This window comes from Prionailurus viverrinus, chromosome D1, assembly GCF_022837055.1.
Source record: "Prionailurus viverrinus isolate Anna chromosome D1, UM_Priviv_1.0, whole genome shotgun sequence".
In the NCBI taxonomy this organism is placed as follows: domain Eukaryota; kingdom Metazoa; phylum Chordata; class Mammalia; order Carnivora; family Felidae; genus Prionailurus; species Prionailurus viverrinus.
The window spans coordinates 100,561,032-100,633,120 of NC_062570.1; the positions used below are offsets into that span (position 1 = coordinate 100,561,032).

At 38.1% G+C, this 72,089-nt stretch overlaps 5 protein-coding genes and 1 pseudogene across 6 annotated transcripts; 5 read left to right on the forward strand and 1 right to left on the reverse strand.

The window, feature by feature from the left end:
- Positions 1–1,616: 1,616 nt before the first annotated feature.
- Positions 1,617–2,836, forward strand: LOC125176626 (olfactory receptor 4C12). 2 transcript variants are annotated; one of them, XM_047878375.1, is made up of 2 exons: positions 1,617–2,525; positions 2,819–2,836. In XM_047878375.1, exons 1-2 carry the CDS (start codon positions 1,617–1,619, stop codon positions 2,834–2,836), a joined length of 927 nt encoding a protein of 308 aa, XP_047734331.1. The 2 variants fall into 2 exon arrangements, with proteins under 2 accessions (XP_047734331.1, XP_047734330.1); XM_047878374.1 differs by lacking the exon at positions 2,819–2,836 and having other exon boundaries at positions 1,617–2,546.
- Positions 2,837–8,279: 5,443 nt separating this feature from the next.
- On the reverse strand, positions 8,280–9,212 carry LOC125176597 (olfactory receptor 4C46). Its single transcript, XM_047878304.1, has one exon. The coding sequence runs from the start codon at positions 9,207–9,209 to the stop codon at positions 8,280–8,282; it is 930 nt and encodes a 309-aa protein (XP_047734260.1). The 5' UTR covers positions 9,210–9,212.
- Positions 9,213–30,576: 21,364 nt separating this feature from the next.
- On the forward strand, positions 30,577–31,491 carry LOC125176807 (olfactory receptor 4C12-like). The gene has a single exon (XM_047878681.1). It carries the CDS (start codon positions 30,580–30,582, stop codon positions 31,489–31,491), a length of 912 nt encoding a protein of 303 aa, XP_047734637.1. The 5' UTR covers positions 30,577–30,579.
- A 10,294-nt stretch (positions 31,492–41,785) lies between these two features.
- Positions 41,786–42,718, forward strand: LOC125176737 (olfactory receptor 4A47). Its single transcript, XM_047878538.1, has one exon. The coding sequence runs from the start codon at positions 41,789–41,791 to the stop codon at positions 42,716–42,718; it is 930 nt and encodes a 309-aa protein (XP_047734494.1). The 5' UTR covers positions 41,786–41,788.
- A 20,399-nt stretch (positions 42,719–63,117) lies between these two features.
- On the forward strand, positions 63,118–64,086 carry LOC125176674 (olfactory receptor 4A47-like). Its single transcript, XM_047878449.1, has one exon. It carries the CDS (start codon positions 63,160–63,162, stop codon positions 64,084–64,086), a length of 927 nt encoding a protein of 308 aa, XP_047734405.1. The 5' UTR covers positions 63,118–63,159.
- Positions 64,087–64,892: 806 nt separating this feature from the next.
- On the forward strand, positions 64,893–66,038 carry LOC125146540 (POU domain, class 5, transcription factor 1-like; annotated as a pseudogene).
- Positions 66,039–72,089: the final 6,051 nt, after the last annotated feature.

Below are 72,089 nucleotides of genomic sequence, written 5' to 3' on the forward strand. Positions count from 1 at the left end.
AAAAGTCTCCTCTGTTTGTTTGTTTTTAATCACTATTACTTTGAGCAAGTCCTTTACCTCTTCTTAAGCAGAGTTTCTTTTTATTTAAAATATGGATAATAGAGTACCTAAGTCATAGCACTGTTGTGAAGATTAAGTGAAAGAATAAATCTCTGCATGCTTTAAGAATGGAGAAAACCAGAGCTATAACAAAAGTTTCCATTTGAAAATGTCTGAGTATGTGGAATTTAAACAAGTCAACAAAGATTTCTGTGCTTGGAGGAAGTTTGGCTGCTTAGGTCCTTACTTTCAATTGCAGTCTGAGGGTTCTTTTATGGAAGATCAGGGTCATCCTGCTAGATCAACACTTCTCTCCATTTCTCATGTATCTCCAAATATGGATTTTAGAGGGTTTGAGTGGTAATAGGTACACTATTGGTCTTTGGACTAAGACAAAGAAAGAAACTGACCTGTGCTTGAGTCCATCAATTAATAGAGGACATCAAACACATCAATTCTGACAAAAGACCAAATTGTTTTATTTGTATATTTATTTCCACATGGTATGGAACACAAAGGGGCAGAGGAACATTGTAAAAGGGAATCATTTAAAATATATGCTCAAATTCAAGATTTGCAAGAAACAAATAATAAGGGAAATAGTGATAATGAATGAGTCAAATTTGGAGTTTTCTGTCTGATTTTGATCATAAAACCCAACTTTTGGCCTAGATCTTCAGGAAGCTATCGGAACATATTAGTTCTTGGTTCTCCCAAAGGCCATCTCCTCTAGAGAAGAGTTGGCAATTAGAAGCACACTTAACTTTCTTCTCAAGGGTTCTTGTCCCTGGAAGGATTCTCTGATGCATTGGGCTTCCAGAAGGGAGACTACTATCTTGGGGCTTGGAACTCTAAGGCTAGTGAATGCATTTGTGGGATCATATGGAAGAGGTATCCTTTCCATATATCTTATTATGAACCTTGCCCAATGGGTAACAGGGACAATGTGTCTTACCCTTCACTGCCTTTGTGGTTTAAGAATACATTAAAATACAGAGGATAAAGCAATCTGAAATCCAGGAATAAGTGAGGATTAATAATATCAAAACTTAGCTTTAAATACTATATTGAAGTTTAATTGAGTGCCCACTAAGAGCAGTTTTTTAAAAAGTTTGTTTGTTTGTTTGTTTATTTATTTATTTATTTATTTATTTATTTATTTATTTATTTATTTATTTTGGTGTGTGTATGTGTGTGCGTGTGTGTGTGTGTGTGTGTGAGAGAGAGAGAGAGAGAGAGAGAGAGGCAGAGAGAGAGGGAGAGAAAAAATGTCAAGCAGGCTCCATACTGTCAGTGCAGAGCCCAACACGGGGCTTAATCTCATGAGCTGTGAGATCATGACCTGAGCCAAAATCAAGACCCAGCTGCTTAACCCACTGAGTCACCCAGGCACACCAAAAGAAGTTTTGAAGTACCTATTCCTAGAGAAGAAAGAGAAGGAATCACTGTGAGATTGTCAGAGTACTGCTAAAAGTCAGAGTTTTGGACTCTTATGATTTTATGGTTCCTTTTCTCTTTCTTTTTATCCCAAAGGTAAAGCATTTATTCCTGGAGTTTTTATCACCCACACCACAGAGATGGAGAATAAAAGAAATGTGACTGAATTCATTTTAATAGGTCTTACACAGAACCCCAAGATGCAGAATATAGTGTTTCTGGGATTTTTGATTCTATACATGGTAACACTCTCAGGCAACCTGCTCATTGTGGTTACCATTACCACCACCCAGACTCTGAACTCCCCCATGTATTTCTTCCTGACTCATCTTTCCTTGATAGACACAATTTATTCTTCTTCTTCAGCTCCTAAGCTGATTGTGGACTCCCTTCACGAGAAGAAAATTATCTCCTTTAATGGGTGTATGGCTCAGGTTTTTGCAGAACACATTTTTGGTGCTACTGAGATCATCCTGCTGACAGTGATGGCCTATGATCGCTATGTGGCCATCTGCAGACCTCTGCACTATGTGACTGTCATGAGCCACAGGCTGTGCTTTCTTCTGCTGGGAGTGGCCTGGACTGGAGGATTTCTCCACGCGACCATTCAGATACTCTTTACAGTCTGGCTGCCCTTCTGTGGTCCCAATGTCATAGATCATTTCATGTGTGATTTGTACCCTTTATTGAAACTTGTCTGCATGGATACTCACACGCTTGGTCTCTTTGTTGCTGTCAACAGTGGGTTCATCTGCCTTTTAAACTTCCTCCTCTTGGTGGTCTCCTACGTAGTCATTCTATGGTCCCTAAAGAGCTATAGCTTGGAAGGGAGGCGCAAAGCCCTTTCCACCTGTGTCTCTCATATCACAGTAGTTGTCTTATTTTTTGTGCCCTGTATATTTGTGTATCTGCGCCCAGTGACCACTCTGCCCATTGATAAAGCTGTTGCTATCTTTTATACTATGGTGGTTCCAATGTTAAATCCCTTAATCTATACCCTCAGAAATGCTGAGGTAAAAAATGCTATGAGGAAGCTCTGGAGAAAAAAAGTGACTTCAGATAATGATTAAAGAGAATCTTTGAGCATTACCTATAGAAGTAATAGAGGTAACCTAGTTCAAGCCTCTTGATTTATAATTGAAGACATCAACTCTAATAAGGAGTTGGATAACACTTGCAGAGAGCCACTTAAGCGCAGAGCTAAGACTAGGACTGGAATCCAGACTTACTGTCTCCCATCCCACACTCTTGTCATCACGACATACTGCTTCTTAATCCATAAATATTTACCTATTACTTGGAAATCTCAAGTATCTGTAGTAGCTAAAGGATATGAATCTAGAATATTGGATTGGATTAAAATAATCTGATGTGACATGGAGATATTGGTTACTACTGATTTTTGCAAATAACAAGTTTAATGATACTCTTTACTTTGGACTTTGGCATCAGTATAAATTCTTTTGTGAATTTTTTTGTTCATTAAGTCTTGATTATACGGCAAAAAGAGATACTATTTATGAAATGTCTATAAAACTGGTGTATTAGGTATTTTCCATATTGTATCACTCAGGGTTCAATTAGGACACAGATCACACAGTAATTTGAACAGGAAAGTTTACGTACAATTATTCATTGTATCAGAGCATTAACTGGAAAGGGCTAGTGAGTACACTAAAGAATGCCCTGGTACTGGTAAATGAGTATCAATGGAAGGAATACATTTAGAAGGTGGAATCTCTCCCCAAGGCAGGGATTCCAGTCTTTTGGAGAATGACTACTTGTTGCCCATTGGACGGTGAAGTTCACTAGGTTGCCTTGGTCCAGAACTAGTTCATGGTAGCTGGAGAATGAAAAGCAAAAAAAGGGACTGGCAAGCTGGAGCCTCCCACTGGGAATTGGTAGCTTGAGGCAGGTGAACAGGGGACTATGGTCTGGACTGGCAAGCAGGAAACAACAAACAAACCTCTAAAGTGAAAATGGACCAAGATCGGTGGAAAGCACCCCACTGTGGTGCAGATCAACTGACTTCAGAACCTGATCTCAGGGTACTTATGAGATTCACTGGAATCTGCCTGCAGAGGTTGCACTGAAACTCCTTTGGATTCCGTCCATGGAGGTGGCCGTGTCAGCACCACTAGATGTCTCTCCAGCCCCCTCCCCCAAGCACACACTGTTGGAAGCTATATAGTCAGAGCAAGGTGAGATGAGAAGCATACCCAAGCACTCATTACCCAGAACAATGCCAATGAGCTTTCCCCCCATGCTTTCTTCTAGCAGTTTTGTGGTTTCAGGTCTTATGTTTAAATCTTTAATCCATTTTGAGTTGGTTTTTTGTATGGCACAAGATAAAGGTCCAATTTCATTCTTTGGCATGTGAATATCCAGGTTAAAAAAAAACTTTAAAAAAATGTTTATTTATTTTTGAAAGAGAGCACAAGTGGGGGAGGGGCAGAGAGCCAAAGCAGGCTCCATGCTGTCAGCACAAAGCCTGCTGCAGGGCTTGAACCCACTAGCTGTGAGATCATGACCTGAGTTGAAGTTCAATGTTTAACTGACTGACCCACCTAGACACCCCTCCTAGTACCACTGTTTGAAGGACTGTCCTTTCCCCAATGAGTAGTCTTTTTTTTTTAAATTTAATGTTTATTTTTGAGAGGGAGAGAGAGACAGAGCATTAATGGAGGGAGGGGCAGAGAGAGAGAGGGAGAGGCAGAGAGAAAGGGAGGGATAAGTAGGCTATCAGCACAGAGCATGATGTGGAGCTAGAAACCATGAACCATGAGATCATGACCTGAGCCGAAGTCAGATGCTTAACTGACTGAGCCATCCAGGCGCCCCTTTAATGAATAGTCTTGATACCCTTGTCAAATATTAATTGGCTATATATGTAAGGGTTTATTTCTGGGCACTCAATTCTATTCCATTTATCTACGTGTCTGTTTTTATTGACATGGATTGGACATTCCAATCCATGAACATGGGATATCTTTCCATTTACTTCTGTCTTTTTCAACTTATTTAATCAGTATCTAATAGTTCTCAATATGGAGCTTTTTCACTTACTAATTACATTTATTCCTAAGTATTTTATTCTTTTTGATGCTACTGTAAATGGAATTATTTTCTTCATTTCCTTTTTGTATAGTTTATTGTTAGTGTAAAGAAATGTAAATAATTTTTGTGTGTATCTTGCATCTTTAGTGAATTCACTTTTTAGTTTTAATTTTGTGTGTGTGTGTGTGTGTGTGTGTGTGTGTGTGTGTGTAAGTTTTAGGGTTTTCTCTATATGTGACCATGTCATTTACAAAGAGAAAATTTTACTTCTTTCTTTCCAATTTGGATGCCTTTATTTATTTATTTATTTAGTCTGATGGTTCTTGCTAATACTTTTAGTACTATGTTAAATAGAAGTGGCATAGGCTTCCTTGCCTTATACTGGATCTTAGAGGAAAAGCTGTCAGTTTTCCCCCATTGATTATCATATTAGCTGTGGGCTTTTCGTAAATGGCCTTTTTGTGTATATGTTGAGGAAATTTCCTTCTAAATCTATTTTGTTGAGATCAAATTTTTAGCATGAAAGATTGTTGAACATAATGACAGTTATGTTGGATATAAATACATTTTGTGTCTCTATTGAGATCATCATGTGGTTTTAATGTGTGTATCACATTGATTTATTTGCATATTTTAAACTAAACTTGCATCCCAGGGGTTAATCCCACTTGGTCATCATGTGTAATCTTTTGAATGTGTTGAGTTCATTTTGCTGAGATATAATTTTTGACTGATAAAATTTATGAGTCTTGGCATGTCTGAGAATGTATTTCTTTTATTCTTACTTTTGAATTCTATATTGCATGATACAGAATTAGTGGTTTTAGTTTTTCCCTTGAGAACATTAAAGATTTTTTTCATTAACTCCCAATTTCTAGTTTTGCTAACAAAATTATGTTGTTAGTCTGATTTTTTATTTCTTTGATAGCCTGTTTTTATTTTATAGGTTTGTATCCTATTGAATTTCTAATATACCAATTGACATTAGAGTTCTATTTTAGAATCTGTTTTTTTGTTTGTTTTCTTTCTAAGAATCAAAATGGCTACTTTATAGACCATGAAGACCACCCATAGGTGAAGTAACACTCTCCATAGATGATATCTAATACTTTTATGGCTTTAATTGCCATCTGTATGCTCATGGTTCCTACATTTCTGTGGCCTACGTCTTTCTGATATCAGAAACATATACAGTATTTAATTGTACATTGTTACGTAAACGTCATTCAACACATTAAAAAACATTCATCTTTTCTCTGTTCCACCCATCTGGTAATCTACACTAGAAACTGGGTGTCATCCATGACTTCTCTCTCAAATCTTCATCCTAAATCAAGTCCTTTTGTTTATAGTCCTAAATAGGTCTTGAACCCTTTTCTCTCTCTCTGTGTTAGTCTGGGTTCCCTAGATGCAGACTCTGAGATGGGGATTTTTATGAAAATGACTCATATGGTGAAGGGTTGAGGGAAACTGACTATAGTAGGGGAAGAAAGAATGTGGTGCCAACTGGAGCTTGGCTTCAGGCTGGAGCCATGGGAGCTCTGGGGTGTATGTTGTAATACAGGACTGGTTCTACCTTGAGTCAAAAGAACCAGCCTTTTTTTTTTTTACCCTTGTTCCTATCATTCATTGGAATAGAATGGACCCACTGGTGGGTCCTGGAATGATGACTCTGTGGACTGTTAGCAACCCCACCACACAACATCAGGGGCACGGGTGCACAGGCCCAGTGCAGGGGAGTGGAGATGGACACAGTCGTGTCTGCCATCTTCATCCTCACTGGCACCACCAGTGTTCAGGCTTCCATCCTTTCATAACCAAATCATCTCTGTTACCTCTAACTGCTCTCCTGTTGCCAGTCTTATCTCCTTCAGTCCATTTCCCACACTCTAGCTAGAGTTACCATTCTAAAACTCAAATCTAACTGCACCACTCGCTGGCTTCCAAGAACTTCCGATGTTTTTGAATTGATTAGCCATATTGAATTGATCAGGTTTCCTGTGTATTCTTTTCCACGTCCTAGCCTTTGTTATGTATTCTGTCTTCTAGGACACTCTGCCAACCCCATGCCTAGTCACTCTACTGACTGACTTTTTCCCATCCATTGGGTTCTAATTTTAGGTCTTTTCTGTCCGCTGGTTTCTAGTTTTGTGTCTTTTCACTAGGAACCTTCTCCGGACTCTGAAGGTCTTTGTTGTGTGTCCCTCCATTGTGGTTTCATAGCACCCTGTGATTCCACTGTCTTACCATTTATAACACTTGTAATTTTCTGCTTCCTCCTGGGAGTCTTTCATTGGATGCTAAGCTCTGTGGAGGCAGAACCTTGTTCTCCTTTTATTCACCACCGAAGTGCTGCTGCTATCAACTTGCCTGATACATTTCTTGGGCTCAAAAATATTTGATGATTAATGAAGGGAGGACAAAAGAATGAAGGGAATATGTTTTTCCTGAGATCGCTTTTTGCATAGAAAGAGCCACAAATTAAAAAAAAAAAGCTTTTAATGATGAAATGGTACCAAAAAGTATACTGATTAACAGAGAAACATAACATAAGCAGGCCACACTCAAAAGATAATAAAATATCACTGAAAGCAGGAGAATATCAAGGTAAACTATTTGCTCATATGCTGAGAACTGTAGTTTCCATTCCTTTCTCATCCTTAGCAGAAGCAGGAGTGAAAACAAATCGAAATTTCCCCAAGAGGTTTAGCCAGAATTCTCCTTAGAGTTGAATCAGATAAAAGCAGGAAAGAATTCCCTAGCCTCTAGTACTACTTTCTTTTTATTTTTGAATTTTTTCATCTTCCTTTATACTCTCATTCATTCATTCATTTGTTCATTCATTCAATATTTATTGTGCATGAGACATTGTGCTATCTTGTAGAAACTATTGTTATATAGTAGGCAAGTGCTTTACAGAATATGACTGTATAATAAACAGAAGTTTCTGTCTAACATCAACATGGTCTTTGAGTCATTACTCTTTCTGATGGGGTATTAGCATATGAGTGATATGAGCAGTACAAAATTGTTCTGAAGCTTACAAGGGAACTTGGAAACATGGTCTAATCTTCATTACCTACTCCTTAGAGGTTAAATGGCCAATGCTTTTATGGCCCTACAGGCCATATAATGCTACAGGCAAGACATGCAAGCAGTTATTAATGAAAAATTATTAGCTTTTTGCTATAGCTAATGAACTAATTTATATATTGTGTCCAGCGCCGTCTCTGGTTCAGTAAATGGTAACTAGTATATTCATCTGATTTTTTGATTATCATTGCCTGTTAACAGCAGTTAAGGACATGATCTGGGAAGTCAGTCAATTCTGATTACTGGCTTTCCAATGTATCCATTTTGGTACCTTCCCCTTTCTATTAGTTTGTTTACCTGTAAAATGGTGATAATAGCCTATACCTCCTTAGACTGTTATAGAGATAATTGCTCAATAACAATACTATTATTTCTTTAATTTATTATTGGAAGAAAAGCTTATAAATCCATATATATGGTTGAAGCTAGTAAAACTAAACCCCAAATTGGTAGAATTTTCTGTATATTCAAAGTGGTCCTGGGTTACATTTTTTTCTCTTTTCTTGCATCCATTTCAGCTATGCTTAATGCGGATTTTATGATTCATAGTGGGTAATTTATTTCTCCATCCCTTAGGTATTCTTTGCCAAGATCATCCAAAATGTCCTTTTGACCTTTGCTTCCATTGAATCACTGTTGAGCTCCAGGCACATTTATTTCTCCCCTGAAATAGCTTTCCTGCGGCACAATTTACTAATGGCATTTTTCATCTGGGCATTTCTCAAAGTATAGATTAGCGGGTTTAGCATGGGAGTTATAATAGTGTAGAACACTGCCACTGCTTTATCAATAGATAAAGTAGCTGCAGGTCTCATGTACACAAATATGCAGGGCACAAAGAATAAGACGACCACCGTGATGTGGGAGGCACAGGTGGAGAGGGCTTTGCGCCTTGCCTCCAAGCTGTGGTTCCTTAGGGAGCGCAGAATGACCACATAGGAGACCATCAAGAGGAGGAAGTTTAACAGACAGATGAATCCACTGTTGGCAGCAACGAAGAGGCCTAGAGTGTGGGTATCAGTGCAGGCAAGATTGAGCAAAGGGTTCAGATCACACATAAAGTGGTCTATGACGTTAGGGCCACAGAAGGGTAATTGGAAGATGAAGAGTATCTGTATAGTTGCGTGAAGAAAGCCTCCCACCCACACCACTCCCATTAACAGGCCACACACCCGCCGATTCATGATGGTCATGTAGTGCAATGGCTTGCAGATGGCCACATAGCGGTCATAGGCCATCACAGTAAGCAGGATGCCTTCAGCACCTCCAAAGAAATGTTCTCCAAATATTTGAGTCATGCATCCATTGTATAGGGTAGTCTTCTTTTTATGGAGGGAATCTATGATCAGTTTAGGAGTATTAACAGAGGAATAGCAGGCATCAATAAAGGAGAGATAGGCCAGGAAAAAGTACATGGGAGACCCCAACAATGGGCTGGCAGTGATAGTGACCACAATGAGCATATTACCTACTACAGTGATGGTGTAGATGACAAAAAACACGACAAATATAATTTTTTGCATCTTTGGATTCTCTGTGAGTCCCAGTAGAACAAACTCTGTCACATTGTTCCTCTTCTCCATGCGCTTCACCTGACAGTCACATTACCTGAAAAGAAAACAATTTTTATTAATGCAACCTCGAATTTCTTAAACTTTCCACTCTAATATATAAAAACTTATTGGATTCTATTCAGTTGTGAGTTCTTTTGAGGTTGTGTATGTGTTGGAAATAAAGATTCTGGGTTCTTGAGAATTAATTCAGATTGCCTCCCAGCTGAAGTCTTTGTTAAGATTGTGGACCTGGGGAACATTTGTAAACACACAGGCAGGAGACCACATGTGCACCCTTAAATCATCCCAGATGACTGAGAGTCTAAGTCGAAATAGTAGCTTGTACACATTGTAGTAGCCGAGCCTGAAACAGTGGTAGTAGATGGATGTAGTCTACAAATGCAAGCTTTGGAATCCTTTTATCTCTAGGAAATGGGGAACCATGGAAGGTAATTGAGAATATGAGTGGGGGGATGAAGAAGAATGTGAAGGGGGGATCTTGGATATTATTCTCATAAAGATCTTTGTGTGCTTTGGGTGAAATGGACTGAGGTTCGGAGAAGAGGTGGAAGGAAGACACAGGAATCCCAATAGCAGACTATTCACAGTAGTTGAAGAAAGAGTAACAGGGCATTGGTTATGGGAATGTCAAGACTGGATACAAGAGCTACTTAAAAGTAGTCACAATGCATGTTTCCTGAGTTCAATGAATTTATCGTAGCCAATAATATATACTTTTGAATGATTGATTGCTTTGTCCATGGCTTATAGTAAATGCTTTGCCTACATGGTCCGTGTGTTTGGTATTTTTTCCATTCACTTTGAAGATGAGGAAACAATCTCAGAGACTAATGTTAATAATTATCCCAATGATGGTAGTATTAACTAAAGCTTACTGAGCACTTAGTATGCTCTAAGTGTTTTTGCAGACACCATTTCATTTTTAATCCTCACTGCAAACCTACAAGAGGGATGCTACTATAATTTTTATCCCTATTTTACATGTTAGGGAATAGAATCATAGAGAAGTTAAGGATCTTGCCCAGGATTGAGTAGCTATTAAGGGCTGGAGCCAAGATTAGGTAGGGTTATACCTGTTAATTGTTTTCCCTCCCAATTTTTAATCCATGCCCTCCATTGTTACTTTATAATAAACAATGTCGAACTAGTAATCTCTTTTTGATATGACCATGATACTTATAATTACCTCAAGGCTACTCTGGGGAAAGCTTATGTGGAGCAGTTTCATCAGCAGGCACAGACACAGCACACACAGTGACATATTGGAACTCGCAAATGTTAAGAAAAATGTGGTACTGCTTTCACTGAACAGCCCTTTTATAGGGGCCTCTCCGCTAACCCTAATTGTTTCTTACTGGGTCCCCTTCCAAAAAAATGGGCCCCCAGACTCTGTTGCAAAATATCAAAAATAACTATTGCCGTGGTTAATTGTATTGGTTTGAAAATCAGAAAGACCAGAATAGAAGCCTTGTTCTTCCACTTGCAATTTCTTTTATCTGGGGTACATTACTTTCATACCTTATGTCCTTGTTTCCTCATCCATAAAGCAAGAATAATAATGTCCACCTCACAGGTTGCTATGGAAATTATTTGAGACACCGACCACACCGTTGGGGACACACATAGGACTTTCATTTAATTTTATGATGGTGAATGCCCCTAGGAGATAGGAAGAGTTGACAGTTTGGGCAATGAAACAGAGAAGCATTTAACTACATAACGAATTTAGGAAGGATCATTACCAATTTTACTCTCAAAGAAGCAACAGAGACTCACGTCACGCATAGCAGTTGATCCCAGCAACTGTTCTCCATGCCTGTGCTTAGATGAAACAGCTGATCTATATCATTTATTTTTCATATTTGTGTGTTTGAAATATAGTAAAATTTTGTTTTCGTTCTCATGATTTTTCTTCATTATGAGCAGGTATCTCATGGCCAAACCATGGTGCCTGGTGTCAGAGAGCTGGGTCCTACCATTTGCTCAGTCTCTCTGAACCTAAATTTTTTTTTTGATTTTTTAAAATTTTATTTCTTTTAATTCACATCCAAATTAGTTAGCATATAGTGCAACAGTGATTTCAGGAGTAGATTCCTTAATGCCCTTTACCCATTTAGCCATCCCCCTTCCCACAACCCCTCCAGTAACCTTCTGTTTGTTCTCCATATTTAAGAGTCTCTTATGTTTTGTCCCCTCCCTGTACCAAAAATTTTTTAACTGTAAATTTAGCAAATGATATTCATGAATTATCTTCTGAAGCATTGAGACAAGCATAAATTATTCTATTACTATGTCTTAAAAGGGTTGAAAAATAATGAGTAGTATATGCGGAAAGGAGCAACCTTTAGTAAAGCATCAGCACTATTAGAAAACTTACCTTATCTGTCTTAGATGATCTTAATGATATTTGGGGGTATTCAGGAACAGTCCCGTCTTCAAACTCACCTCTTCTTGTAATAAGTAACTTTCAATATGAAAAATATGTCTTTGGATACTTTGGAAGAGCCTATTCAGACAATTCACTATCAACTCAACAGTTATTAAGAAATTATATACATTGAACGTATACCATTTTGGGGGATATATCATTTATACCTCAGCGAGCCTACTAAAATAAAAGAAAGTGTTCATATGGGTCTAAATCTTTCCATCTAGCCTAAAGCCTCAAAACTTTTTCATAGAAAATCTGTTTGCAATGTGCTTTCTGGTTTTGAATTTGGAACGGACTCACTTGAACCACTATGGAGAAATGATCTATCTATGGCTCTGGTTCTGCAGGGCAAGAGGCAGACACTGTGGAGAAAACACAGAGAAATGGTACACTCCGTCCATGATGAATCTTGTCTGGGGAGGTGAATGACAACAAAAAAACATTTTCACCTTGCCCTGTATGGGTATTTAAAAAGGTTTCCAGCAAGGTTCAGGGACGTTGTCTGGTGGCTCCTACTTCGTCTCCCAGGAATTAATTATCCTCTTTGATGGAAAGGCTTTGTCTGAGAAACAGGTATTCTAAGGAGACATGTTAAGAAACACTCATTCTTAAGTGGGCAATTGCATTCTTAAGTGGGAAATTGTAAACCTAAGCCTGTGAGTCTCCTTGTCTGTATCCTGGGTTGTTACGAAAGCAGAATGCCATATAAATAGTAAGGTGCCATAATTCCAGTGGAGCTGTGATGTAGGTTCCCTGTAGGCTCATGTCACATAGTTTCTATTTTCTTATCAATATTACACCTTTATTGGAAAACCACTACTGATTGTTTGAGAGCTAGAGCAGTGAGGGCATAAAGTCATTTTAAAGTTCTTGGCTCTAAAAGCTGTTTTTATTTGATCTATGAAAGTATCATGAACTAATAAAATTGTGTGTGTTTAGATTTATAATTTGAGGGGCACCTTGGAGGCTCAGTCGGTTAAGCACCTGACTCTTGATTTTGGCTCAAGTCATGATCTCATGGTTCAAGGGTTCAAGCCCCACATTGGGCTGTGCACTGACAGCGTGGAGCCTGTTTGGGATTCTCTCTTTCCCTCTCTCTCTGCCTCTCTCTCTCTCTCTCTCTCAAAATAAATAAATAAATGTAAAAAAAGATGTATAACTTGATATGTTGACAAAATTGTGAAATAAGCACCACAACCAAGCTATTTACCATTTTCATCACTCACTGTTACTACTTTTGTGTATGTGTATGTGTGGAGTGAACACTTAAGATCTACTCTCTTAGGAAGTTTCAAATGTACAATACTACAGTATTGTTAACTACAATCACATTGCTGTACAATTATCCATCTTGCATGACTGAAACTTTGTTCCCTCTGATCAATACCTCTCTATTTCTTACTCTTCCAGCCTCTGGCAACCCACATTCTACTCTCTGCTTCTGTAAGTTTGACTATTCCTAGTATAAGTAAGGTCATGTAGTATTTCTCTTTCTCTTTCTGGCTTATTTTGGTTAGCATAATGCTCTTCAGGTTCATCAATGTTGTCAAGAGGCAAGTTTCCTTATATTTAGACTATATAATCCGTTATGTGTGTGTGTATCACATATTCTTTATCCATTCCTCTATCAAAGGACATATAGGTTATTTCCATCTCTTGGCCATCATGAAAAATGCTTCAAAATACATCAGTGCAGATACCTCTTTAAGATACTGATTTCAATTCCTTTGGTTCCATACCCAGAAATGGGATTGCTGAATAAAAAAAAAAAAACAGCACTTTTTCAATGTTTTTGAGGAATCTTCATAGTTTTCCGTAATGGCTATGCCAATTTACATTCCCAATAGCAGTGCACAAGGGTTTCCTTTTCCACACTTGTTATCTTATCTTTTTGATAAGTACCATTCTTACAAATGTAAGGTGATATTTTTGGTGTTCATTTTTCTGATGATTAGTGACGTTGAAGACTTTTTCACATACCTGTTGGTTATTTGTAGATCTTCTTTTGAGAAATGTCTATTCAAATCCTTTGCCCATTTTAAAATCAGGTTGTTTGTGTTTTGTTATTGAGTTGTAGAAGTTCCTTCTCTATTTTGGATACTAACCGCTTACCACATATATGATTTGCAAATAATGTGTGACTTTCTCACATTTGTTGGTTATCTTTCCTGCTTGATTGTTTCCTTTGCTGTGCAGAGGTTTCTTAGTTTGATGAAATCCCACTTGTCTGTTTTTGCTTTTGGTATCATACCTAACAAAAATCATTGCCTAAAATAATGTCAACAAGCTTTTCCCCTGTTTGCTTTGAAGAGTTGTATGGTTTCAGATCTTATGTTTAAGTCCTTTTGAGTTGATTTCTGTATGTGATGTGAGATAAGGGTCTAATTTCTTCCTTCTGTGCGTGGTTATCCAGAATTCCCAAAGCACTTATTGAAGAGAATCTCATTTCTGCATTTGGAACCCTTGCCAAAGTTCAGCTGAATGTATATGAGTGTGTTTATTTCTGAGCTCTCTATTCTGTTCCATTGATCTGTATGTCTGTATTTTTACCAGCACTTACTGTTTTGAGATAGTAGCTTTGCAGTATTTTTGGAAATCAGGAATTGTGATGGCTCGAATTCTATTCTTCTTGCTTGAAATGGCATTACATGTTTGGATTTTTTTTATTTTATGTGAATTGTTATGCAAAAGCTGTTTTTTCGCTTTTCTGAGAAGGCTGATATCAAAGTAGCCAGAAATTTTAGAAGGCTCTAGATTCCAGGTATTTCTGGAACTTAAGGGCTGGTCAGAACGGAATACTGGTCCATGCACTGTACTTTTATTTTTAGAAATGACGACATCTGGGGTACCTGGCTGGCTCAGGTGGAAGAGCATGCCATTCTCTATCTCTCTTTTTTTAAATTTTTATTTATTTATTTTGAGACAGAGAGAGGGCACACAAGCAGAAGAGGGGCAGAGAACCAGAGGGAGAGAGAGAATCCCAAGCAGGCTCCACATTCAGCGTGGAGCTCGATCTCAGGAACTGTGAGATCATGACCTGAGCCAAAATCAAGAGTTGGATGCTTAACTGACTGAGCCACTCAGCTGCCTCACAGAATGGCATTCCTGACCTCAGGGTCATGAGTTCGAGCCCCATGTTGGGCAGAGAGATTACTAAAAAATAAGTAAATGGCAACATCTGATGAGAAGATTTAAAATTTTGATGAAGTCAAATTTTTCATTTTTTTCTTATGTTTCATGCTATTGGGTCACATCTGATAAAAGTCAACCCCAATTTTTAAGTATACATTATTTTTTTTTGGTTTATCTTTGACATGTAGGTTTCTGACTCATTTTGAGTTATTTTTTGTGTATAGTGTGAGGTAGTGGTTAGTGTTTATTTTTTTATATAGATATCCAATTGATACAGCTTTATGTATGTATGCATGTATGTATGTTTGCATGTATGTAAATATGTTTATTTAATTTTGAGAGAAAGAGAGACAGAGTGCAAGTGGGGGAGGGGCAGAGAGAGGGGGAGACACAGGGTCTGAAGCAGACTTCAGGCTCCAAGCTGTCAGCACAGAGCTGGACGTGGGGCTCAAATTCATGAACGGTGAGATTATGACCTGAGCTGAAGTCAGATGCTTAAGAGACTGAACCATCCAGGTACCCCAAGCATAGTTTATTTAAAAGTCTATTCTTTATCCATGTCAATGAAAATGGGAAGATTTCATTCTTTTTATGGCTGAGTTCTAGTAATATTCCATTCCACACACACACACACACACACACACACACACACACACCCCACATCTTCTTTATCCATTCATCAGTTGATGGACATTTGGGCTCTTGCCACAATTTGGCTATTGTTGATAATGTTGCTATAAACACCAGGGGGCATATGTCCCTTGAAATCAGTAATTTTGTATCTTTTGGGTAAATACCTAGTAATGCAGTTGCTGGATTGTAGGGTAATTCTGTTTTTAATTTTTTGAGGAACCTCCATGCTGTTTCTCCGAGTGGCCATACTAGTTTGCCTTCCCACTAATAGTGTAGCAGAGTTCTCCTTTCTCCGCATCCTTGCCAACATCTGTTTCCTATGTTGTTCATTTTAGCCATTCTAACTGGTGTGAGGTGGCATCTCATTGTAGTTTTGATTTGTATTTCCTAGAGCATATTATGCTAAGTGAAATAAGTCAGTCAGAGAAAGACATATGCCATATGATTTCACTCATGCATCGAATTTAAGAAACAAAGCAGATGAACATGGAAAAAAAAGCAGAGAGATAGGCAAACCATAAAATAGACTCTTAACTATAGAGGACAAACTGAGGGCTGCTGGAGGAGAGGTGGGCAGGGGGATGGGCTAAATGAGTGGTGGGTATTAAGGAGGCACTTGTGATGAACATTGGGTGTTATATGTAAATGACGAATCTCTAAATTCAACTCATGAAACTAATATTACACTATATATCAACCAACTAGAATTTAGAAAAAAACTTGGAGCAACAACAAAAATATAAAATCTTTAGGGCAGAGATAATTTCCTGTAGTTATTTGTACATTTCATATATTTAGCTCTTATTCTTCAAAGGCTGGCATAGTGCTTAATAGATGTTTGCATTTTGAATAGAAAAAAAACATTCTTAATCTGTTTTCAGATAAATGCCACAAGATCAAGAAATTTTTCATAAAAGTCTATTCTTTAACCATTAAATTACCTTGGTATCTTTGTAAAAAATTAATACATTTAGTTTATTTCTTAACATTCTATTATGTTTATGGACATATCTATATGCTTGTCCTAATGCCTGTAAGGACACAATGTTGATTATAAGAGTTTAAGTGTAAGTCTTGAAATTAGTTGTAGAGTAAGTTCCCCAAGTGTGTTCTTTTTTTGAGAGTGATTTGCTATTCTAGGCATTGTCAAATTTCTACATTTCTGTTTAAATTTCAGAACAGGTTTATCAGTTTCTCCAATAATCCTGTTGGGTTTTGGTTGAAATTGCATTTTGCAATGACATGGATGGAGCTCAAATTTATTATGCTCAGTGAAATAAGTTAATCAGAGAAAGACAAATGCCATATGATTTCACTCATATGTAGAATTTGAGAAAAAACAGATAAGCATATGGGAAGGGGAGGAAAGAAAAGAGAAGAGAGGGAAACAAACCACAGGAGACTCTTAAAGATAGAATACAAATTATGGACTAATGGAGGTGCATGGGAGATGGGCTAGATGGGTGATGGGTACTAAGGAAGGCACTTGTGATGAGCACTGGGTGTTGTATGTAAGTGATGAATCTCTGAATTCTACTCCTGAAACCAATATTGCACTATACATTAACTAACTAAAATTTAAATTAAAAAAAAAGAAAAAAAGAAATTGCACTGAAAATTTAGAAATTATATGATAAAAATATTGAGTTTTCTATTCCATCAACATGATACATCTCTCAGTTTATGTATTTAACTTTCTCAGCAGTGTTTTCTACTTTTCATGCACAGATGTTGAATATATTCTTAAAGTGTAATTCCAATATTTCATTTAAAAAAAATTTTTTTTAACGTTTATTTATTTTTGAGACAGAGAGAGACAGAGCATGAACGGGGGAGGGTCAGAGAGAGGGAGAGACAGAATCTGAAACAGGCTCCAGGCTCTGAGCTGTCAGCACAGAGCCCAATGTGGGGCTCGAACTCATGGACTGCGAGATCATGACCTGAGCCGAAGTCGGCCGCTTAACCGACTGAGTCACCCAGGCGCCCCTCCAATATTTCATTTTTAAAAATAGTATTAGACATAATATTTTGTTTCTAATTTCAATTTCTAATTGTTTAATGCTATTGCTGAAATATAGTTGATTTTTAAAATATAGACATGTATAACTGTGACTTGGCTAAATTCACTGATTAGGTCAATTATTTATGTTAGTGCCCTTAACATTTTCTCTGTGTACAAAATGATGCCATTTGCACAAAAATGTATTTTTACAATTTTGCTTCTCACTTTCTAATCTCTGTGTCTTTTATTTCTTTTTGTTTTCCTGTTGCAATGGCTAGGACCTAGACTATAATACATAATAATAATGGTGAGTGGATATCTCTATCTTGCCCCCAATCTTCAAGAGAGAGTATTCATCATTAATATGATGGCCATTATAGATTTTATATATAGATGCTCTTTGTCAGGTTGAACAAATAATTTTCTATTGCATTTGCTAACATCTAAAAAAAATCTTAAATCTGGGTCAAAATTTATCTTTTTTTTTTATGCATCTTTTCACGTGATCAAGTGATTCTTCTCCTTTATGCTGTAGTGACTCAAATTGAGTGACATTTGAATGTTAAACCAACCTTTTATTCTTAGGACAAACTCCACATAGTTATGGTACATTATTATTTTTAGAAATTACTGATGGATTTGATTTACTGGTATTTTGTTAAAAGTCTGTTGCTCATGTTCAAAAAGGATATTTGTCCAATTTTTCTTGTAATCTCATTTGGTATTTAGGCGCAGTGCAGGGTTCATATAATGAGTTGCATAGTGTTTTCTCCTCTATGTTTTGAAAGAGTGTGTATAGGATGTTTGTTTATTTATTTATTTAGTCAGTCAGTCAGTGTCTTATTGAACGTGTTACAAAAGAGGTTTAGTTAAAAAGACCAAAGCTCATGCATCATCACACTCCTCAGATTCTTCTCTCCTTGTACTTTCTTCTCCTCATCTGGGGCAGTGATGGCAGAGGGAGCAGAACCTCCTGCTGGTGCAGCAGGACCTGCTGGGCAGGCTCACCAGCCCCTGTGTGTTTCAGGTGAGCCTCCTGATGTTGACATCGGCCAGGGCCTTTACAAATAAGCCTGGCCAGAAAGGTTCAATATTTACACTGACGGCTTTAATGATGGCATTGATCTTATCCTCCGTAACATTCGCCTCACTGGGTGCAGGATGAAGGCTGAGGAGATACAGGTGGGCTTGGGAACCAAGGTGATGGTGTGGGCAAGTGCTGGGCAGGCCCTGCTGGGCTAGTGCTAGTTGCTGGATGAACTTAGGGCCTCACCCCAATGTGGCCTTACCTTCTTTGGAAGGACTGAGAACCTTAGTGGCAGCTGAGGAAAAGCAGTATTATTTATTTTTAGTGAGAAGTGAAGCCATTGGGCCTGGAGTTACTTTTGAGAAGGATTTTAACCACAAATTTAATTTTTAAAACTGATATAGGACTATTCTGGTTTTCTATTTCTTCTTCTGTCAGATTTTGTAATGCTTTTCCCCAAATAATTGGGGAGTATTCTTTTCCCCAAATAATTGGCTTTTAAGTTGTCAAATTTATTAGCTTTAATTTGTCATAATATTTCATACTATCCTGTTAATGTCTGTAGAATTTGTAATGCTGTGTTATCTTTTACTCTTGATATGAGTGATTTGGCTCTTTTTTTCTTTCTTATCCTTTCTTACCCTCCCTTCTTTCTTGTCCCCCTCCTCCTTATTATTCTAGCTAAGGCTTTGTAAATTGTATTCAAGTTTTTCAAAGAACAGCTTTTTGTTTCATTATTTCATTTTGGTTTTCATCTTCTGTTTCATTGATTTTTGTCCTTATCCTTATTATTTCCTATCTTTCATTTTATTAATTTCCTCTTATTTCTCTACCTCTGTAGGTCAAAATCTTTGATAATGGATTTTATACATTATTTCTTTTCTAATATATACCTTTTATGGTTCAAATCTTCTTCTAAGGACTTTTAGTGCTTTTAGATATTCTGATATGCAGTGCTTTAAATTTCATTTGTTTCAAAGTATTTTTTGTTTTGTGATTTCCTTTTTTAATTGAGGTAAAACTCACATAAGATAGAAGCTACAACTTTAATCATTCAAATATTTATAATACATTGTAAATTTAGTACATTTACAGAGTTGTGCAATCATCACAACTACCAGACCAGCACAACCACCCATTCCAAGGCACCATCAGACAACGGTCTGGTGGTTTTGCATTTTCTGATTTGATTTTTGGTCAATATTTACTAGATAGATAGATAGATAGATAGATAGATAGATAGATAGATAGATATTACATAAATAGATAGATAGATTTTTTTTCTTTTCTTCTTATTTCTTCCCTCCTCTACTCTGGTTTTTGGTTTGTTTAAGCAAGCATTTTTAATCTATTCTTTTAACACCTCTTCTGTATCTCCTTATTCTTTACTTTCCTCTCTCTCTCTCTCTCTCTCTGGATTAAGCCATACAGTTTCTCTGAATCTCTGCCTGGCCATTTTTCCCCCCACCCCAGTCATTTCTCTCTTTGTATGAGATAAGGCTTCTTCTACCACCACCCCCCTCTTTTAAATTTTTTCTAGGGTTACTTCAATGAAAAGATAAAAGCACACCTGGTGGAAGGTCCAAACCACCACTATGAGTAGGGAGATAAAACATCAGAGTCACAACAACAGAGAGCACACAACGCACTCCAAAAACACCTCCTGAAGCATCAGGCCCTGGACAGTGTATGACTGCTTTTTAATATAGTAGTGCTCACAGGTGCAGGACACATAACAAGCTATTACAACACATAAACGACAAAAACTAGCAGACCTGATCACTGACACTTGGCACTTCAGAAGGGGGTGGCAGGAAATATTCAGTGTGCTGAATAGGAAAAATATGCAGCCAAGAATCCTTTATCCAGCAAAGCTGTCATTCAGAATAGAAGGAGAGATAAAGGCTTTTCCAGACAAACAAAAACTGAAGGAGTTTATGACCACCAAACCAGCCCTGCAAGAGATCATAAGTGGAGGACTTTGTGAGTAGAATGTTGCAAAGACTACAAAGGACCAGAGACATTACTACAAGCATGAAACCTACAGATAACACAATGACACTAAATCCGTATATTTCAATAACCACTCTGAATGTAAATGGACTAAATACCCCAATAAAAAGACATAAGGTATCAGAATGGATAAAAAACCAAGATCCTTCTATATGCTGTCTATAAGAGACTCATTTTAGACCTGAGGACACCTGAAGATTTAAAGTGAGGGGATGGAGAACCATCTATCATGCTACTGGAAGTCAAAACAAAGCTGGAGTAGCCATACTTATATCAGACAAACTAGATTTTAAACTAAAGGCTATAACAAGAGATGAAGAAGGGTATTATATCATAATTATGGGATCTATCCTTTAAGAAGAGCCAGCAGTTGTAAATCTTTATGCCCCCAACTTGATGGAACCCAAATATATGAATCAATGAATCACAAACATAAGTAATCTTATTGAAAAGAATGTGGTAATTGCAGGGGATTTTAATACTCCACTTACAAAAATGGACAGATCATCTAGGCAGAAAACCAATAAAGAAACAATAGCCTTGAACGATAGACTGGACCAGATGGATATGACAGATATATTCAGAGCTTTTCATTGAAAAGCAGCAAAATATACATTCTTCTCGAGTGCACATGGAACATTCTCCAAGATAGATCGCATACTGAATCACAAAACAGCTGTCAACAAATATAAAAGAATTGAGATAATACCATGCATATTTTCAGATCCCAATGCTATGAAACTTGAAATAAACCACAAGAAAAAATTTTGAAAGACTCCAAATACAGAGGTTAAAGAACACCCTACTAAAGAATGAATGGATCAATCAGGTAATTAAAGAAGAAATTAAAAAATATATGGAAACAAATGAAAATGGAAACATGGCAGTCCAAAACCTTTGGGATGCAGCAAAGGCAGTCATAAGAGGAAAATACATTGCAATCCAGGCCTAGCTCAAGAAACAAGAAAAATACCAAATAAAAAACCTAACCTTACACCTAAAGGAACTAGAAGCAGAGCAGCAAGGAAACCCCAAAACCAGTAGAAGAAGAGAAATAATAAAGACTAGATCAGAAATAAACAATATAGAATTCCCACAAAAAACTAAAACAAACAAACAAACAAAAAACAACCATATCAATGAATCTAAGAGCTGGTTTTTTGAAAGAATAAACAAAATTGATAAACACCTAGCCAGATTTCTCAAAAATAAAGGAGAGCACCCGAACAGATACAATCATGAATGAAAGAGGGGAGATCACAACCAACACCACAGAAATACAAAAAATTTCTAGAGAATACTATGAAAAACTATATGCCAACAAACTGTGCAATATGTAAGAAATGGACAAATTCCTAGACACCCACACACTATCAAACCTCAAATGGGAAGAAATGAAAAATTTGAACAGACCCATAACCGGTAAAGAAATTGAATTCGTTATCAAAAATTTCCCAACAAATAAGAGTCCTGGGCCAGATGGCTTCCCAGGGGAATTCTGCCAGACATTTAAAACAGAGTTAATACCTATTCTTTTCAAGCTGTTCCAAAAATAGAAATGGAGGGAAGGCTTCCAGACTCATTCTGTGAAGTCAGCATTACCTTGACTCCAAAACCAGACAAGACCCCACTAAGAAAGAGAATTACAGGCCAATATCCCTGATGAGCATAGATGCAAAAATTCTCAACAAGATACTAGCAAATTGAATTCAATTTGTTCACCATGATCAAGTGGGATGCATTCCTGGGCTGCAGGGCTGGTTCAGTATTTGCAAATCAATCAATGTGAGACATCACATTAATAAAAGAAAGGGTAAGAACCATATTATCCTATTCATAGATTCAGAAAAAGTATTTGACAATATACAGGATCCTTTCTTAATAAAAACCCTCAAGAAAGTTGGGGTAGAAGAAACCTACCTTGACATCGTAAAAGTCATATATGAAGGGCCCACAGCTAATATCATCCTGAATGAAGAAAAACAGAGCTTTCCTCCTAAGGTCAGGAACACGTCAGGGATGTCCACTCTCACCACTGTTGTTTAACATGGTGTTGGAAGTCCTAGCCTCAGCGATCAGACAACAAAATGAAATAAAAGACATCCAAATTGGCAAACAAGAAGTCACACTTTTTCACTTTTTGCAGATGACATGATACTCTATGTGGAAAACCCAAAAGACTCCACCAAAAAACTGCTAGAGCTGATACATTAATTCCACAAAGTCCCAGGATATAAAATCAATATCCAGAAATTGGTTGCATTTCTATACACCAATAATTAAGCAACAGAATGAGAAATCAAGAAATTAATCCCACTTACAATTGCACCAGGAACCATGAAATACCTAGGAATAAACCTAGCCAAAGAGGTGAAAGGTCTGTATGCTGAGAACTACAGAAAAGTTATGAAAGAAATTGAAGAAGACACACACAAAAAATGGGAAAACATTCTATGCTCATGGATTGGAAGAAAAAATATTGTGAAAATGTCGATACTACCCAAGGCAATCTACACAATTTATGCAATCCCAATCAAAATTGCACCAGCATTCTTCTCAGTGCTAGAACAAACAATCCTAAAATTTGTATGTACCACAAAAGACCCGAATAGCAAAGTAATGTTGACAAAAACAAAAAAACAACAACAAAAAAACAAAGTGGGAGGCATCACAATCCTGAGTTTAGCCTGTACTACAAAGCTGTAATCATCAAGACAGTATGGTATTGGCACAAAAACAGACACATAGACCAATGGAATAGAATAGAGAACCCAGAATTGGATCCACAAATATATGGTCGACTCATCTTTGACAAAGCAGGAAAGAATAGCCAATGGAAAAAATACAGTCTGTCTAGCAAATGGTGCTTGGAGAACTGGACAGCAATATGCAGAAGAATGAAACTGGATCACTTTCTTACACCATGCACAAAAATAAACTCAAAATGTATGAAAGACCTAAATGTTAAACAGGAAACTATCAAAACCTTAGAGGAGAAAACAGGCAACAACCTCTTTGACCTCAGTCACAGCAACTTCTTACTTGACACATCTCCATAGGCAAGGGAAATAAAAGAGAAAATGAGCTATTGGGACTTCATCAAGATAAAAAGCTTCTGCACAGCAAAGGAAACAATCAATGAAATTAAAATGCAACCAATGAAATGGGAGAAGATATTTGGTAAAAAGATATCAAAGGTTAGCATCCAAAATCTATAAAGAACTTACCAAACTCAACACCTGAAAAACAAATAATTCAGTGAAGAAACGGGAAGAATACAGGAATAGACAGTTTTCCAAAGGAAACATCCAGACGGCCACCAGACACCTGAAAAGATGCTCAACATTGCTCATCATCAGGGAAATACAAATCAAAACCACTCTGAGATACCACCTCATGCTGGTCAGAGTGGCTAAAATTAACAACTCAGGAAACAATGGATGTTGGTGTGGATGTGGAGAAATGGGAACCCTCTTGCACTGTTGTGGGAATGCAAACTGATGCAGCCACTCTGGAAAACAGTGTGGAGGTTCCTCAAAAAATTAAAAATAGGGGTGCCTGGATGCTTCAGTTGGTTAAGCTCCAACTTTGGCTCAGGTCATGATCTAGCAGGTTTGTGAGTTTGAGCCCTGCATTGGGCACTGTGCTGACAGCTCAGAGCCTGGAGCCTGCTTGGGATTCTGTGTTTTCCTCTCTGTCTGCCCCTCCCCCACCAGGGCTCTGTCTCTCAAAAATGAGTAAAACGTTAAAAACAGTTTTTTAAATAAAAAAAGAATAAAAATAGAATTACCCTATGACCCAGAAGTAGCATTACTAGGAATTTATCCAAAGGATACAGGAGTGCTGATTCATAGGGACACATGGACCCCAGTGTTTATAGCAGCGCTATCAACAATAGCTACTATGGAAAGAGCCCAAATGTCCATCAACTGATGAATGGATAAAGAAGATGTGGTTTATATATATAATGGAATACTACTTGGCAATGAGAAAGAATGAAATCATGCCATTTGCAGCAATGTGGATGGAACTGGAAGTATTATGCTGAGTTAAATAAGTCAGTCAGAGTAAGACAGATATCATATGTTTTCATTCATATGTGGAATTTGAGAAGCTTAACAGAAGACCATGGGGGAAATGAAGGGGAAAAAATAGTTTCAAACAGAGAGGGAAGCAAACCATAAGAGACTCTTAAATACAGAGAACAAACAGAGGGTTTATAGGAGGGGAGGGGAAAATGGGTGATGGACATTGAGGACAGCACCTATTGGGATGAACACTGGGTGTTGTATGTAAGTGATGAATCATGGGAATCTACTCCTGAAGCCAAGAGCACACTATATACACTGTATATTAACTAATAATAAATTAAACTTAAAAATAAGATAAAAACACAACAGAAAACAAACAAGCAAAAAGAAGAAAAACTTCAGAAAATTAAGTTGAAAAACACTGTTGACATTAAATAAAAAATAAAAATACTCAGGAGTAAATCTAATAGATTATGTGCAAGAGCTCTGGAAAGTTTATACTACCTGATTTTAAGACTTCATATAAAAATACAGTAACTGACATAAGATAAACATATAGTTATATGGAACAGAATAGAGAGTCCAAAAATAAGCTAGCATGTACAGAATTAATTGATTTTCACAAAACATTGTCAAAGCAATAATGGAGAAAGGAAAGTTTTTTTCAACAAAAGGAGCTAGAATAAGTGGATATTCATATGGATAAAAATGAATCTCAGCTTGTAAGTCACATCACATAAAAATTAGTTTGAGATAAATCCTATACCTAAAGGTAAGAGTAAAAAATATAAGTCTTCTAGAAGAAACTGGAGCATATTTTTGAAGACTTGGGTTTAACAAAGATTTCATAGTTAACATCAGTTTTAAATTAAATATCAATAAACAAACATCAAATATTTAGAAGAAAATATAGTTGAATATTTTTGTGACCTTGAGGCATGCAATTATTAAAGGAAACAGAAATCTTTTTTTCATAAATAAAAGCTATATGAACACCAATATTTAAATTATGAAGTGCTGTTAATGAGAAGAACTTTAGTATAAATGCAAAGACAAGAATACATTTGCAAAAGATATAAGTTAGGATTATTGCTTACAATACATAATGAACTTCTACAAATTGAAAATAGAGTCAATGGAAAGTGAGCCAAATTTCAACCAAAAGAAAGATGTGGTGAATAAATATGTGGAGTGATAATCAGCTTATTATCATTTTGCAATGCCAAGGAAACCCGCAATGAGATAACATTCTACAGTCATTTAATTTGCAAAAATGAAGAAATTTGGGACTAGTATGTGATGTAGAAGATATGATTCAATGGGATGTATGTTGTATTGCTGTGGGAAGTGTATATTAGTACAACTACTTTGGAAAATAATTTGGCCTTATCTAGTAATCTTGAAGATTCACATAACCTCAATTCATAGTTTCAACTCCTAGATCCATACTCAGCAATGGTGGGCATGTGTACATCTGGAATTGTGTACCAGTCTTTGTAGCAGACTTCCAGTAATACTGAAAATGTGGAAATACCCATAAATCTATCAACAACATCGGCTGTGAAGCACCAGTGGGAGCACTGCCTGAGCCCAAGGAATGTACCTCAATACACAGGAGCTGTAGACTTGAATACTGGAGTTCTAGAACAAGCAGTTCCAGAGAGAGAAGGTGAGCATTTTAGAGAAGGTGATGGGAAATAATTCACGAAGAATGTCTGAGAAGTTAGATTTCTCTAGTAACTTGAAAACAGATTCTTAAAAATTTTGGTGAAAATTTCATCTCAAGTTTGAGATCTTGTATTTTTTTTTTTTTTTAGTTAGTAGAAATATGGCTGCCATTTATTATTCATTTGTTCATTCCTTCATTATTTCTCGTGGGTCAATTTAATTCTCAAAACAATGATATGTAGTCCTTTTTTGAAGATAAGAAAAATTGAGTCTGAGGACGGTAAATAAGTTATTTCAAGGTAGGAAAACATATTCCTGGTACTGCTTAGATTGGAGGCTGAGTCTGTGTTTATGTGATGTCTAGGTGCTTTAAGTTGTCTTTGCTCCTCTTTCTTTTAAAAACAATTTTTAAAGTTTATTTCTTTATTTGGAGAGAGAGAGAGGTGGGGCGGGGGAGAGAGAGAGAGAGAGAGAGAGAGAGAGAGAGAGAGAGAGAGAGAGAGAGAGTTAGTTAGTTCTAAGCAGACTCCAAGCTATCAGTGCAGAACTGATGTGGGGCTCAATCCCACGAACTGTGAGATCATGACCTGAGAGGAAATCAAGTCAGACACTTAACCAACTGAGCCACCCAGGCGCCCCATCCTTTTTCAGTCAGTTATAACTGTTTTTTTTTCAGTTGCTCAATGCATTTTTACTATTCTGCTTGAGTAATTTCCACCTACTTGATCATGACAATGAAAGCATACAGTCAATTTGTCTTATACATTTGGAAAAGTATAATTGATTGTACAGAACCACAAATACTCTCACTGAGATCTTGTTCATTGTTCATGTTCACCAAATGATATAGTCTGGCCCAATCTTCTCTCTTATGTATCTAGTCTAGACCCTGGGTAATATTTTTCTGGCTTCAACTTCAACATCACTTCCTTGAGAATACCTTCCCTGGGCATTCCACCTCCATCCAGTTTAAAGCATGTTCCCATTACACAGGCATATGGCACTGTGTTCTTTTTTATAATGCTCACCACTCTCTCCCTCTCTTCATTTTTTAATAGTTGAATTCTTGCATATGAGAGCAGATACACTAGCTGGGCTGTGAAGGCAGATTTGCCTTCTGCCACTACTCACATCTGATCCTGTGTAAATTACCTATACTCATAATACCTCAGTTTCCTCATTTGTAGAATGAAAATAATAATAGTACCCATCACAAAGGGTACCTTGTATAATGTGTTGGATACAGGACCTGGCATATAGCATTCAATAGTTAGTTACTGTCATTATTATTATTGAACAATACTGTGCCTGGTATATTTTAGATGTTCCACGAACATTTACTGGACAAAAAAACAAAAACAAAAACAAAAACACAAAAAAGGAAATGTAGAATCCAGCTTCTGCCTGTAGCCTGATAATTATCCTATTCCTGTAGATGAATTCTAACCCTTGTCAAAAATGTCCTTCTGTAGTCAGAGGGACTATAGGAGGAAGGGAGAAGCATTTAGCTGCTGTTTTGGCAAGGACTCCTAAAATTAACTACTCTTCCCTTGGGGAAATAGCGTAGAGGTTGAGTCACTACTTAAATCGAACTGGTGCCTGTCTTGTGAGAACTGAAGGAGTTGAGAAGCAGGGCATTTCTTAGCAGAGTGAACCACAAAGGCAGTGCCTCTGCCTGACTACATCTGTGGTTAGCCACAGGGAGCTGGTGAAATGATGTGAGAAAGTGGATGCGTCCCAAAGACCAAAGTATGTGTGGCTCAGCACTGAGTATAGATGCTCTGAAAAAAAGGCTCAGAAGACTAGGCTTCAAGAGATTCCTCATTTCAGAGACTTCTAGTCAACTGCTGATGTTTTGGTAATTGGATTTATTTTTCTGGCTTTAAAAATGGCTGCCATGTTCTTAGGGCCTGTAAGTCTCACACCAAGTTCTATAGAAAAAACTTAAACCCTAAAGATAGATTTATGTGAATCCCACAGAAATAGAAATGTGCTAAGCTGCTGAAAATCTCCTCTCCAAAATCCAAATTCCTAATTCCTCGCAAATACAAAGTGGGTGTGTCTACTATCTGAGATAGTTTGTTTTCTGAACAAGTCAGGCCATGGGGAGAAATCCCAGTCATGCACTACATGGGGAGTGTTGGTATGTAAGAGAAGCACATTTTCTTCTTTTTGATTTTACTTCAAGATTTTCTTTTCTGATAACACTGTGCTTGTTTGTTCGTTTTTTCAAACAGTAAATTTACATAATTAACATGACCATTACTATGGTTTCTTACACCTCTGATTGAAGAAAGCCCTTCAGTTTAAGTATTGTTGAGTCTGCAAAGGACCAACTCTTGACAAGACTGTAGTTTATAACCCTCAGTACTGAGTTAGGCAAAAATGACTTTTTTTTTTCTGACCAGTTTGTATGTCAGGACTTACAGATTTGTTGGCATTTTTCTCTGATGTTGATCCTAAGGGCCATAATCAGCAGATGAGTTTGATAAAAAGTTCAGATTTCAAGTGCAGTACTTGTTGGAAATATTACAATATACTTACCAAAGTCTTTCTTAGATGACTTTGTAATGTGTACACTTTTCTCCTCTTGCCTTTTTTCCTCTTTTCCTTTTTGGTTTTATATTTTCTCCTCTTTATTTCTCTTCCCTTTCTCTCTCTGCTTCCCCTTTGTTGCTTTCTCTCAAATGCTTTATAATACCTAATATTAGAGACCACTGTGGGTATAAAGTTGAATAGGTCCTAAGACAAGTAAGACACAACAGTGTACAAGGTATTTATTTCAATAGTGAACAAGGTTTACATAAAGTTTCCTATTTCCTGGAAAAATCCATACTTGGTTGTAGAGTCAAGTTTGAGAGGAGTACATTATTTTAAGCTTAGAATATATCTTTAGCAAATCAATTAGTGAATAGACAATAAAACCCACAAATAAAGCAAGCCAACTAAACCAATGGTTGAAAATTTGTGTTAAAATTTCTTCTAATCACTTGCTTTAAAATTTTTCTTTTTTAAATATGATGGCCTTTCTTTTTGACACTTATCATGGTTTTGCTTAGTCTCCTGTTTCCTCTCACTTGGTTAGCTTACATTTTCAGAATCTTTGCCCTTTAGAGACGTTCAGAGACAATTTTGAAAGTTTTCTTTAGTGATACTCCCACGAGAACAATAAAACAATATTAACAACAATAGTAAATTTGAACTGATTGTATCTTCACAACACTCCTAAATATAGGTATATTTATTCCCTGCTTTAACAGATGAAAAAACTGAAGCACAGAGAGATGAAATAAATTGATGTTATGTAGTTAATAGGGGTGAATTCCAGTTTCCAATCTAAGTCTTTGGATTTTATTTCATTTCATTTTATTTTTTTATTTGAGAGAGAACATGAGTAGGGGATAGGGGCAGAGGGAGAGGGAGAAGGAGGGAGGGAAGAAGGGAGGTAGAGACAGGGAGAGAGAGAGAGAGAGGATCTTAAGTAGGCTCCATGCTCTGTGCAGAGCCTGATGTGGGGCTCGATCCCATGGCCCTGAGATGACAGCCTGAGCTGAAATCAAGAGTTGGATGCTCAACCAGCTGAGCCACCCAGATACCCCTATGTCTGGATTTTAAACCCATTTCTCTTTGCTCTTTAATGCATTTCTACTTTGTCCTTTCTCCTTTATTTCTCCCTCTCTTTCTTTTGCCTCTCTTTTTTTCCTTCTGCCTCTCTCAGTGAATGCTTTATGAGTGTTTACTTTTTAGCCAGCATTGGGAGTACAAAAATGAATAAGATTAAAATTGTGAAGGCACATTTTTGCCTTCAAAGACAATTTGCCTGTTGAAGAATGAGAGAAGAGTATGAGACGATGTGGCTAGTGCCGTAATGACCATTTACTAGCTTCTCTGAGATTGGGAGAAGGTAGCAATGCCATTTTTAGTCTTGAGGAAGCTGAAAAGTTTCCAGACAGGTAAAGTAGGATAAAGTATGGCTTGTGAAAGAATCTTTACGTGTCTTTGAGTCTTTTTTTGTAAACTCAATTAGAACAAATTGGATTTTCACTGGTAAACGGGTGCAGCCATTTTGGGGATAAAATACTTACATCTTTGGGTATTTTGAATGTGCCTCATGTATGGCTACATCATGGATTGGCTTTTCCAAATTAATGCATGGTATTTTTCTTTTCTGATTTTAAAGGTTACACAATCTTGTAGAAAATTAAAACAAATCAGGAAATCATAAAGAACAAAAAATACCACCTATATTGTCACTTGTAAGAATATATAAAGTGAAATCATTGATATGGTCTTGTGCTTGTTTTTGCCTTCTGTAAAACTAGAAAAAATAAGGCATTCCATGAATATTTATTCATTAGAAGAAGGCATCATTATTGAGGATGACTTTGAGTATGAGTATGACTTTCTTTTCAGGGAAGTCACTTGTCACCTGAACTGAACTGATGAAGAAGATGAATAATGTGACAGAATTCATCCTCCTGGGCTTGACTCAAAACGTGGAACTTCAGAAATTCTCCTTTTTTGTGTTTTTAATTGTCTACTTGGTCACCTTGGCGGGCAACTTGCTCATCATGATCACCATCAGTACCAGTAGTGCCCTCGAAACCCCCATGTACTTCTTCCTGTCTTACTTGGCCCTTATAGATGGCTGTTGTTCTTCCTCCATGACCCCTAAAATGCTCGCTGACACTCTTACTGTGAGAAAAATCATCTCTTTTACGGGATGTATGACTCAAGTCTTTGCTGAACATTTTTTTGGTGCTGCTGAGATTATCCTTCTCACAGTAATGGCCTATGACCGTTATGTGGCCATCTGCAAACCCTTGCATTACACAACCATCATGAATCACCAGGCGTGTGGCCTCCTTGTAGGAGTGGCCTGGGCTGGAGCCTTTGTCCATGCAACCATTCAGATCCTCTTCACAGTCTGGCTGCCTTTCTGTGGCCCCAATGTCATAGATCATTTCATGTGTGATTTGTACCCTTTATTGAAACTTGTTTGCATGGACACTCATACCCTTGGTCTCTTTGTTGCTGCCAATAGTGGGTTCATCTGTTTGTTAAACTTCCTTCTTTTGGTGGTTTCCTATGTGGTCATCTTGCTCTCCCTAAAGACCTATAGCTTGGAGGGGAGACGCAAAGCCCTCTCTACCTGCGTCTCTCACATCACCGTGGTCATTTTCTTCTTTGTGCCCTGCTTATTTGTATATCTGCGCCCAGTGATCACCTTTTCCATTGATAAAGCTGTGGCTGTGTTTTATACCATGATAACTCCTATGTTAAACCCTTTAATCTATACGTTGAGAAATTCAGAGGTGAAAAGTGCCATAAAGAAGCTCCGGATCAAAAGGTGACTTCAATGGAAAAATAATCACAACAGCATAAAATCACTTCATATCTTATTTTATTTTATTTTATTTTATTTTATTTTATTTTATTCATTTCATTTTTTTTAACGTTTATTTATTTTTGAGACAGAGAGAGACAGAGCATGAACGGGGGAGGGGCAGAGAGAGGGAGACACAGAATCTGAAACAGGCTCCAGGCTCTGAGCTGTCAGCACAGAGCCCGATGCAGGGCTGGAACTCACGGACCGTGAAATCATGACCTGAGCGGAAGTTGGCCGCTTAACCAACTGAGCCACTCAGGCACCCCATAAAATCACTTCATATTTTAAATGACAAAAAGAAAATAATATAATTTCTATGGTTCAGGGCCAAGTGGACATTATATATAAAAGTATGTTGATGTTGGCACATAAGTCCTAAGAGGAAAGGCCCAGGCAGGAAATCATTTATCATTTAAAAATATCCCATTTAGGGTCGCCTGGGTGGCTCAGTCAGTTTAGCGTCCGACTTCAGCTCAGGTCATGATCTCATGGTTTGTGGGTTCAAGCCCTGCATCGGGCTCTGTTCTGACAGCTCAGAGCCTGGAGACTGCTTTGAATTCTGTGTTTCCCTCTCTCTCTTTCTGTCCTTCCTTTGCTGGTTCTCTGTCTCTCTCTCTCTCCGTCACTCAAAAATAAATAAACATCAAAAAAATATCCCATTTAGATTTATTTATTGGTCATTTGGTTGTCAAACTTTACTTACTTTCAGAATCAGCTGGAATTCTTGTTAAAATGCACATTTCCAGGATACAGCTGTAGTGATTCTAATTCAATGGGAATGTTCTTGAATTGCATTTTAAACAAATTATGTGGATGTTTCTAAGCAGGTGATTTATACATACCCTTTGAGCAACAATGCTATAGATTATGCTTGTATCATCAGCCTATTAATGGATGATCTTGTTAAAGCAATTCCTGGGAAGTAATGCAACTCAGTTCTTCGTAAGTCATGAAATACAAGCTCACTACCTTTGTAACTGCAAAACAAAAATGTAATACTCTGTGAAGATAGAAAAGCTCTCCATATTCTTTATCTTCACTTTCAATACTTTCAAATCTTTCGCTACATCTGATCTGATTCTCTCTTTTCCTCTCTTGCTTCCAAAGGGAAGGCCTACTATCTATTCTTACTGAATTATTTGGATTACAATTCATTGTTCTTGTAATACTAACTAGTCATTTACATCAAGAACATTATTTTCATGATTTTTCTATGTGAAGGAGATCTTATGTATCATTTCTATATGTATATTTGGAGGTATGTTATTGTCATTAAGAAAATAGTCTCTAAGTAAGATGGTTCTGAGATCAAAACTTACTTTTGCCACATACAATGTGGACTTCAGCAAACTACAATTCTTTGAGTGAAAGGAGAGTGATAGAGATATTATCAAGGTTAATAACGAATCCTTGTAGATCTTTTATTACCAATCACTTCTCAACAGGTGTTAGTCATGAAATTTATTACTGGAGTCTCTGTAACAGTACAGAACCACTTAATCTATTTTTTTTTGCATCAGAAAGGATAATACATTGTTTCTTTGTACCTTCTGTGAAGTATAGTACTCTGAGCTCACTGGCCTTGTAAAATTCTGGGGGGGCTGGAATGCTTCCCAACATCCTTGGCTATTACTTTCCCATACTCTTCTATTTTTCTTATTTCTGTTGGCCTCATGCTTCCTAGACCTTGGGGCCGATCCATTTATGGGTATGATTTTTTTTTTTTTCTGACAAGTCTGACTTGAAGAGCCACAAAGTCATTGTTTTATGAACCTGAGGTCAGTATAGCGGGCAACCAGAATATGAACAGAATGAAGTGAGATATTTAATTAAGTGAGATATTTGTTAAGAGTAGATGGTATGGTAGGGTGGTGAGGGTAGACTCCGGAGTACATTTCCTGGGCGGAGTGTGACCTGGGAAAGTTATTTTACCTTCCAACGGTATTTTTTTTTTCTGTAAAAAATGGAAAGAATAACACCCATTTCATAATGTTTTGGGGTCTTCTAAGTGGGATTATATATGTTAAGTGCTTATGAAAGTTCATGGCACATAGGAAACATTATAAAAGTATACTGCAAAGAAAAAAATTGGTGATGACCCAATTTTTAATACAGATAGAATTTTGCTTCTCTCTCTTCCTGAACTAGCAAGGCCCTTGTTATGTCTGGGACAGGACCTCTATCTCCTTCGTGAAAAAGACATCTCCTTGTGTTATCTATGTTAACTATGTCAGTTAACTTTTCCCTTGAACTTTAGCTAAGAGTGTTATTGGCTTTTAAGTTATTATTCAGCCGCTGGAAGTCACTAACACTTTAGTGGCAGTTTTGGGTGATGTGGGAAGGTTTGGGTTATGGAATAGACAGAATTAGTATTGAATTCTATCTTGTTAATTTATGTAACATCGTGTGAATTTCACAGCTCTCAGAATCTTATTTTAATCTTTGTTCACATGTACAGTGAAATGGTAACATTTTTCAAAGGGTAGTTTTAATCATTAGTTGAGATACTGTATGCCAAGTATCTAGTGGGTACTTGTCACTCAGTGGGTACTTAATAAATGTCGCTGTCTTTGATGCTCCCTCACTTCTTTGTTTGGGTCCTATTTCTGCCTGATTTAAAAAAGCCCTCTGATTTATACATATTATTGAACTCTAGGTATTTCTATTAGGTCATGAGGCACTTTGAAAATTCTAAGAATAAAGCCCTCAAAATTAATGCAAGATGGATGAGATTAACTCTCTAAAAAAAATTCACCTTAAAAATGTGAATGTCTCCAAAGGCACAGTTAGGTTAAGGAAGACTCCCAAATTTAATAAACTTTTTATGACCAACAAAAAAATCTGTAGGACAATAATTAGTAATTGTAGTAAAAGTGATTGCTACTTATTACGATATGGCTGGGGCTACAAAGACAAGTTACTGTTTACTCCCCTAAGATCCCTATGAAATAGATAATGTTATTCCTGCTTTCCAGGAGAACTGAAGTGTGGAAAACCGAAATAATTTACTGTAGGTCGCAGAACTAGAAAATGCCTGAGGTGGGATTTGAGCCTGTGTAGTTTAGCTTTAGAATTTGCACTCTTAAACACTGTGGTATACATCATAATAATGACACGGATCACATAACACTTTCTAGTGGAGGGAGATAGGCGATAAGTAAGTTAATGTATATATAAAAAGTTTCGTTCAGGAGACAAGTGCTTAAAAATGAAAGGATGTGAGGTGATAGTGCCTCAGAAGGCAAGGGACCTCTTTAGGTTTCGCATTCAAGGAAGACCCAAAAGCAAAATTTTACAGCATTTATCTATGTCCAAGAGTGAGAGACAGTGAGCTGAAGATCATGAGTAAAACCACCAGAGAGGAATTTCTGTACACGGGAAGGAGATTTTTATCTGACACGGATGAATGTCCTTAACAGCTCTCTTCTGACTCAGAGATCACCAAGCGACCTTAACCTTACAATTAGTTCAGCTCTAATTAAAATCAGGATGAAGTGAAATAAAATATCGGTGCTCGAGCAACCATCTTTTCCCAGAACTTGCATGTGCTCCCTGGAAGGTGTCTACTTTGGTGGACTCTTTGGTATAGCCAACAGCATGGATCTCCACTTTTTCTCCTCCTTGTTTCTTTAACATCTACAATTTTTTTCCCATGTGAAAGCATTTGCTTAAGTTGTACAGCTCTGTACAATCGTCCAGCCCAAACACCTCTCTGTGACCCTATCCTGTATCGATCGTTCTTTCCCTTGTCACCAGCTTCAGCTGCAGTGGCCTCATTTTTGCCTATGGGCCTTTGAACTAGTTCTTTATACCCCAAGGGCTCACTCTCTGGACCTTCCTCTGCCTGGATTGTTGTCCCCACTCAGTCTGCAACTCAACTGCCACCTCCTTAGAGGTCTTCTTTAACCACCACGTAAAGATACCATCTCCCTGAGTTGTTCTATGACGGCACTCACAATTTCTCTACAGCATCTTCGCCATCCAATTATCCGATTCACCTGTTGATTCTCTTTTCCAATTAGAACATAAACTCAAAGTAGACGTGTATTTCCAGCACCCGGAATAGAAGTGGCACACAGTAAATGCTTCATGCATACTGAATAAAAGGCCATCATCTCCACTTAACCCATCTAAGAATAAGTGCGTTCTTAAAAGGAACCCTTGTCAACTGGAAGCTCCTGGAATTGATGACTTTTCATTCTTGGTGATAAATTGAAATGGAGAACTTTAGGTCAGTTTAGTATATCAGCCGGGGGTTCTTAGCTGATGATGCAGAACCTCTGTAGCTGGCTTAAGTAGAAGGGATCTATGATACGTACTTAAATAGCTTAAGGATATTTGGAGGAGTGGGAATCACAGATTCTAGGTTGAGTTATCAGGAATAGCTTCCGGAAGCACACCTGACTGGACTGGCATGCCAGGGGAGCTGCTGCTTGTGCTGTAACCAAGGTTGCCCTGCCCTGGCTAGACTGCAGTGTGGTACTTCATTCCTGACCTCAGAGCCACTCTGATGCCTGGAACCACTTGTCCCCAGATAACTGACTTCCACTCAAAGACTTGCACAGATGCACCTGGTTGGCAGAACCCATGACATGTCTGCACCCAAGTGCAGAGGGACAGGGAAATGGAGTTCTTTGGATTCTATCTTGGGAACGTGGATACATACTTTGGAACCTAACACGTGCAGGATGCTTTTAAGAGATTTTGGGCCACACACTCTGGGTGTTTACAGTTGGGGTTGGGAGATCACAAAATGGGTTTCATTCCTCCCATAGATAGTTTTAAATGTCCACAAAATTAAAGGGTGTCCTAGTCTCTGTCCTACACAGAGGAGCAGCAGAGATAAAGGACCGCAAGGAAGTTGAGAGCAGGAAAATTGTTGGTACCATAGAGTTATTCATATGACTTATTTTTACTGAACACCTGCTCTGCTAATAACTGTGGTTGCTGCTGAAGTAGAAACACAAATGGGTAGAATTGTCCTTAACCTTGTGGCATTAGCATAGCACAGCATGTGGCTCAGTAGCACTTCTCAAATACCTCTTCTACCTTAATTTTGAAGGAAGCTCTCCTCAATAATAAACAAAAACGCTTGTCTTGCTTTAGTGACTCTCATCCTTTTAAAAACCCGCCTGAAAATGTATTGTGGACTATCGTGTATCTGGCACCATGTGAAGCACTTTGCATACATTATATCATCCAATCATCATAATTTCTTGAAGTTCATATTATTCTTTTTATGTGAGAGGGAAAAATAAAGCTTAGAGATGTTTAATGTCCTCAAAAGTCATGCTACTGTTAAGTAAGAAGACTAATCCTTGTCACCTCTGTCCAACATATTGGGAATTCTGTTGAAAATTGCACAGTTGGCCAGGTTTAAAATGGTGAGCTCATTCCATTGTACCTCATATCTCTGTTTGGATCTTGGCTCCAAATGCAGGCCCCCAGGTCATCCAGCTTATCCACATGCATTTGCGTGCTTCCTCTTCCTGGACAAAGGTCACGTTGAAACAAACTTTATTTTTAGAAAAGTTTTCAGTTTACAGTTTACAGCTATGTGAGCGGAAAGTACGGTGAATTCCCGTATAACCCTTGTCCCCACATATGCAAATTCCCCCCACTATGGACATCTCACCTGAGAGCGGTACATGTGTTACAACTGATGAACCTTTATTGAAACATTAGTATCACACAAAGTCCATACTTCACGCTAGGGTTCCCTCCTGGTGCTATTCATTCTATGGGTCTCAACAAATGTATAATGACCTGTATCCACCATTACGGTATCGTACAGAGTAGTTTCACTGTCCTAAAAATTCTTTGTGCTCTGCCTATTCACCCCACCCTCTCCCCCAACTTCTGGCAGTCATTGGTCTTTTCACTAAGTTTATAGTTTGCCTTTTCCACAGTTTTGCATAATTGGAATCATACAATATGTAGCCTTTCGAGAGTCTTTCATTTAGTAATCTACATTTGAGTTTCTTCTTCCATGTCTTCTCCTGACTTGATAGCTCATCGTTTTAGTGCTGAATAATATTTACTGTCTGGTTGTGCCACAGTTTACTTTTTTCTTCCAAGATTGTATTCAAATTCAAGTTAGTTCACATATAGTGTAGTATTGGTTTCAGGCGTAGAAATGACATATTTATCCACGCACCTACCGAAGGGTATCTTGGTTGCTTTCACGTTTTGGCAATTATGAATAAAGTTGCTAGAAACATGTGTAGGTTTTGTTTCTTCTCAGCTTTATTAAGATATAATTGACATATAATATTTTATAAGCTTCACATGTACAATGTGATGATTTGGTAAATGTATATATTGTGAAATTATTACCACAATGAGGTAAGTGAAAACATTCACCACCTCATGAGTTACTTTTTTTTTTTTTTTTTTGTGAGAACATTTAAGATCTACTCTCAAGTATATAACACGGTATTGTTAACTCTAGTGCCAAACTGATTATTAGATACTGAGAATTTATTCATCTTAAACTGAAAGTTTATGCTTTTTGACCAACACTCCTCCCTTTCACTACCCCTAGCTCCCACCAACCACTGTTCTACTCTCTGATTCTGTGAGTTCAACTTCCCTTCTTCCCTTTTGAAGGATAATTTCACAGAGCACAGAATTTTAAGTTGGTGTTTTTTTCTCGCTCTCAACTCTTTAAATAGTTGACTCCATTCACTTCTTTCTTGCGTGGCCTCTGAGGAGAAGAAGTTGGATGTAGTTCATTCCTCTTCTCCTTGGGGTGGTGGTCCCAGCCTATTGACAGAAATGTTATTGCCTAGGAATGCCTGTGGCACACATCTGGGCCTGTATTGCTTATAGCAAGTCCCCACAGACATTTCCCCCGCTGAGGCCAGAGTTGTGGCTGGATTGGCCCTTGTGGTTCTTATTATGATTTCAGGACACACTTCACTGCGGCAAAGATGATCAGGGAACTTTGAGGAACAAGATTTTTTATGCACTGGTCCTGGAGCCTCCAGGGCATATCGAGGGCCACACCTGAGGAGGTTGTAGGTAGAGGGCAAAAGAACACAGACCTGGGGCTCTGCATTTATTAGGGTCTGGTGGAATGGGGTGGGTATCTAGGGTTTCGTGGGTTCACTATTTATTGACTGCTTTAGAGCATGAGAGTGGGAATTAGAGGATGGAAAGGGAGGAGCAGGGCTACTCAAGTGGTCAGTTATTGAAGTTACCCAGAGCTTCCTGAAAGAGGGAACTTCATGAGTAGGGGTGACTTAATTCCTTGTCTGGTAGCTTTGTCATATAGCTGGCAATATGTTTACTCACGAGGGATGCCTTTTGAAATATGTCTTCGGCAATCAAAAACTTAATGTCAAGCACTTACACTATAATCAAAGGGCTTAATCTCTGGGATACTCACTCCTCTGTAGGTAAGATGTTTTTTCCTCTGGGCTCTGTCAAGATTTATAAGTTTATCTTTGATTTTCTGAAATTTGAATATGATACACCTCCATATGGTTTTTTTTTGTTTGGCATTTGTCTTATGAGGTATTCTCTGAGCTTCTGGAGGCTTGGTGTTTGACATTAATTTTGGGGGGAAATTCTCAGTCATTATTATTGCTTCAAATATTGCTTCTGTTCCCTTCACTTTTTCTTCTTATTCTGGTATTCCCATTACAAGGATGTCACCCCTTTGGTAGTTGTCACACCGTTCTTGCGTATTCTGTTCTGGTTTCTTTGTTTTCTGCTTTTTGTTTTTCAGCCTGTTTTCTCTTTGATTTTCAGTTTGGGGAATTTCTATTGCCATGTCCTGAGGCGATGTCTAGTCTATTAATGAGCCCTGTCAAAGGCATACTTGATTTCTGTTAGTCTTTTTGATCTCTAGCATTTCTTTTCGACCCTTCCTTAGAATTTATCTCTTCTTACGTTATCCACCTGTTCTTGGCTTTAGTGACATAGCGGGGCAAGTGTTCTGTGGTGTATCACAGAGTGTCAGTCTTTGGGTGAGCCTGTGCCCTGGGACTGTATAGTTCACCAGGGTTTCTTGTCCAACTTCCCCATAATGTGATAGGTCTAAAAGTATCTTTACATAGAGATGTCCTTTTCAAATTTTAAAATTTGATTGAAAACAGCAAGAATCAGTCTTGGACACAATGCAGTTGCACGACTCGATGATGTATCTGGTTAGAAGGCAAAAAGTGGCCAATGACTTTGCCTCTACTGGGGAGAAGATGCTACTTTCTTCAGAACTCTTACAACTCTTTTAGGAGGGCTGATAAATATTTCAAGAATGTCCTCTCAAGATCTTGGTACAATTAGTTTTGCCCTAGTACCAGAATAAGATGGGCAGAAAATTGGAATAGTGATTTTTCTTTTTTGAAGTCACTAGAAAAGAAGTTAGTTTCTAGAGAACAGCTTCCCTTTTAAAAAAACTTGTTGCTGACTTCTTATGTCAGATAGGTTTGTTTGCCATGATGAATTACCCTAATGTGGAAAATTTTTGTTTTTCTGTTTGCATCATGGAATTCCTTTTAAATAGGTCTACAATCAAGTAATAATAATTTTCTGAAGTGATTAGAAGACTGTGTAGAAAATGGATGGACATAGTCATGTGAAGTCAAATTAGTTCTTAAGAACGAATGCAGCTTTTTGTCCTCAGTGGTCGCACTGGATGGAAGAGGCATTTCCAGGACTTTATGAGTTAGTTAAAAAGTCCTCCCACTGATTGTGAACAAGCCTTCAAAAGGTAAGTCTGTAAGAGTTAATGGAGGAAGCCAGGCTTTTCAATTGTGTGACTTACTTTATTATATAGGAAATTCTTATAAACTTGAGTTTGTAAAAAATTGAAAAGTTGGAAACTTCTTCTGGAATCACAGATTTGAAGTCAGTCAAAGTTTATAATTACATTTCTGTCACTGAAGGTTGTATGACTTTGAGAAAATTAAGTATTCAAGCCTGTTTTTTCAACTATAAAGTGGGGATAACAGTGCTTGTAATTGTAAAGATAAAATGTTATACACTGAATGTGATTTTATATATATATATGCATATGTAGATATATATGTATGTGTGTATATGTACATATACATATATGTGTATATATACATATATATAAAATGTCTATGTAAATATGTAAATAGCATGTGATATATAGTTGTACATAACAAGTAATAGATGTTCTTCTTGCAGTGTTAACATTTCCTCTCATCAAAATATTTTGTGCCATGTAATGAGATGGAGGTCGTCTAGGAAGGAATAGGTTTATTGTGGAAAAGTAAAAATTTGTATTTTTTTAATGTTTATTTATTTTTGAGTGAAAGACAGCACAAGCATGGGAGGGACAGAGAGAGAGGGAGAGAAAGAGAATCCCAAGCAGGCTCCACACCATCAGCACAGAACCCAGTGTGGGGCTCGAACTCACGAACCATGAGATCATGACCTGAGTTGAAGTTAGATGCTTAACCTAATGAGCCACCCAGGTGCCCCCAAATTTATCTTAATACTTAATTGATACCCATTTGGAAATGTCATTTAGGTAGTTGTATACAGAGAACCATTCATAAATTTTTCTTCTACTTTGAATATGTAAATTACCTTAAGTGATTCTTCACTTAGGAAGCATACTTTATGCATGACTTTAGATGTGTGTGTCTTTCATGGAATTCTCGCTCCTCCTCTCTTGTTCTCTCCTTTGTCCTTTAAAACTCAGCTAAAGTACTGCTTTCTCTGGGAAGCCCTCCGAGATCCCATGTTGATTAATGTGTTCTGGCCCAGGGCACCCATAATCTATGTGACTATACTTACAGTGACACTTATTAAATTGATCTGTAATGGTCTAGCCACCTATATATGAAATCACTGAGAGTAACAAACTATGTCTTATTCAACTGGGTGATATCAATGTCTTTGACAGGTTTGACATCAATAGTTTTCCATGTGCATTTAAAAAATTTTTTTTACATTTATTTGTTTTTGAGAGACAGAGACAGAGCACAAGTGGGGGAAGGGCAGAGATAGGAGACACAGAATCCCAAGCAGGCTCCAGGCTGTGAGCTGTGAGCACAGAGCCTGACATGGGACTTGAACCCACAAACTGGGAGATCATGACCTGAGCCGAAGTCGGATGCTCAACCAACTGAGCCACCCAGGCGCCCTTCCATGTGCATTTTGAATGGGATAAATAAAAAAGATTAAGCTTATAATGCACTTAAAACTTTTCCCCTTTGTTTTAAAGACAAAACTGTTTCTAATAACTGAAGGCAGCACCTATTAGGAATAGAAGAACTAAGTAAATGGAACCAAAGAACAATGTGACTGACTTTGTCCTCTTGGGCCTCACACAGAATCCAAAGGAACAGAAAGTACTTTTTGTTATGTTCTTGCTCTTCTATATTTTGACCATGGTGGGCAACCTGCTCATTGTCTTGACTGTTTCTTTTAGTAAGACCCTGGACTCACCTATGTACTTTTTTCTTGCTAGCTTATCATTTATGGATGTCATTTATTCATCATCTATTTCTCCTGAACTGATTTCAAATTTGTTCTTTGGGGAAAATACCATATCCTTTCATGCTTGTATGACCCAGCTATTTACAGAGCACTTTTTTGGTGGATCAGAGGTCTTTCTTCTGCTGGTGATGGCCTATGACCGCTATGTGGCCATCTGTAAGCCCTTGCATTATTTGATTGTCATGAGGCAATGGGTGTGTGTTGTGCTCCTGGTAGGGTCCTGGGTTGGGGGTTTTATGCATTCAGTAATTCAACTTAGCACTATTTATGGGCTCCCATTCTGCGGTCCCAATGTCATTGATCATTTTTTCTGTGACATGTACCCATTACTGAAACTGGTCTGTACTGACACCCGTGTCATTGGTCTGTTAGTGGCGGCCAACGGAGGACTGATCTGCACAATTGTGTTTGTGCTCTTGCTCATCTCTTATGGTGTCATCTTGCACTCTCTAAAGAACCTTAGTCCGGAAGGGAGGCGGAAAGCCCTCCAGACCTGTGGTTCCCACATCACTGTGGTGGTCTTCTTCTTTGTGCCCTGTATTTTCATGTACGTGAGACCTGCTAAGACCTTCCCTATTGACAAATCATTGAGTGTGTTTTATACAGTCATAACCCCCATGCTGAACCCCCTGATCTACACTCTGAGAAATTCTGAGATGACAAATGCTATGAAGAAACTCTGGAGGAGAAATGTCACATATTGTAGTAAATGAGCACATCATCCACCATGAAGAGAGTTATTTGACATCAGGGTTCATTTCTTTAGAATTCAGAAGTCTTCTAAAATATGATTCTGACTTTCCTTTCTTCAAAGAATTTATGATAATTAATGAATGAAGTAGATGACTATGCTGTAATAAGTGCCCCTCCCTGCTAGAATGTAAGGTCTATATCATATTGTAGATCTCTTCACTTAGGAATGAGTAATGGCTTTCCAGCAACAAATCCATAAGAGGTAATGAATTTGTGAGGAAATTTTTATACGATTACACTAAGTTTTAATCATTTATGCACTTATATTTTATATATTTTCTGAGACTTAGTATTATTTTTAATTAGATTCTTGTCATAGAATTGTTTTTGTTATACTATTTAAAATATTTAATGATGTATAAGATGTCTTCTTTATTAAATTTCAGTTGTCTTATATAAGAAAAGTTGAAGTGTAACAGGTTATAATAGCAAAAATGAAAACCTTACAGAATAGGATAAATTTCCTACTTATCTCTCAGCATGGTCTCTAGTCCTCCCCCTTAGAGGCATCACTTAATCAGTTTCTTCAAATTAATCAGGCAATAATCTTTACAAATGCATGTGCAAATGCAAATACACATATGTGTGTTTTTTCTGTATATGTAAATGATTGCTTTTACTATGCACAATTTTTAAAAAATAAGATTTTCATTTTGCAATAGTTTTTATTTTCTTATTTAATTGAAGTATAGTTGACATACTTTATTAGGTTTTGTGTACAACGTAGTGCTCTGACAGTTACAGGCATGACAGAAAGCTCACCATGATAAGTACAGTTACCATCTGTCACCACACAAAAGTTTTACAACAGTATTTACTGTATTTCCTATGTTGTACTGTACCCTTTGACTTATATATTTTATAAGTGGAAGTTTGTACTTCTTAATCACCTTTACCTATTTCGCCCATCCCCGCTGGTAATCATCACTTTGTTCTGTGTATTTGAGTCTGTTTCTGTTTATTTGATTTTTTGATTTTACATGTAAGTGAAATTATCTGCAACGTTGAAGATATTCCATACCAGTCCATGAAGATCTAATTCTTAGCTTTTTTTTTTGTACTAGGTAATACACCCTTATAAATATATACTAAAATTAATGTATGCATTTCCCTTCGGATTGTTCCTAACCTTTTTGTATGACAAAGAATTTTGCAATAAATGCATGTCTTTGAAGAGGTGAAAATATGAGTTGCTAGGAGAGGAATTATTGATATGTGTGTTTGAGTCAGTGATCAGGGAGTTAAATGTTGATATTTGTAGTTATTACCAAACTGAGGTTCTACTAACAGCCACACTGCTGCTCACAGTCCGTAAGTTCTTTCCACATTCTCAACCACCTGTACCTAATAAATATTTAAGGAATAGAACAATCTGATTAAAGGTATTTTATTTCATTTTGATAGTTTAACCAAAATCCTTTTTCTTTCAAAATCTTTTGGTATAATTGAATTGGAGCATTTTCTCATATTTAATATGGTATGTATTTAGTTTTCTGTGGATAGTCTACTAATATCTTTCTCTGGTATTTTCCTTGCTGATTTTTATGCACTAAAGATGTGATCCATTTTACTATTGTATAAGTAATTATTATTTTTCTGGCTTGTGATATTTTTAACTTTTTTATTCTATTTTTTTTAAGTTCATTTATTTTGAGAGAGATTGAGAGCAAACAGGGGAGGGTCAGTGAGAAAGAGGAAGAGAGAGAGAGTATCCCAAGCAGTGCAGAGACCAGTCCCAGGGCTCGAACCCACAAACTGAGATCATGACCTGAGCCAAAATCAAGAGTTGAACGCTTAACCAACTGAGCCATCCAGGCACCCCTTAACTTTTTTTATACTATGTAGAATACTTCTGTCATGTAAACAATTTTGTCTTACATTTTATATTTAATATATATATTTTTGTATCTTGCTTAAAAAGACTTTCCTCACTTCATTCATACCAAAGTATTCTTCAACTGTTTTTTTAGCACTTAATTTTTAAGCTCTTTTTTTGGTTCTATATTAAAACTGTTGATCCATTGGGAACTTATTTTGATATAGGAGTTAAATAAGGATTGAATTTTAGTTGTGTTTCTTAATTTTAGTAATTTTTTTTATAGTCACATAATTATCTTTTTACCATTGATTTGAAATCCTCTTATATTCTAACATCTCATTTGTGTACCCAATTCAGGATGATTCTGTTTCATTGATCTCTTTATTCATGTCCCAAATGACACACAATATAATTTTCATGATATATAACACATTTTGACATGTGATGAGACTAGTGGTGTCTCATTTCTGTTCTTTTTCAGATTTATGCCTTGTCTTGCATATTTATGTTTTGAATTCAAGTTTAAAATAAGTTTACATGTAAATAAGATAAATCATATAAGTTTAACATTAAAATAAGTTTAGAATGAAGTTAAACAGGTTTAAAATAGTTTGGTTACAAAACAAAAGTCAGTTATTAATTTAGGAAGTTTACTGCTTCCGAGTGCTGAGAACTGTTATCCCCGAGCAGGTCTTGACATTTAACAGGTCATCTCTCCTGCCCTTGGGTACTGCTTCCATTTTCCGCCTGTGTGACTTCTCCCTTCTAGAAGTCTGCTGTTCTTCCTCCATGACCCGTAAAATGTTGCCTGGCACTTTTGCTGTAAGAAAACCATCTCTCTGAGGAAGTACATGACTTAAGTCTTTGCTGAGCATCCATGTGGCCATCTGCAAACCCTGGCACCATGACATCATCACGAGTGACAGGGATATGACTTCCTCTTTCAGGTGACATGTAGTAGAGGCTTTGTCCTTACAACCATTTAGGTCCTCTTCACAGTGTGGCTGCGTGCAGGTGGCTCCAATGTCATAGACCATTCGTGTGTGGTATAAACCCTTTGTTGAAACTTGTCTGCATGGACACAATTATACCCTTGGTCTTTTTTGTTGCTGTCAACAGTGGGTTCATCTGCCTGTTAAAATTTTCCTCTTGAAAGTCTTCTTGGTGGTCATTATATGCTTCCTGAGGACTGGTAGCTTGGAGGAAAGACAGAACTGTGTCCATTTGTGTCTCTCATGTCACTGTGGTGGTCTTAGTATTGTGTTCTGCATATTTATATATTTGTACCCAATCACCATCTTTTCCACTGATTAAGTCGTGGCTGTGTTGTATACCATGGTGTCACCATGGTGACTCCCTTGTTAAACTTCTTAATGTGTGCACTCAGAAACTTGGAGGTGAAAAATGCCTTGAGGAAGTTCTCGTGGAAAAAAGTAACTTTCAAAGATATCCATAACTTCATAAAATATGTTTGTCTTTTTAATGGAAAAAGAGATAAAAAGATAATTTCTATGGTGCAGAGACACATGAACGCTATTCGTTATAAGTGCGTTTGTTGTAACATACAGACACTATGAATAAAGATCCAGGTAGGGAATTATATATCATTTAAAAAATATCCTATTTAGGTTTATGTATGTCTAATTGATTGTCAAAGTTCAATGTACTGTGAGAATTTAGAGTTCTTGGGGCGCATGGGTGGCTCCGTCGGTTAAGTGCCAACTTTGGCTCAGGTCGTGATCTTGCAGTTCATGATTTAGAGCCTCGCATCGGGCTCTGTGCTGATATCTCAGACCCTGGAGCCTGCTTCAGATTCTGTGTCTCCCTCTCTCTGCTCCTTCCTCACTTGTGCTCTCTCAAAAATAAATAAACATTAAAAAAATTAAAAAAAAAAGAGTTCTTGTAAAATGCAGATTATCAGGACACAACTCTGGAGATTTTAATTTAGTAGTTTTATTTTTGGATGACATATCTACTTTTGGACAAATTACCCAGGTGTATTTTTGCATACACCCTAGGTATTGTGCTATAATTTATGTGAACATCATGAACCTAGTTCTTTAAACAATTTTTATATATATAGCAATTTATATATATATAGCAATTTATATATATAGCAATTTATATATATATAGCAATTTATATATATATATATATATATATATATATATATATATATATATATATTTTAATTCCAGTGTTAAGACACAGTGTTATATTAGTTTCAGGTGTATAATGCTGTGGTTCAACAATTGTATACATTGCTCAATGCTTGTCACGATAAGTGTACTCTTGATCCCCTTCACCTGTTTCACCCCTTGTCCCACTCACCTCTCCTCTGGTAACCATCATTTCTCTGTATTAAAGAGTCCATCTTTTTTATCTCTTTTTTCCCAATTCTCATTTGTTTTCTTTCTCGAATTCCACATATAAGTGAAATCATATGGTTTTTGTCTTTCTCTGACTAACTTATATCACCTAGCATTATACCCTCTAACACACATACCATCTATGTGTTGCAAATGGCAAGATTTCATTCTTTTTTATGACTGAATAATATTCCATTGTATACACATACCACATGTGTATCCATTCATCTGTCAATGGACACTTCCATAATTTGGCTATTGTAATAATGCTGCAATAAACACAGGGGTAAATATATCATTGCAAATTAGTGTTTTTGTGTTCTTCATGTAAATAGCCAGTAGTGGAAATAGTACTGAGTCATATGGCAATTCTATTTTTAATTTTTTGAGGAGCCTCTATACTGTTTTCCAGAGTGGCTGCACCAGTTTGCATTCTCACCAACAGTGCACAGCATTCCCTTTTCTCCACATCCTTGCCAACACTTGTTTCTTTTGTTTTGATTTTAGCCATTCCGATAGGTGTGAGGTTATATCTCTTCGTGGTTTCGATTTGCATTGGCCTGATGATAAGTGATGTTTAGCATCTTTTCATGTGTCTATTGGCCATCTGGATGTCTTCTTTGGACAAATGTCTGTTCATGTCTTCTGCCTATTTTTATTTGGATTATTTGTTTTTTGGGTGTTGAGTTGTGTAAGCGCTTTATATATTTTGGATACTAACTTATTATTGGATATGTCATTTGCAAGTATCTTTTCTCATTCAGAGGTTGTCTTTTAGTTTTGTTGATTGTTTCTTTCCCTGTGCGGAAGATTTTTATTTTGATATCGTCCCACTAGTTGATTTTTGCTTGTCTCCCTTGCCTCAGGAGATATATCTAGAAAATGTTGCTACAGTCAATGCCAGAAAAATTACTGCCATTGCTCTCTTCTAGGGTGTTTTTTGGTTTCAGGTCTCACATTTAGATCTTTAACCCATTTTGAGTTTATTTTTGTGTATGGTGTAAGAAAGTGGTCCGGTTTCATTCTTTTGCATGTAGTTTCTGCCGAGTTTCTAGCACCATTGTGGAAGAGACTCTCTTTTTTTCCATTGCATATTCTTGCCTCCTTTCTTGTAGATTGATTGCCCAAATAATCATGGGTTTATTTCTGGGCTCTTTATTATGTTCTATTGATATATGGTTGTGTGTGTGTGTGTGTGTGTGTGTGCGCGCACGCGCCAGTATTAAACTGTTTTCATTGCTACAGCTTTGTAGTGTATCTGCATATGGGGGCTTGTGATACATCCAGTTTTGTCCCTTTTTTTTCAAGATTGCTTTTGCTAATGTGGGTCTCTTGTGGTTCTATACAAGACTTGTTCTAGTTCTATGAAAAGTGCTGTTGGTATTTTGATACCAATTGTATTAAATGTGTAGGTTGCTTTGGGTAGTATGGACATTTAAACAATATTTCTTCTCCCCATCCATGAGCATGAAATATCTTAACATTTCTTCAATTTTTTCATCAGTATTATATAGTTTTAAGAGTACAGGTATTTTACCTCCCGGGTTGAGTTTATTCCTAGGTATTTTATTATTTTTGATGCAGTTGTAAATGGGGCCGTTTCCTTAATTTCTATTTCTGCTACCTCATTATTAGTGTATAGAAATGCAACCGGTTCCTGTACATTGGTTTTGTATCCTGCAACTTCAGTGAATTAGTTTATTAGTTCTAGTAGTTTTTTTAGTGGAGTCTTTAGGGTTTTCATATGTATAATGACATATCATCTGCAAATAGTGAAAGTTTTACTTCTTCCTTACCAATTTGGATCCTTTTTTTTTTCTTTTTGTTTTTGATTTCTGTGGCTATGACTTTCAGTGCTATATTGAATACAAGTGGTGAGAGTGGACATCCTTGTCTTGTTCATGATCTTAGGGGATAAGCTCTCCACTTTTCACCATAGGGTATGATGTTAGCTGTGGATTTTTCAGGTAAGGCCTTTATTATGTTAAGGTATGCTCCCTTTAAATACACTTTGTAGAGGGTTTTTATCATGAATGAATGTGGCACTTTGTCAAATGCTTTTTCTGCATCTATTTAAATGATCACATAGTTTTTATCCTTTCTCCTGTTGTGATGTATTGTGGATTGATTTATGAATGTTGAACTACTTGATCATACAGAATGATTTTCCAAGTGATTTATTTATTTATTTAATTATTGTTAGATCAGGATTGCTAATATTTTGTTGAAGATTTTTGCATCTATGGTTATCAGGGATATTGACCTGCAGATATGTTTTTTATAGTGTCTTTATCTGGTTGTGGTATGAGGGTAATGCTGGCCTCATAGAATGAATTTGAAAGCTGTCGTTCTTTTTCTGTTTTTTGGAGTCGTTTGAGAAAAATAAGTATTAACTTATCTTTAAAAAAATTTTTTTAATGTTTATTCATTTTTGAGAGAAAGACAGAAGGCGAATGGGTGAGGGGCAGAGAGAGATCGGGAGAAACAGAATCTGAAACAGGCACCAGGCTGAGAACTGTCAGCACAGAGCCTGACCCAGCGTTCAAACTTAGGAAGTGGGAAACCCTGACCTGGGCCGAATCAGATGCCTAATGGACTGAGCCATCCGGGAGCCCCTGTATTAACTCTTCTTCTTCTTTTTTTTTTTTCAATGTTTATTTATTTTTTTTGGGACAGAGAGAGACAGAGCATGAACGGGGGAGGGGCAGAGAGAGAGGGAGACACAGAATCAGAAACAGGCTCCAGGCTCTGAGCCATCAGCCCAGAGCCCGACGCAGGGCTCGAACTCACGGACTACGAGATCGTGACCTGGCTGAAGTCGGACACTTAACCCACTGTGCCACCCAGGCGCCCCTTAACTCTTCTTTAAATGTTTGATAGAATTCACCTGTGAAGTCACCTGGTCCTGGACTTTTGTTTGTTGGGAGTGTTTTGATTACTGATTCAACTTCATTGCTTGTAATTAGTCTGTTCAAATTTTCTATTTCCTCCTGATTTGGTTGTGGGAGGTTTATATGTGTCTAGGGATTTATCCACTTTTTCTAGGTTGTCCAATTTGTTGGCATATAATTTTTCATAATATTCTCTTATAATCCTTTGTATTTCTGTGCTGTTGGTTATCATTTGTCCGCTTTCATTTCTGACAGTAGGTACTTATTGCCATTTTGTTACTTGTTTTGTGATTGTTTTTGTGATTCTTCTCTGTTCCTTTCTTCTGCTCTCTTCTGTCATGGTTTGTTGGCTTTCTTTAGCGATCTACTTGGATTTCCCTCTCTTTATTTTTTCCATCTTTATTACCAGTTTTAGATGTGTGTTTATCATTAGGTTTATATATAACATTTAGGCTTCTAGCTGTCTATATTAAGTTAATTTTTAGGGTTTAACCCTTTGTAGAAAACTAAATTTTTACTCCCCTCCCAGCCATGTTTTAGGTATATGCTGTCATATTTTCATCCTTTTTTTTTCTTTGTGTGTGAATCCCTTGGATGATTTTTACAGATATACTTAATTTACTGCTTATGGAAGTTACCTTAGTTTATAAATTTAGCTTTAAAACTGTGGCAGGTATACCTAACAGATTTACGATTTAACCATTTTTAAGTTCACGGTTTGGTGGCATTAATTCACTTTAATGAATGATGTAACAACATCAACACCATTCGACTCCAGTACCTCTTCATCTTCCCAAACTGAAACTGGACACCCATTAAATATTAATTTGCCATTACCCTTCCCGGAGTCCTAGGCATCCACCATTCTACATTCTGTTAATTTGATGCCGTAAGTAACACATGTAAGTGGAAGCATACAATATTTCTCCTTTTGTGACTGCCTTATTTCACTTAGAATAATGTATTGTAGGTTAATGAATGTTTTGGCATGTGTCAGAATTTCCCTCATATTTAAGGCTGAATAATATTTCACTGTGTCCATATGTCTCATTTTTTTGATACATGTATCTATCTGTGGATTCTTTGGTTGCTTCTCCTTACTGATTGTTGTGAATACCACCATGGAGATGAGTGTAGAAATATTTGTTTGAATTCCTGATTTCCATTATTTTGGGTATATACCTAAAAGTAAAATTGCTAGATCATATAATTAATCTTTAAGTTTTTGAGTAACTACAATAACATTTTCCATAGGAGCCACATCGTTTGCCATTCTCACCAGTAATGCACAATTATGCCATGTTCTCCATAGTCTCTCTTACATTTGTGTGGTGTGTGTGTGTGTGTGTGTGTGTGTGTGTGTGTGTGTGTATCTGTTAATAGTTACCTTAATGGGTCTGAAGTGGTATTTCATTATGGTTTTGAAATGCATTTCCTAATGATTAGTGAGGCTGAGATCTTTTCATGTGCTTACAGGTATATCTTTATATATCTTTTTCTGAGAAATGTCTATTCAAGTCCTTCATTTTTAATCAAGTTGTTTCTTTCATTGTGTTTTTAGATGTAGAAGTTCTTTTTTAAAAAAAATTTTTTTTCAACGTTTATTTATTTTTGGGACAGAGAGAGACAGAGCATGAACAGGGGAGGGGCAGAGAGAGAGGGAGACGCAGAATCGGAAACAGGCTCCAGGCTCTGAGCCATCAGCCCAGAGCCTGACGCGGGGCTCGAACTCACGGACTGCGAGATCGTGACCTGGCTGAAGTCGGACGCTTAACCGACTGCACCACCCAGGCGCCCCAGATGTAGAAGTTCTTTATGTACTCTGGATATTAGTATCTAATCAAATATATTATTTGCAAATATTTTCTCCAATTCTGTCAATTACCTTTTTACTCTGTTGGTGTTGCTTGATGCACAAAAGTGCCTAAAATTGATCAAGTATAATTTATCTATTCCTTTTTGGCCTGTGCCTTTGGTATCATACTCAAGAAATTACTGCCAAATCCAATGTCATGTTTATTATTCTATGTTTTTTAATAACAGTGGTATAGTCTTAGCTAGATCTTAAGTCTTTGGTCCATTTTGAGTTAAATTTTATATATGGTATATATTAGGATTCAAATTCATGACTATGTGGAGATGAAGTGTCACAGCACCATTTTTTGAACTGTCTTTAACCCACGAATACTCTTGACCCCCTTGTTGAAAATCATTTGAATATGTATGCAAAGCTTTATTTCTAGACTCTGTGTTTTATTCATTAGTTTATCTGTTTTTATGTCAACACCATATTGTTTTGATTATGATAACATTGTATTAAGTTTAGAGACAGGAGAATTTTCTGACTTTGTTCTTTTTGTTTCATTTTGCTTTGTTGTAAATATTAGCTTGGCTGTTTTATTCTCAGTTTATTCTTGGTTCTTAAGAGTCTCTCATGGTTTGCCTCCTTCCCCTCTGTAACTTTTTTTTGCCCCCTTCCCCTCCCCTATGGGTTTCTGTTAAGTTTCTCAGGATCCACATAAGAGTGAAAACATATGGTATCTGTCTCTCTCAGTATGACTTATTTCACTTAGCATAACACTCTCCAGTTCCATCCACATTGCTACAAAAGGCCATATTTTATTGTTTCTCATTACCAAGTAGTATTCCGTTGTATATATAAACCACATCTTCTTTATTCATTTGTCAGTTGATGGACATTTAGGCTCTTTCCATAATTTGGCTATTGTTGAAAGTGCTGCTATAAACATTGGGGTACAAGTGCCCCTATGCATCAGCACTCCTGTATCCTTGGGTAAATTCCTAGCAGTGCTATTGCTGGGTCATAGGGTAAGTCTATTTTTAATTTTTTGAGGAACTTCCATGCTGTTTTCCAGAGCAGCTGCACCAGTTTGCATTCCCACCAACAGTGCAAGAGGGTTCCCATTTCTCCACATCCTCTCCAGCATCTGTAGTCTCCTGATTTGTTCATTTTAGCCACTCTGACTGGCATGAGGTGATATCTCAGTGTGGTTTTGATTTGTATTTCCATGATGAGGAGCGATGTTGAGCATCTTTTCATGTGCCTGTTGGCCATCTGGATGTTTTCTTTAGAAAAGTGTGCATTCATGTTTTCTGCCCATTTCTTCACTGGGTTATTTGTTTTTCGGGTGTGGGGTTTGGTGAGTTCTTTATAGATTTTGGATACTAGGCCTTTATCCGATATGTCATTTGCAAATATCTTTTCCCATTCCGTTGGTTGCCTTTTAGTTTTGTTGATTGTTTCCTTTGCAGTGCAGAAGATTTTTATCTTCATGAGGTCCCAATAATTCCCGTGCCTTTGGAGATGTGTCAACTAAGAAATTGCTGCAGCTGTTATCAAAGAGGTTTTTTCCTGAATTCTCCTCTAGGGTTTTGATGGTTTCCTGTCTCACATTCAGGTCCTTCAGCAATTTTGAGTTTATTTTTGTGAATGGTGTAAGAAAGTGGTCTAGTTTCATCCTTCTGCATGTTGCTGTCCAGTTCTCCCAGCACCATTTGTTAAAGAGACTGTCTTTTTTCCATTGGATATTCTTTCCTGCTTTGTCAAAGATTAGTTGGCCATACTTTTGTGGGTCCAATTATGGAGTCTCTATTCTATTCCACTAGTCTGTGTGTGTCTGTTTTTGTGCCAATACCATGCTGTCTTGATGATTACAGCTTTGTAGTAGAGGCTAAAGTCTGGGATTGTGACGCTTCCCGCTTTGGTCTTCCTCTTCAATATTACTTGGCTATTTGGGGTCTTTTGTGGTTCCATATGAATTTTAGGATTGCTTGTTCTAGCTTCGAGAAGAATGCTGGTGCAATTTTGATTGGGATTGCATTGAATGTGTAGATAGCTTTGGGCAGTATTGACATTTTCACAATATTTATTCTTCTAATCCATGAGCACGGAATGTTTTTCCATTTCTTTGTATCTTCTTCAATTTCTTTCATAAGCTTTCTATAGTTTTCAGTATACAGATCTTTTACATCCTTGGTTAGGTTTATTCCTAGGTATTTTATGATTCTTGGTGCAATTGTGAATGGGATCAGTTTCTTTATTTGTCTTTCTGTTGCTTCATTATTAATGTATAAGAATGCAACTGATTTCTGTACATTAATCTTGTATCCTGCGACTTTGCTGAATTCATGTATCAGTTCTAGCAGACTTTTGGAGTCTGCTCCATGTATAATATCATGTTATCTGCAAAAAGTGAAAGCTTGATTTCATCTTTGCCAATTTTGATGCCTTTGATTTCCTTTTGTTGTCTGATTGCTGATGCTAGCACTTCCAACATTATGTTAAACAACAGCAGTGAGAGTGGACATCCCTCTTGTGTTCCTGTTCTCAGGGGGAAAGCTCTCAGTTTTTCCCCATTGAGGATGATATGAGCTGTGGCTCTTCTTAAATGGCTTTTATGATTTTAAGTATATTCCTTCTATCCTGACTTTCTTTAGGGTTTTTATAAGAAAGGATGCTGAATTTTGTCAAAAGCTTTTTCTGCATCGATTGACAGGATCATAGGGCTCTGTTCTTTTATTAATGTGATGTATCACATTGATTGATTTGCGAATATTGAACCAGCCCTGCAGCCAGGAATGAATCCCACTTGATCATGGTGAATAATTCTTTTTATACGCTGTTGAATTCGATTTGCTAGTATCTTGTTGAGAACTTTTGCATCCATATTCATCTTTTTTTGCATGCATCATATTTTGGTGGGGGGATTCAGGATTGTTTTTATTTTCAGAGCCTGCAACAGTTGGTCAGCAATGCTAGCTAAGCTGGTACAATCTGAAGACCATCCCACCTTCCTTTCTAGGCATTCAACCAACATAATCCCTATAAACAAGATTAGAGACCAACTGAGATGTGTTTCAATGTGTGGTGAGAGAGGGAAGAGGCCTTCCTCTTTCCTCCCGTTCCCCTCCTCCCCACTTACTTTTCTAACAAGATTATTTTTTGGCCAAATGCAACTCAAACCCAGAACAGCAACCAGCCATCTCCATTACGACTGCTTCCCTCCCCACTTCCAGAGCAGGAAGCGAGGAGAGGAGACTGGCACTTGTGTGTAAGAAAAACCTGGCTATGACCAACAGAGCAGAGATGGTGAGGAGGCTGGTGCCTGTGGGTGGGCATAAGCAGGAACCAAATAGGCCTGTCCAGCATCCACCAACTCAGCCCCAGCTCCTTGGATAGGAGGTGTTCCTTTGAGACCCCCATTTCCATGGGGTTAGATGAGGGGGCAACTAGTGATGAGCCATCACTCCCTGTCCCTCAAATTCCAACATGATAAACTCAAAGTTTTACCTTCAAAATCCACCACGCTGCCTCCTGAGAAACACATTCTATATGGTCATCTGTATGCCAGCACCCATATCCCTCTCCTAATGCCCAGGGCTTCCAACCCATCTTTTCATCCTTGGGTGGCCCAGCCAACACTGATTTGATATTCTTTGACTCATAAAATGACTATTTTTAGAAAATTAAAAGCTATACAAGAGTATCAGTAATAGAAGACACTCGGTGGTTTTTTTTTTGTTTTTTGTTTTTTGGTTTTTTGGTAGGTAGAAGTTTTAATAAGCAGTAGCACATGCAAAGTTTAGTTAGATTGGCTGCAAGAGGAGTAGATGAGTAGATCTCTGAATCCTCTCACCAAAATCTTAAAGTTTACATAGCACATGACTGGGCTCAGTCATGCACACCATCCAGATGACCTCAAATACACTTTATTCTCCAAGGCTATGGCCCTTGAACTAGCTCCCACCATAGGATTGGTGTAGAATGTACTTTCCAAAGACAAAAAGGGTGAGGAGTCTCTAAATGTCCAATTGTAGCTCACAGGTCAACCAATAGTCCTGTCCTCTTAATGACCTCCTCCAACAAGCACTATGATTTTTTTTAGCAGAACCTTTGCAGGCCAGAAGTCATGGTATGACATATTCAAAGTGCTGAGTCCTTCCAATCAGCTGGAATCAGCTGGAATTATAGTTTGGGGTTTTAAACATTGACAGACTTGGCTGGCATAAAGGCCCAACTCCTGGAGGGAAAACAGGCAAACAACTTGGGGAAGACATGTGGAAACAGCAATCATGATCGGAGGATCCAAGATGGCGGAACAGCATGGAAGTTTTTTTTTGTCTCTCGCATCCATGAAATACAGCCAGACCAACACTAAACCATCCTACACACCTAGAAAACTGATTTGTGGATTAACACAACAATCTGCACAACCTGAACCACAGAATTCAGCAGGCACCTGGTGTGGAGAAGTGAACTTGGGGAGAGAAAAGCCTGCGGTGGGCAGGGAGCCACTTTTGCAGGGGGAGAGAGGATATAACTCGATATTGGCCTGTAGTTCTCTTTTTTTGCTGGGTCTCTGTCTGGTTTGGGAATCAAAGTAATGCTGGATTCATAGAATGAGTCTGGAAGTTTTCCTTCCCTGTTTTTTGGAACAGCTTGAGAAGGATCGTTATTATCTCTGCCTTAAATGTCTGGTAGAATTCCCCAGGGAAGCCATCTGGTCCTGGACTCTTATTTGTTGGGAGATTTTTGATAACTGATTCAATTTCTTCACTGGTTATGGGTCTGTTCACGTTTGCTATTTCTTCCTGTTTTGTGTGGGTGGTTGGGACTTTGTCCATTTCTTCCAGGTTGTCCAGTTTGTTGGCATATAATTTTTCATAATATTTCCTGATAATTGCTTGTATTTCTGAGGGATTGGTTATAATAATTCCATTTTCATTCATGATTTTATCTATTTGGGTCATCTCCTTTTTCTTTTTGAGAAGCCTGGCTAGAGGTTTATCAACTTTGTTTATTTTTTCAAAAAACCAACTCTTGGTTTCACTGATCTGCTCTACAGTAGTTTTTAGATTCTATATTGTTTATTTCTGCTCTCATCATTATTATTTCTCTTCTTCTGCTGGGTTTGGGGTGCCTTTGATGTTCTCCTTCTAGTTCCTTTAGGTGTGCTGTTAGATTTTGTATTTGGGATTTTTCTTGTTTCTTGAGATAGGCCTGGATTGCAATGTATTTTCCTCTCAGGACTGCCTTCACTGCATCCCAAAGCATTTGGATTGTTGTATTTTCATTTTCATTTGTTTCTGTATATTTTTAAATTTCTTCTCTAATTGCCTGGTTGACCCACTCATTCTTTAGTAGGGTGTTCTTTAATCTCCATGCTTTTGGAGGTTTTCCAGACTTTTTCCCGTGGTTGATTTCAAGTTTCATAGCATTGTGGTCTGAAAGTGTGCATGGTATGATCTCAGTTCTTTTATACTTATGAAGGGCTGCTTTGTGACCCAGTATGTGATCTATTTGGAGAATGTTCCATGTGCACTCGAGAAGAAAGTATATTCTGTTGCTTTGGGATGCAGAGTTCTAAATATATCTGTCAAGTCCATCTGATCCAATGTATCATTCAGGGCCCTGGTTTCTTTACTGAACCTGTGTCTAGATGATCTATCCATTGTTGTAAGTGGAGTATTAAAGTCCCCTGCAACTACCACATTCTCATCAATAAGGTTGCTTATGTTTGTGATTGTTTTATATATTTGGGGGCTCCCGTATTTGGCGCATAGACATTTATAATTGTTAGCTCTTCCTGATGGATAGACCCTGTGATTATTATATAATGCCCTTCTTCATCTCTTGTTACAACCTTTAATGTCTAGTTTGCCTGATGTAAGTATGGCTACTCCAGCTTTCTTTTGACTTCCAGTAGCATGATAGATAGTTCTCCATCCCCTCACTTTCCATCTGAAGGTGTCCTCAGGTCTAAAATGAGTCTCTTGTAGACAGCAAATAGATGGGTCTTGTTTTTTTATCCATTCTGATACCTTATGTCTTTTGGTTGGAGCATTTAGTCCATTTACATTCAGTGTTACTATTGAAAGATGTGGGTTTAGAGTCATTGTGATGTCTGTAGGTTTCATGCTTGTAGTGATGTCTCTGGTACTTTGTAGTCCTTGCAACATTTCACTCACAGAGTTCCCCTTAGGATCTCTTGTAGGGCTGGTTTAGTGGTGAGGAATTCCTTCAGTTTTTGTCTGTTTGGGAAAACCTTTATCTCTCCTTCTATTCTGAATGACAGACTTGCTGGATAAAGGATTCTTGGCTGCATATTTTTTCTGTTCATCACATTGAAGATTTCCTGCCATTGTTTTCTGGCCTGCCAAGTTTCAGTAGATAGGTCTGCCACTAGTCTTATGGGTCTCCCTTTATAAGTTAGAGCCTGTTTATCTTCAGAACTTTCTCTTTATCCTTGTATTTTGCCAGTTTCACTATGATATGTCGTGCAGAAGATTGATTCAAGTTATGTTTGAAGGGAGTTCTCTGTGCCTCTTGGATTTCAATGCCTTTTCCTTCCCCAGATCAGGGAAGATCTCAGCTCTGATTTGTTCAAGTACACCTTCAGCCCTTTTCTCTCTCTCTTCCTCTTCTGGAATTCCTATTATATGGATATTTTTCCGTTTGATTGCATCACTTAGTTCTCTAATTCTCCCCTCATACTCCTCGACTTTATTATCTCTGTTTTTCTCAGATTCCTCTTTTTCCATAATTTTATCTTCTAATTCACCGATTCTCTCCTCTGCCTCTTCACTCCGAGCTGTGGTCGCCTCCATTTTATTTTGCACCTGATTTACAACATTTTTCAGCTCCTCATGACTATTTCTTAGTCACTTGATCTCTGTAGCAATAGATTCTCTGCTGTCCTCTATACTTTTTTCAAGTTCAGCGATTAATTTTATGACTATTATTTTATATTCATTTTCTGCTATATTGCTTAAATCGTTTTTGATCAATTCGTTAGCTATCGTTACTTCCTGGAGTTTCTTTTGAGGAGAATTCCTCCATTTCATCATTTTGGATAGTCCTTGGAGTGGCAGGGAACTGCAGGGCTCTTTTCCTGTGCTGTCCTGTGCATTGGTGGGCGGGGCTGCAGTCATACCCGATATCTGCCCCCAGCCCACCGCTGGGGCCACAGTCAGACTGGTGGGTACCTTATCTTCCGCTCTCCCAGGGGCAGGACTCATTGTGGAGTGGTGTGGCCCCTGTCTGGGTTACTTGCACACTGCCAGGCTTGTGGTGCTGCTGTGATGGGATCTGACCAAGGGCATATTAGCTGGGGTGGATCCGCAAGGTGCAAAGGGGTGGGAGGGGTAGGCTCAGCTTGCTTTGTGATTGGTGGTTCCCTGTGGGAGGGGCCCTACAGCACTGGGAGGGAGGCAGACCCATCGGAGGGATGGATCCACAGAAGCACAGCATTGGGCATTTGCACGGTGCAAGTAAGTTCCATGATGGGAACTGGTTCCCTTTGGGATTTTGACTGGGGGATGGGAGAGGGAGCTGGTGCTGGCCACTGCCTTTGTTCCCCGCCGAGCTGAGCTCTGTCTTCCGGGGCTCAACAACTCTCCCTCCTGGTGTTCTCTTGCCCTCCCACTCTCTGAGCAGAGCTGTTGACTTTTAACATTCCCGATGTTAAGTCCCGCTGGCTGTCAGAACTCATGCAGTCTGGCCCTAATGCTTTTGCAAGCCAGACTTGGGGGCTCTGCCTTGCCCAGCGGGCTGCCCCTCCACTGCCCTGGCTCCCCTCTGCCAGTCCATGAAGGACGCACCGCTCTCCACCCTTCCTACCCTCTTCCATGGCCCTCTTGTCTGCGCTTGGCTCTGGAGAGTCCATTCTGGTAGTCTTCTGGCCATTTTCTGGATTATTTAGGTTGATGTGGGTGGAATCTAAGCGATCAGCAGGACGAGGTGAGCCCAGCATCCTCCTATGCCTCCATCTTTCTCTCTCTTCAGCATTTTATAGTTTTTAAGTGTACAAAAGTTTTTGCCTCCTTATGTAAGTTTATTCTTAAATATTCTTTTTGATGCTGTTGTAAAAGGAATTGTATTTCCTCTCTGAGTTGTTCTTTGGTAGGATAGAATTTCAATGTATTTTCATGATACAAGTAACCTCGCAAGAAATTGGGTATAGAAGGCATGTACCTCAACATAATAAAGGCCATATGTGACAGATCCATAGCTAACAGGACACTCAACAGTGAAGTTTGAAAGCTTTCCCACTACAATCAGGAAGTTGATGAGAGTGCCCACACTTACCATTCCTTTTCAAAGGGCCTGGAATAAAAATCTGTGTGAAGTTTTTACCATTTTCTATACATAGGTCATGCCATCAATGAAGTGAGAACAAATTGCTTATAATTAATGTTTACTTAATTTTACTACCTGTAGGTGTTTCCAATGGTAGCTGCCTTCTGTCCTGTGGATCTCAGTAAGCATCATCTTTGAAGAAAGACCTTCCCTGGTCACCTTCTCCATAGTAGAATTCTCCCTGAGTACCCTGTTTGCTGTCTTATTAGCACTGATGAAGACTGTAATTAGTTTCCTAAATTGTCCTATTACGTACTGCCTGATTCTGTTATGAGAATAGAAGGTCCATGTAGGAAGGACCTGTTGCATAATTTGGCCCCGTTTTCATTAATTGCTGTGTCCACTCTCATAGCATGGTTTCTGGAAGTAACCAGGAGCCCCAAATTAAGGAAAATAATAATTGGATAAATAGTTTTTCTGTCTAAATCTGTGAATAAATATCTACAATATCTACCACAGTTCAAGGTAGAATAAATTGAATATTAAATACAAGGAAAGAAAAACTTGCAATGGCAAGTGGGGAAATACATGATAAATTAATCTTCCCTAAAACAAAATGGGCTGAAATTTTATTTTTGACTGGCAGTAGTTTTACAATGGTTCTAAAGCTATTTTTTTTGTTATTGTTACATCTTCCTAATTATCTGATTTCACAAAATAGGATCTTTATATAGATATTTTTGAAAGTTTTTGCAAAAATTCCCAGTGAATTTAATTAAGCAAGAATCAGTCTTGGACACTTCCCAACTCTAGGACTTAATGAAGAATGCGGTTAGAAAGGATAAAATGTCCAGTGATCTTTGCCCTACTGGGAAGAAGATACTATACTCTTAAATTGATACACATTTTTAAAGAAGGTTTTTGTTAGGCTTAAAGAATTGCCTACAGAGAAGCACAAGAATGCCTCTTAAAATATCAAGTCAGCTAATGTGACCAAAGCAACAGTATAGAATGAGGATACCTAAGCCTTTGAATGGTATTTTTCTGTTTAGAAATCAGAGGGAAAGAAGTTACTGGAGAAAAATCTGCCTGGGAAATGACTGGTAGCTATTTTTCTTATGTAAGGATAGGAATTTCTTGTCTTTTTAATAAATTATCCTAATGTGATAAATTTTTGCTTTTCTATATGGCCCTGGGAATTCCCAGGAAACGATCTGCAGTGCAAATAAAATCAACCTTCTGAATATTCAGGAACTCCATGGAGAAAATGGATAGACAGTCAAATGAAATAAAATATGTCCTCAAGTAATAATGCAGCTTTTTTGCTTTCTCTTGTCAGATTGGATGACAGATGAAATCCAGGTTGCTGTGAATGAGTAAAGGGTGTTCCTTCAGATTGCAGACTTGCCTTCCCAAGGTAAGACTAATAGTAAATAGTGGAAACCAGCCTTGCGATTGTGTGACTATCTTTAATAAGAAAAAGTGAGAACACTTTGAGTGCAAGCAAACTTTGATTCTAATTCTAGTTTTATCACTTAAAAATGGGTGACCCTGAGAAAATTATTAGATGACCTGAGCCTTAGTCTTTTCACCTATGAAATGGAGATTATAGTTCCTGTTACTGTAAAATGAACTGTGATTCATTAAGTTGTGACTATGTGATTAGAATCCACTGTAGGTGTTGTGAGCAGTGGAGTGATAGATCAGATTCAGATTTAAAAAGGATCATTTGGTCTGAGTGAGGAGAATAAATTGATGGAGGCCAGAATGAAAGGGGAAGGACCTGGCAGGAGGTTAATGTAGTAGGGTAGAAGTTGTGGGGAGTGGGGGTGGGGGGAAGGAAATGATCTTATTTGTGATATGTGTGTGTGTGTGTGTGTGTGTGTGTGTGTGTGTGTGTACACACACATTTTGTGTTTTGGTTTTAGCGAGAGAGCATAAGTGGAGGAGAGGGGCAGAGGGAGAGAGAGGGAATCTCTATCAGACCCCATGCTCAGTGCTGAGCCCAACTGGTGGCTTGATATCGTGATCCTGGGATCATGACCTGAGCCAAAATCAAGAGTCACAATGCTCAACTGACTGAGCCTCTCAGGTGCCCATAATGTGATATGTTTTAAAGGGCTTCATAAGACTTGTTAAAGGTATCAGTATGTGATACGAGAGCAAGAAAAAGAATTGTGATATTTCTTGTCTGAGCAATGACACGGAAGGTGGTACTATTTAATGAGGTGGGGTACGCCTATATTTATTGCTGAAAATTAAAAATTTAGTTTCATAAGCACTGAACTGATATTAACTTGGAGCTGTCCAAATTTGCAGATGTTACATACATGAAGTTTAAAAATTAAGGGAGAGACACAACACTGAAGTGTTTCCTCATTTATTGGTCAGGAAAAGGAGGCATATCCAAGCAAAAATGCTAAGAAAGAGGTCTCAGTGAAGGAAGAAACAACCCAGGGCAGTGACCTTCCATTCCTAATTTGAATTACTCATTTTGAATATGTCAGTTACCTTAAATGGGTCTCAAGTATTTCACTTTTGGGACTTTATAAACTGTGTGCCTTTTCATGGAATTCCCTTGGCTTGTTTTTGTTGTTCTCCCACTTTTCCTTTAAAACTCAGCTAAAGTATTGCTTCCTCTGGGAAGCCTTCTATGATTCCTGTTTGGTTGATAAATTTTTACTCCAGGATCTTCCCATTGTGCAGCCATTTTTATTTTTATTTCTTTAATTTTTAAATGTATGTTTATTTTTGAGAGAGAGAGAGAGAGAGAGAGAGAGAGAGAGAGAGAGAGAGAGAGAAACAGGGGAAGGGCAGAGAGAGAGAGGGAGAGACAGAATCTGAAGCAGGATCCAGGCTCTGAGCCATCAGCACAGGGCCCAGTGCAGGGCTAAAACCCACAAACCGTGAGAACATGACCTGAGCTGAAGTTGGACACTTAGCCAACTGAGCCACCCAGACACCCCTATTCAGCTATTTTTATAATGGCACTTATTACCTTGGTGATTATTATGTATGATATCACTGAGTATAGGAAACCATAGCTTATTCAACTTGGAAATCACAACATTGGTGAAGCATGTGACACAAACAACTATTTCCACATTCTTTTAATTGTTTGAATGAATAAAAGATTGATCTTCTAATGCATTTAAAAGTTTCCCCCCCTTGTTTTGTAGATCACCTGCTTCTAATATGAGAAGTCAGCTCCTATGCAGACTAGATGGAAACAAGGAGCAATGTCACTTACTTTGTCCTCTTGGGTCTCACACAGGATCCAAAGGGACAGAAGGTCCTTTTGGTTATGTTCTTACACTTCTATATTTTGACCATGGTGGGCAATTTGCTCATTGTCATGACTATAACTGTCAGTAGGACCCTGGACTCACCTATGTACTTTTTTCTTGCTAGCTTATCGTTTATGGATGTCATTTATTCCTCTACTATTTCCCCTAGATTGATTTCAGACTTGTTGTTTGGGAAAAACACCATATCCTTTCAATCTTGTATGACCCAGCTGTTTACAGAGCACTTTTTTGGTGGATCAGAGGTCTTTCTTCTGCTGGTGATGGCCTATGACCGCTATGTGGCCATCTGTAAGCCCTTGCATTATTTGGTTATCATGAGACAGTGGGTGTGTGTTGTGCTCCTGGTAGGGTCCTGGGTTGGAGGTTTTCTGCATTCAGCCATTCAAGTTAGCACTATTTATAGACTCCCATTCTGTGGTCCCAATGTCATTGATCATTTTTTGTGTGACATGTACCCCTTACTGAAACTGGTCTGTACTGACACCCATGTTATTGGCCTATTAGTGGTGGCCAATGGAGGACTGATCTGCACAATTGTGTTTGTGCTCTTGCTCATCTCTTATGGTGTCATCTTGCACTCTCTAAAGAACCTTAGTCCGGAAGGGAGGCGGAAAGCCCTCCAGACCTGTGGTTCCCACATCACTGTGGTGGTCTTCTTCTTTGTGCCCTGTATTTTCATGTACGTGAGACCTGCTAAGACCTTCCCTATTGACAAATCATTGAGTGTGTTTTATACAGTCATAACCCCCATGCTGAACCCCCTGATCTACACTCTGAGAAATTCTGAGATGACAAATGCTATGAGGAAGCTCTGGAAGAGAAATATATCTCTTAGTAGATAAGTATATAACCCACCATGAAGAGACTTATTTTTCATTGGACCCCCTTTTTGAAGAATGCAGAAGTCTTAAAATGATTCTGATTTCCCTTTTTTCAAAAAACTTAAGTTAATTATAATTAAAGAAAGAACTGGATTTTTGTGCTATAATAACAGTTTCCCTTGTTGCTAGAATGTAAGGTCCATAAAATCTTGTAGATCTCTTCACTTAGAAATGTGTAATGCCTTTCTAGTAAAGAATCAATAATAGGTAATGAATAGTGAGGGATTATTTATATGATTACACTAATTCTTAATTAAAAAAATTTAAAAACACTTTTGTCTGAGACAGTATTATTTTTAGTAAGACTCTGTTAGTTAACTTCATTCTTTTTATATTATTTAAAACATTAATGCCGTATAGACTTTTCTTTATTAATTTTTGGTTGCCTTATATAAAATATTGGTTAATACTTTTAGTTTACATAAGAAAAATTGAAGTGTAATAGGTAGTAAATAGTAGTAATGAAAACCTTACAAAATGAGATAAAGTGTAGAATAAATTTCCTATTTATCTCTCGAATAGTTTCCAATCCTTTTCCCCAGAGGCAGTTTCTTTAGACTCATTAGGTAATAATCTTTACAAATGCACGTGTATTTAAATGTTTATATGTGAGTTTTTCTCTGTGTATGTAAATATTTCCTTTACTGTAGAATTTCTTTTTATAAATAAACTGTTAAGTTTGTAATAGTTTTATTGATTTATTTTTAGTGTTGTAATTGAAGTATAGTTGACATAGAATATTACACTAGTTTCAGGCGTATAACATTATGATTCAAGAATTAGGTACAGTATGCCAGTGGGTGGGTTTGGGGAGGAAGGGAGGTGTTGAGCATTCCCTTGGAGAGCCCTCATTTTTGCAGGCCCCAAGGCTTGGGACGCCTCTCTTTCCCATGGCAGGGCGCCTGGCTTTCACTTGGCATTGTTGCACCCACACGGTAGGGGTGGTGTGGAGATGATGGGCCACAGACCCGCTGGATTGACCCTGGGACCTTGACTGAGCTTCCAAGGCCCTCCTGGATGGGTCAGGAATTGGGCCAGGTGTTGGGCCGGGCGCTAGTGTGTGGGGGATGCCCCGGTACCTCCTACTGTGTGAGTTCTATCGGGGGATGGAGTACTGTGGATCTCAAGTAGGTGTATGGCTGGTGCCCCAAGGCAGCTTGGAGACCTCCCTTGGAGCCGGTCGCAAGCAGGGAGCCCAGGTGGAGAGCCAACTCTGAGGGCGTCTTTCCAGAGCAGTGCGCTACCCCGCCTGGGGCCCTGAAGCCTGACCAGGAAAAGCGGGAGCAAAACCCCGAGGAATCCCAGGAGGAAAGACCTGGAACAGTTCGCCAAGCTCCTGAAGCGGAAGAGGATCACTCTGGGATATACTCAGGCCGCAAAAGACCCTCTTCCATTTCTAGGCTCTGCCGCTCAGTTTCCAGAATGTGTATACGCCGTGGCGCTGCTGCAGAATTGGGTGGAGGAAGCTGACAACCAGGAAATCTACAGCAGACTTGCAAAGCAGGGACCCTGCGCACGCCCCAGAGAGCAGGCGAGCAAGTATGGAGGAGAGAGTAAGAGGCAGCCTGGAGGACACGTTCCTGCAGTGCTGGAAACCCAGCCAGCAGCACAGCGGCCACAGGGCCCAGCAGCTCGGGCTACAGCAGGATGTGGTCCCCGTGTGGTTCTGCAACCATGGCCAGAAAGGCAACAGATCAAGCAGTGACTGTTTCCAACGAGAGACCGCTGAGGCTGCTGGGTCCCCTTCTCAGGAGCACCAGTATCCTTTCTTCTGGCACCAGGACCCCATTTTGGTACTCCAGGCTCTGGGGACCCCCCTTCACTACACTGTACTCCCTGGTCTCTTTCCCTGAAGGTGAAGCCTTTCCCTGGGGTCTGTCACCACTCTGGGCTCTCCCATGCATTCAAACTGATGCTGGCCCTTCCCAGGAATGGGGAGCAGAGGAAGGGGGAGAGCTATGGAAAGAGAGCCAGAGCCTTGGGATAAAGTTCTTCACAAAGAACAGATTTGGGAACACAAAGGGTGTGGGGGCAGGGAGTTGGGGGAGACTAGCTGGAGTGAAGGGGAAGATCAAGGATACTCTTGTTTTTAATCCCCACATCACTCATCACTTTGTTCTTAAAGAAGCCTGGGACACTGGGGCGCCTGGGTGGCGCAGTCGGTTAAGCGTCCGACTTCAGCCAGGTCACGATCTCGCAGTCCGGGAGTTCGAGCCCCGCGTCAGGCTCTGGGCTGATGGCTCGGAGCCTGGAGCCTGTTTCCGATTCTGTGTCTCCCTCTCTCTCAGCCCCTCCCCCGTTCATGCTCTGTCTCTCTCTGTCCCAAAAATAAATAAACGTTGAAAAAAATTAAAAAAAAAAAAAAAAAGAAGCCTGGGACACAGTGGAAGAAAAGTGGATGTTATGAAATGCCCATGTAAAAGTGTAACTTTCATCTCTTACCCTACGGTGCTACGACAGTATTATTGACTGTACTTCCTACGCTGTACTGTTCATTCTTGTGAGTTATTTATTTTATTATGGCCTCTTTGTACCTTTTATCCCCTTCACCCATTGTGCCTATCCCTCCACCCTTCTCAGATCTGGCAATCACCAGTTTTTTCTCTGTATTTATGAGTCTGTTTTTGTTTTTTGTGTTTGTTTTGTTGATTAAATTCTACACGTAAGTGAAATCAAATCATATGCAACATCTTGAAGATGTTCCACACCAGTCCATATAAATCCCTTAGTTTTTCTTGTACTCCATATTACTCACTTATAAGTATATATGAAAATAAACGTATTCATTCCTGTTCATGTCATTACCAACCTTTGTCTATGACACAGACATAGACATTATTTTTTTGTTTATTTATTTTGAGAGAGAGACAGAAAGCATGAGCAGAGGAGGGTCAGAGAGAGAGACACAGAATCCGAAGCAGGCTTCAGGCTCTGAACTGTCAGCAGAGAGCCCGGTGCGGGACTCAAACCCATGACCTGTGAGATCATGACCTGAGCCGAAGTCAGACGCTTAACCAACTGAGCCACTCAGTTGCCCCCAGAGAATTTTATAATAGTTATTTTTTGGTAAATCTATGCAGGTATGAGGTTGTATGAGAGGAATTGTTAGTATACATCTTTGAATCAATGGTCATATAGTTAATTGTCAACATTCATAGTTATTGCCCAGCTGTCATCCTTGAGAGGGTACAAACAGCCTGCTGCTCCCAGTCTATGAGCATTCTTCTGTCCACTTCTCAACAACCAGTCCCTGGTAAGTATTCATGGCATAAGGCAACCTGAATACATTGCAGTCATTCTCATATCATTGAGTTTGACTATCTTTCCCTTTGCTTAATATGATTTCTCTCTTTTTCTGTGAATCCTCTTAATGTCTTTTATCTATTTCTTATAATCGCTGATCTTCTCCATACTGATGTTAGTGTGTACACTGAGGAAATGCTCTCTCTTACTGTTGTTTACGTAATTGTTATTTTTCTGACTTGTGATATGGTTTCGACACTTGTATACTATGTAGGATGCCTTTGGCTGTAAGAAATGTTTTTATTCATTTAATACTTATTTTTAATTTTTATATCTTAAAAAGACTTTCCTTACTTCGATCATATCAAAATATTCTCCAACAAATTTTTGGCACTTAATTAAGTATTTTTGAGGCTGTATATCTTACATTAAGGCTTTTGCTCCTTCTTGAATTTATTTAGATGTGGTCATTAAAGAGGTATGGATTTAATTGGTTTTGTAAATTGCAGGGTTTTAAAAATAGTTATGTCATTTCCTTTTTGCCATTGACTTGAAATACTATCATGTGCTAAAGTCCCATATACACTTGGATTGCACTTAAGACTCCGAGTGCTGAGAACTGTTATCCCCGAGCAGGCCTTGACATTTAACAGGTCATCTCTCCTGCCCTTGGGTACTGCTTCCGTTTTCTACCTGTGTGACTTATCCCTTCTAGAAGTCTGCTGTTCTTCCTCCATGACCCATAAAATGCTGCCTGGCACTTTTGCTGTAAGAAAACCATCTCTCTGAGGAAGTACATGACTTAAGTCTTTGCTGAGCATCCATGTGGCCATCTGCAAACCCCAGTACCATGACATCATGAAGAGTGACAGGGTTATGGCTTCCTCTTTCAGGTGGCATGTGCTAGAGACTTTGTCCCAGCAGCCATTCAGGTCCTCTTCACAGCGTGGCTGTGTGTGTGTGGCCCCAATGTCATAGACCATTTGTGTGTGATGTAAACCCGTTTTTGAAAGTTGTCTGCATGGACCCAATTGTACCCTTGGTCTCTTTGTTGCTGTCGACAGTGGGTTCATTGACCTCTTAACATTTTCTTCTTGATGGTCTCATAGGTGGTCATCTTCTACTATTCTCTGAGGACCTATATCTTTGAGGGGAGACACAAAGCTGTGTCCAACTGTGTCTCTCACACCACTGTGGTGTTCTTAGTATTGTGTCTGCATGTGTATATATTTGTAACCAGTCACCACCTTCTCCACTGATCAAGTTGTGGCTATGTTGTATACTACGGTAACTCCATTGTTAACTTCTTAAACCTGAGCACTCAGGAATCTGGAGGTAAAAAAATGCCATGAGGAAGTTCTGGGGGAAAAAAGTAACTTTGAGGGATATCCCTACCTTAATAAAATAAATTTGTCTTTTAAATGGAAAAGGGAAAAGAAGATAATTTCTGTGGTGCAGAGGCACATGAGCACTATTTGTCCCAAGTATGTTTATTTTGTTATATAGGTACTGTGAGGAAAGGTCCAGGCAGGAAATTATTTGTCACTGTAAAAATATCCTATTTAGATTTATGAATTGTCCAATGGATTGTAGAAGTTCAATGTACTGTCAGAATTAGAGTTCTTACAAAATGCAGATTATCAGGACAGAGCTCTGGAGATTTAAATGTATTAGCTTTGTTGTTGAGTGACATACAGACTTTCTAAAGAAGTGTATGTAAAGCCAATGAGTTCTGCATGTATTCTTGCTATTGTGCTGTACTTTGTGTTGACATCATACACCTTTTAATGAAGTCAACTTAGTTTTTACATTTAGTTTTTAAAAAATTTTTTAGATGTTTATTTATTTTGAAGGAGAGAGAGAAAGTGAGCAGCAGAGAGGCAGAGAGAGAGGGAGACAGAATCTGAAGCAGGCTCCAGGCTCTGAGCTGTCAGCACAGATTCCGACGCGGGGCTTGAACTCAACGAGCTGCGAGATCATGACCTGAGCTGAAGTCAGACACTTAACTGACTGAGCCACCCAGGTGCCCCTTTACATTTAGTTTTTAACTGTAGTAAAATACAAATAACAGAACTTGCAGTTTTAGCCATTTGTAAGTGCATAGTTCAGTGACATTGAGTTAATTCACATTGTCATGATGGTTAATTAAGTGAATTCATGTTTGTTATGCTAATACCAGCACTATTCATCTCCAAAGCTTTTTCATGTTCCCAAATGCAAATTCCACTCATTAAACTTGAATTCCCCATTCCCTCTCTCTGGGAATTAGGCAAATACCATTTTATTTTTGTCCTGTATGAGTTTGGCTACTTTAAGTACCCTTCCTATGTGGGATCATATAATATTTGTCTCTTTGTGATAGTCTTATTTCACTTAGTGAAATGTATGTTGATGTATGTTGAGGTAGTTGATGTATGTTTTAGCATGTGTCAGAATTTCCTTCATTTTTAAGAGTGAATAATCTGTTGGGTGCATATACTTCCTTCTATTCGTACTTTTACCTGTCAGTAGACACCTTGGTTATTTGTTTCTGGTTACTGTGAATTATACTTCCATGAATATGGTTATAGAAATATCTTTCTGAGACTGTGATTTCCATGACTTTGACAAAGTCGAATTATGGATTATTTTTTGCTTAATTTTTTAGGAACTACCATAACCTTTTATATAGCAGCTACATCAGTTTACATTCCCACCAGAACGCACGGTTGTTCCCATGTCTCCACTTTCTTACACGTGTTGTTATCATTACATTTTGTGGTAATAGCTCTCTTGTTAGATGTGAAATGGTATTGCACTATGGTTTTTAAGTGCATTTCCTAGGGAAAATGATTAGTATATTGAATATCTTTTCATTCGCTTATAGGGCACACATGCATTTTCTTTGGAGAAATGTCTATTGAAGTCCTTTGCTCATTTTTAATCAGGTTAGTGTTTTGTGTGTGTGTGTGTGTGTGTGTGTGTGTGTGTGTGTGTGTTTGAGATGTAGAGTTTCTTTATGTATTCTTGACATTAATACCTTATTAAATATATCGTTTGCAAATATTTTCTTTCATTTGTTGCATGCCTTTTCTCTTTGTTGATAGTGTCCTTTGGTGTACAAAAGTTCTTAAATTTGATAAAATAATTTATTTAGTTTTTCCTTTTCTTACCTGTGGTTTTGGGGTCATACCCAAAAAATCATTGTCAAACCCAAGGTTGTGAACATTTCTTTTGTGTTTTCTTCTAAGAGTTTAGTAGTTCTAGTGATAGTTGAGGTATTTGATCCATTTTGAGTTAATTTTTGTACATGCTGTATGTTAAGGATTCAGTTTCATCCCTTTGTGTGGATATCCAGTTTCACAGCAACATTTTTTGAACTACCTGCCTTTTCCTCATGAATGTTACCTGTTGACAATCATTTGGACATGTATGCAAAGGTTTATTTCTAGGTTCTGTATTGTGTGCCATTGTTATGTCCATCTTTATGCTAATATCACACAGTTTTTATTTGATTATGTAGCTATATAGTAACTTTTAGAACCAGGAAGTCCTCCAACTGTTTGTTTGCTTGTTTCCCAAGATTGTTTTGGCTGCTTGGAGTACATTGAGTTTCCACCAGAATCTTAGGATGGATTTATCTATTTCAGCAGCAAACATTTTTGTTTTTTGGATTTTGATAGGGATTGCATTGAATCTGTAGATCACTTTAGGTAGCATTGACATGTTTTTTTTTTAATGTTTATTTATTTTGAGAAAAAGAATCAGGGGAGTGGCAGAAAGAGAGGGAGAGAAAGAATACCAAGCAGGCTCTGCATCGACAGCCCTGATGTGAGGTTTGATCCCATAAAGCATGAGCTTATGACTTGAGCTGAAACCAAGAGTTGGACACTGAACTGACTGAGCCACCCAGGTGCTCAAGGCAGCATTGACATCTTAATAACATGAATTACATGATTTCAGGAATGTCTTCCCTTTTATTTGTGTTTTTTAGTAGATTGTTCAGCAACACTTTGTTGTTTTTCAGTGAAGAAGACTTTCTCCTCCTTGTTTAAGTTTATCCTAAGTATTTTGTTCGTTTGGTGCTGTTGTAAATGGAATTGTTTTCTTCATCCTCTCTGGCTTGTTCATTGGTAGCACAGACATTCAATATCTTTTCATGATTAAAAAAAAACCTCTCAGGGAGTTAAGATGGTGGAGTAGGAGGAGGATCCTACACTTGCCTTGTCCCTCAAACACAGGTAGATAAATATCAAATCGTTCTGAACACCCAGGAAATCAATGTGAGGCCTGAGAGGACAAACTGTGCAAATAGAGGGAGTCAAGAGGCCACATTGAGGAAGGTAGGAAGAGTGGAGATGTGATTTGAGGTAGAAAAGAATGGCCAGTGCTACAGGGTGGAGGGAGCCCTGATCAGGAAGAGAGGGGAGAGAGAGAGAGGGAGGGAGAGAATGAGAGACAGAATGGCATGCAGGGCATTTCACAAGGAAAACACTTCCCCAAAACCACTGTTGGGGAAAATGAGAGGGACTGTTTATCAGAAGTTTTTACAAGCAGTGGAGCTCAATGTTTTAGAAGTCTGTGCTATCGCTCCACTAGGGTGGAGCTGGGTGGGCATATAGGTGCTCCAATGGGTAAGGAGGACAGAGGCCCAGGAGTGGACAGCATGGTATGAGGATCCCCTGGGTCACATTGGGAGAGATAGTTCCTCTTATTGGAGTGTATTTGGGAGAGGTGGCACT

Bases quoted from the DNA above. Each gene is read 5' to 3' on its own strand.
- LOC125176597 (XM_047878304.1), bottom strand. From the start codon at position 9,209: ATGGAGAAGAGGAACAATGTGACAGAGTTTGTTCTACTGGGACTCACA.
- LOC125176674 (XM_047878449.1), top strand. From the start codon at position 63,160: ATGGAAACAAGGAGCAATGTCACTTACTTTGTCCTCTTGGGTCTCACA.
- LOC125176626 (XM_047878374.1), top strand. From the start codon at position 1,617: ATGGAGAATAAAAGAAATGTGACTGAATTCATTTTAATAGGTCTTACA.
- LOC125176807 (XM_047878681.1), top strand. From the start codon at position 30,580: ATGAAGAAGATGAATAATGTGACAGAATTCATCCTCCTGGGCTTGACT.
- LOC125176737 (XM_047878538.1), top strand. From the start codon at position 41,789: ATGGAACCAAAGAACAATGTGACTGACTTTGTCCTCTTGGGCCTCACA.